General features: G+C 55.8%; 1 protein-coding gene across 1 annotated transcript; it reads left to right on the top strand.

Moving 5' to 3' along the window:
- The first annotated feature begins 34620 nt into the window (after nt 1–34620).
- PAX6 (paired box 6) lies at nt 34621–70153 on the top strand. Its single transcript, XM_078863820.1, is given in 14 exon segments — nt 34621–35119; nt 52505–52595; nt 53915–53983; nt 57338–57476; nt 62166–62381; nt 62729–62891; nt 64520–64541; nt 64613–64749; nt 66030–66112; nt 67471–67623; nt 67625–67661; nt 68472–68572; nt 69304–69478; nt 69871–70153. Coding segments are annotated over 12 exon segments (1323 nt in total). The 5' UTR covers nt 34621–35119; nt 52505–52595; nt 53915–53972; the 3' UTR covers nt 69957–70153.
- Nucleotides 70154–72089: the final 1936 nt, after the last annotated feature.

The raw sequence follows: 72089 nt of genomic DNA, 5'->3' as shown, positions 1-72089 counted from the left end.
TGTCTGTGTGTGTCTGTGTGAGTGTGTCTATGTACAGTGAGGGAAAAAAGTATTTGATCCCCTGCTGATTTTGTACGTTTGCCCACTGACAAAGAAATGATCAGTCTATAATTGTAATGGCAGGTTTATTTGAACAGTGAGAGACAGAATAACAACAACAAAATGCAGAAAAACGCATGTCAAAAATGTTATAAATTGATTTGCATTTTAATGAGGGAAATAAGTATTTGACCCCTCTGCAAAACATGACTTAGTACTTGGTGGCAAAACCCTTGTTGGCAATCACAGAGGTCAGACGTTTCTTGTAGTTGGCCACCAGGTTTGCACACATCTCAGGAGGGATTTTGTCCCACTCCTCTTTGCAGATCTTCTCCAAGTCATTAAGGTTTCGAGGCTGACGTTTGGCAACTCGAACCTTCAGCTCCCTCCACAGATGTTCTATGGGATTAAGGTCTGGAGACTGGCTAGGCCACTCCAGGACCTTAATGTGCTTCTTCTTGAGCAACTCCTTTGTTGCCTTGGCCCTGTGTTTTGGGTCATTGTCATGCTGGAATACCCATCCACGACCCATTTTCAATGCCCTGGCTGAGGGAAGGAGGTTCTCACCCAAGATTTGACGGTACATGGCCCCATCCATCGTCCCTTTGATGCGGTGAAGTTGTCCTGTCCCCTTAGCAGAAAAACAAACACCCCCAAAGCATAATGTCTGCATGTTTGTCGGTGTTCTTGGGGTCATAGGCAGCATTCCTCCTCCTCCAAACACGGCGAGTTGAGTTGATGCCAAAGAGCTCCATTTTGGTCTCATCTGACCACAACACTTTCACCCAGTTGTCCTCTGAATCATTCAGATGTTCATTGGCAAACTTCATACGGGCATGTATATGTGCTTTCTTGAGCAGGGGGGACCTTGCGGGCGCTGCAGGATTTCAGTCCTTCACGGCATAGTGTGCTACCAACCGTTTGCTTGGTGACTATGGTCCCAGCTGCCTTGAGATCATTGACAAGATCTATGTGTGTCTATGTAAGTGAGTGAGTCTATGTGTGTGTGTCTATGTCTGTGTGTGTCTATGTGTGTCTATGTCTATGTGTGTCTCTGTAAGTGAGTGAGTCTATGTGTGCGTGTCTATGTGAGTGTGTGTGTCTATGCGTGTCTATGTCTATGTATGTCTATGTAAGCGAGTGAGTCTATGTGTGTGTGTCTATGTCTGTGTGTGTCTATGTGTGTCTATGTCTATGTGTGTCTCTGTAAGTGAGTGAGTCTATGTGTGTGTGTCTGTGTGTGTCTATGTGAGTGTGTGTGTCTATGTGTGTCTATGTCTATGTGTATGTCTATGTAAGTGAGTGAGTCTATGTGTATGTGTGTGTCTATGTCTGTGTGTGTCTCTGTAAGTGAGTGAGTCTATGTGTGTGTGCCTGTGTGTGTCTATGTGAGTGTGTGTGTCTGTGTGTGTCTATGTGTATGTCTATGTAAGTGAGTGAGTCTATGTGTGTGTGTGTCTATGTCTGTGTGTGTCTATGTAAGTGAGTGAGTCTATGTGTGTGTGTCTATGTGTGTGTGTGTGTCTGTGTGTCTATGTGAGTGTGTGTGTGTGTCTGTGTGTCTATGTGAGTGTGAGTGTGTGTCTATGTCTATGTGTGTGTGTCTATGTAAGTGTGTCTATGTCTATGTGTGTCTATGTGTGTCTATGTAAGTGAGTGAGTGAGTGCTAAATGCATCGTTGTCCCCTGGCGGACTCCGAAACAGAAGTCGCTCTTCTCATTGCGGGGAGGCAGAGACCCCCCTCGGGCAGCTTTTACCCGAGCGGGCGCGAGTGTGTCAACGTGTGTGTGTGTGAGTGTGTGTGTGAATGTGTGTGTGTGTATGTGTGTGTGTGTGAATGTGTGTGAGTGTGTGTGTGATTGTGCGTGTGTCAATGTGTGTGAATGTGTGTGTGAACGTGTGTATGTGCGTGTGAACGTGTGTGTGTGTGAATGTGTGTGTGTGAACGTGTATGTGTGTGTGAATGTGTGTGTGTCTGAATGTGCGTGTGAACGTGTGTGTGTGTGTGTGTGCGCGCGCCGTACGTTAAAGCGCTCACGTGTTCTCTTTCCCAAGCCCATTTACCGCCCCCCCCCCACCACGACCCCCACCCCCATCCCCTATCCTAAACCGCTATCGCCCCCCCCCTACCCCTGGTTACGAACTCATGAGCGAGCCTGTGTGCGTGTGTGGGGAGCGGTGGTGGAGTGGTTAGCGCTACGCTGCGCTATGAACCCGGCCACCAGAGTTCGATTCCCGCTCATGGCCAACACCACCAGTGACGATTATCTGAACCGGCCCTGGGCCTCCCCTCGGTCGACTCAGCCTCAAATGAGTACCTGGTGCGGTGAGTAAAAACATCGCCACTAGGGAGACAAAGGCGGCCGGGCGTGGTGCTGGCCAACCACCCCCTCGTGTGACGTGAGGCCTTCATAGGCGCTCGCTAACAGCACTTGCCCCAACAGTCTGTTACGGGCTATACGGGGGATCTTTGTCTTTGTTTTGTGTGTTGGGGCCGGAAGTGCAGCGGTTCGTTCCCTGCGCTACGAACCCGTCGGCCCGAGTTCAATTCCCGCTCACGGTCAGCACCAGTGATGATATATCTCAATCTATCCTGGCCATCCCCTAGGTGGACTCAGCCTCAAGTGAGTGCCTGGTGCGGTGGGCGTGGTTCTGACCGCCCCAGCTCGTCGCGTGCCGTGGCGGCCTGGCCGGCTGCTCTCCGACATCGCGGTGCGTTTCATGGAAGCGACCACCGAGATGGCGGCGACTTGGAGAGGCCTTCATCCAGCAGTGGACAGGGCACGGCTGGTGGTGATGATGATGGAAGTGAGCGTGAGAACGTCAGAGGGGGCATGTTGAGACGCGTGGCGATGATTTTCCGAACATCCGCGTCACTCTGTGACTGACACTCGTGACGCGGCAGTCGACACCAACGATCATCATCCACTGTCATCATCAGCCGCCATCAAGCCACTGCTGGATGATGACGGCTCCAAAGCCGGCTGCCATCTCTCACGGTTCCACGATGCAACGCTCCAATTATTTCACGGCTCCATCTCCACTTTGCCCGACGAGTCCCAACCCCTGTGGCTGCCATTGCCGTCAATCACAAAGCGAGGAGGCGCCCGGCGGGGTGAGCGCCGGGGCCGACGGAGAGACGCAGAGAGGCACGCGCGGGTCAGAGGACATCGACGCAGGCATCAAGGATCGCTCGGGAATTCTACAAATTATTCGGCGGTGGTGCACAAGCCCAACTCGCACTGCTATGAAGAAGGGGCATTGGCCGAAACGTTGCCTATTAGTTACATTTCCTTTTGGGGCCACAGTGGTGCTGCATCTACAGAAACTGCTCCGTCTCTAAACTCCCACGAGGTCCCTGAGACCTTCAGATCGCTTCTTCTTCTAACTAGGACTCCGAGGTCAAGGCTCTGCTCCTGGGCTGGCCCGGCTGTTGCCAGTGCAGCCTCCAAGCTAGGGAACAACGCTTCGCCTTGGCTAACACGGCGATCAGAGTCGTTAACAAAGATGCAGTCTGTCTCGAAGACTCGCCGCTCTAAACTGGCCTCTCACCCCCTAGTCCTGGCCCTGTGCCCTGCAGGTTCCGTCTCGTTCCTGGTTTCCGTACACGGGGCGCATTGCGATGTACGGATGAAACTTGACACTTTACAAATGTGCATTATTCTTATTGATGGATATTTAAGTGGGGGGGGGGGGGGGGTTCTGACAGGACGCGTCACGGCTACAAGGGACGCTGGTGGAGACAGTAACGGAGTGGCAGTCCAGGAACGGAACGCGCCCGAGGAGGAGGAGGAGGACGTCCCCCGCGGAGATGGAGCCGCGAGATCGCCGCCGCCGCCGCGTGTTGCAGCTGCAGGTGCCGCGTGGAGTGGCGCATCGCAGGCGCGCGAGGGATGGCGACTGATTGGGGAGGCCTTCATCCAGCGGTGGGGTGGCCATGGCCGATGATGACGTCACTGCGTGTGTGCGTGCGCACGACTTCTACTGGGCATCGGTGGTGGCAGTGGTCGCGCGCTGGTTCGAGCGCTGCACTACGAACCCGGCGGACCCGAGTTCGATTCCCACTCACTCACAGCCAGTGGTTATAATATCTATTTTAACTATAATATCGATCCTAACTATAATATGTATTCTAACTATAATATATATTCTAACTATAATATATATTCTAATTATAATATATATTCTAACTATAATTTCGATCCTAACTATAATATGTATTCTAACTATAATATATATCCTAACTATAATATCTATTCTAACTATAATATATATTCTAACTATAATTTCGATCCTAACCTAGGGCCTGCGCTAGGTCGACTCATCGACTGGGGAGACAACGGAGGCCGGGCGTGGTGCTCGCTAACAGCGCTTGCCCCAGGAGCCTGTGGAGGCTACTCGGGGATCTTTGTCTTTGCGAGTTATGCTCCTCACGCTCTGATCTGCGTGACCCTGCCTTGCATTCCCAATCAAGGTCAACACCATCGCCACCACCACCACCATCGCCACCACCACCACCACCATCGCCACCACCACCACCACCATCGCCACCACCACCATCGCCACACCACCACCACCCACCATCGCCACCACACCACCACCATCGCCACCACCACCATCGCCACCACCACCACACATCGCCACCACCACCATCGCCACCACCACCATCGGCCACCACCACCACCATCGCCACCACCACCCACCACCGCCACCACCGCGGATGTCAAATCGCTCGCTCAGCATCTCCCGTACCGCGTTCGCGTCGACTGCAGCTCGTCCCACGCGCCGAATCGCATCGACTCATCGCATCGAGCTACGAGCCCCTCCCTCCCACCCCTCCCTCCCTCCCTCTCCCTCCCACTCCTCCTCCCTCCCTCCTCTTCCTCCCACTCCCCTCCCTCCCACTCCCCCCACCCCCTCCCACTCCTCCCTCCCTCCCACTCCCCCCACCCCCTCCCACTCCCCCCACCCCTCCCACTCCTCCCTCCCTCCTCTCCCTCCCCCCCCCCCTCCCTCCCACTCCCCCCCTCCCCCCAGCCCCCCCAGGGCGTCGTGCTAACGACGGGATACATTTTCCACCGAGTGAGCTTTTCCACCGATGATTGCGAGCGGGGACCGAGGGGTGGGGGCCGGTGGGGAAGGGGGGGGGGTATTGGTTGGGGGGGGGGGGGCACGAGGAGGTGGGGGGGTGAGAATGGCTGGAGCTGTCACTGCGCGCTAGACTGAGCAGCTAACACGCGCGCGTCTCCCTCCCCCCCCCTCATCCCCCTCTCTCTCTCTCCGCTCCCAAAACTGTCCCCCCCCTCGCTCGTTCCCGCTGCCCCCCCCCGCTAATGAAGAGGAGACTCACACCCCGCACATGGAGGCTGTGTCACAACAGCGCGGGGCGCGGAGATGGCTCCGCGGGAGGCAATGCGAGAGGGAGGGAGAGAGAGGGGGTAGAGAGGGGTAAAGAAAGGGGTAGAGAGAGGGGTAAGAGGGGGTAGAGAGGGGGGTAGAGAGGGGGGTAGAGAGGGGGTAGAGAGAGGGGGGTAGAGAGGGGTAAAGAAAGGGGTAGAGAGAGGGGTAGAGAGGGGGGTAGAGAGGGGGGTAGAGAGAGGGGTATAGAGGGGGTAGAGAGAGGGGTAGAGAGAGGGGTAGAGAGGGGGGTAGAGAGTGGGGTAGAGAGGGGGTAGAGAGAGGGGTAGAGAGAGGGGTAGAGAGGGGGTAGAGAGGGGGGTAGAGGGGGTAGAGAGAGAGGGGTAGAGAGGGGGGTAGAGAGGGGTAAAGAAAGGGGTAGAGATAGGGGTAGAGAGGGGGGTAGAGAGAGGGGTAGAGAGAGGGGTAGAGAGGGGGGTAGAGAGGGGGGTAGAGAGGGGGGTAGAAGAGAGGGGTAGAGAGAGGGGTAGAGAGGAGGTAGAGAGGGGGGTAGAGGGGGGTAGAGAGAGGGGTAGAGAGAGGGGTAGAGAGGGGGGTAGAGGGGGGTAGAGGTGGTAGAGGGGGGTAGAGAGGGGGGTATAGAGGGGGGTAGAGAGGGGGATATAGAGGGGGGTAGAGAGGGGGTAGAGAGGGGTAGAGGAGGGGTAGAGAGGGGGTAGAGGGGGATAGAGAGGGGGTAGAGAGGGGGGTAGAGAGGGGGGTAGAGGGGGTAGAGAGGGAGTGAAGTAGATGTAAAAGTGTCGTTAGCTGCAGTGTGGTGGGTGGGTGAGTAAGTCAGAGAGCGGGTAAGTGGATAGGTGAGTGGGTGAGTTGTTACCTGCAACGTGGTGCTGGGTGAGACCAGAGAGTCAGCGTGCGGTGGAGACCGAGTCCTCAACACGGGTGGAGGAGGTAATGAACGAGTGGAGTTCACGGGAACAGGGAGACATGGTGGCAGCAGTAGCGATATCAGAGTCGCGAGGAGGTGACTGGTTCCCAGGTGAAAGCGAGGTCGGAGCGGAATCAGTGAGTGCTGAGTCGCCACGAATGAGAGGGCCAGGGAGAGAGAGAGTGAAGGGTGATGGTAGGAAGGGAAGGATCGAGGCCGGACGAAGAGTGGGAAGGCATGGGGGGAGGGCGAGAAGGGTGTGGGGAGGTCGGGGCCGGGGTCTCCCCCAGCCCGTCCCACACGTGGCGAGGCCTCGTCCACTGACGCGGCTGGGCAGTCACGGAGAGGAGATGGACCTCCTATGGTCGCCGCTCGATTAATCGACTCGATGAATCGTTCCCTCGTCCTGCTCCCCCGTCCATCCCCCGTCTCGCTCGCACCGTTTCGTTTGCTGCCCAGCGGCTGATGTCAGTGGCGAGTGGCGTCCGACTCGGCCTTGAATGAGTGACCCGGCTCCTAGCCACGTGCGTGAACGCGAGCCCCCCCCCCCCCCGTATTCGCCTTTGACAGGCTGCTGGGGACGAGTGCTGTTTGCGAGCACCTATTAAGGGCCGGCACGGCACACGAGGGGGTGGTCGGGCCAACAGTATTGCGGCCACTGCTCAACGCTACATATACACAGCATACACGCGCACGACCGTAGCGCGTTCGCCGCTTGTTGTCGCAGAGATTCGCGGTTCGACCCAACCGGCCGCCCTGATTAATACTGCGGTGGTGTAATAGCCAGAGAAAGCGACCGCACGCCATTTGTGGACGTTAAAGACCCCGGGCATTTGCGCGAGATCCACGGCCAGGGTGGAGGGTGGGTGGAGGGGTGGGGGGCGTGGTGACGTCAGCGCGATGCACCAAACCGTGGAATGCGAGTGACGTCATCACGCAAGTGTGCGCGGTGACGTCACCACCACCCACATGTGGACTTGCCCACCCGCGCGCTAGCCAGCCAGCAAAACTTTGATGCTTTATAGTTTGTGGTCGGGTGCTGGGGTGTACACCTGGTGCTGGAGTTCCGCCGGAAGAGATCGGGTCGCTCACTATCTCCTGCTGCTGTTGCTGCATCAGATCACTCACTCGCTATCTCCTCCTGCTGCATCAGATCACTCACTCGCTATCTCCTCCTGCTGCATCAGATCACTCACTCGCTATCTCTTCCTGCTGCATCAGATCACTCACTCGCTATCTCCTCCTGCTGCATCAGATCACTCACTCGCTATCTCCTCCTGCTGCATCAGATCACTCACTCGCTATCTCCTCCTGCTGCATCAGATCACTCACTCACTCGCTATCTCCTCCTGCTGCATCAGATCACTCACTCGCTATCTCCTCCTGCTGCATCAGATCACTCACTCGCTATCTCCTCCTGCTGCATCAGATCACTCACTCACTCGCTATCTCCTCCTGCTGCATCAGATCACTCACTCGCTATCTCCTCCTGCTGCATCAGATCACTCACTCGCTATCTCCTCCTGCTGCATCAGATCACTCACTCACTCGCTATCTCTTCCTGCTGCATCAGATCACTCACTCACTCGCTATCTCTTCCTGCTGCATCAGATCACACTCACTCACTCGCTATCTCTTCCTGCTGCATCAGATCACTCACTCGCTATCTCCTCCTGCTGCATCAGATCACTCACTCGCTATCTCCTCCTGCTGCATCAGATCACTCACTCGCTATCTCCTCCTGCTGCTGCTCCTGCTGTGTTGGCAGTGGCGCACACGCAGAGTCAACAAACGCACTCAGCACGGTCCGTGTCAAGAACGACGCTGGGCGTGTGTGGCCTGTAGAGGAAGCAGGATCTACCAGGCGACGTTTTGGGCAACGGCCCTTCTGCGTAGCACAACAAAGGAGACGCGATGAGGAAGGAGGCCCATTGCCTGAAGCGTCGCCTCTTGTGCTGTTGACGAGTGTGTTGAGGTTCTCGTGACATCGCAGGAATATCGAGAGCGAGACATCACGGGGCCTGCTCCCTCCTGCCCAATCTCATCTACACCACGCGCCTGCCACGCTCCCTTCCCATCCTCCAACTTGCTTGCCCATCCTCCCCCATCCTGCACGCGTCCCACTCCGTTTTTATAAAAGCCTACGCGGTCAACTACATCTAAGATGATTATCTGTCGTTCTGGGAGTATGTGGTACACATAATATATGATTAATGTTCTGTACTATGGATAGGCGTACCTTGTACGCTAGTTGTAGTGCCTTACGCCGATAGTCCCTACTTCAAACCAGCCTGGTAGCGCTCCATAAAATATCGAGCGACAATTTAATAATAACAATAATAAAGACTTAAACGTGTAACGCGCTGCATGGTATCAGCTCGCTCGCTGTCGAGGAGAGGGAGGGCGACTGAGAGGCGCTCGGAGGAGGAACCAGGGACGAGGAGGCAGTAGCAGCAGCAGCAGCCACGTCGCGGTGAGGAGCCGGCGCTACTCCCCCGAGCTCTGCGGTCCTCTCTGTATATAATGGCGGTGTTATCGGCCAACAGCGTCGCGTCTTTCAGACTCTCCAATGACCGTGAATTGTGTTGAGACGTGGAGGCACCGAGTCATCAACTGCGTCGTTGTTGTTGTTGTTGTTGTTTTAGACAACGAAGGCTGCGACGGGTCACGTGGTCGACTGTGCCGCGCGCGACCCGCACGTGGCCGCCACGTGACTGAGGGTGTCTTTGTGAGTGTGCGTGGGGAGCGGTGGCGCAGTGGTTAGTGCAGTGCGCTGCGAACCCGGCGACCCGAGGAAGATTCCCTCTCCCGGCCAACATATCGGTGATGATTATCTGAAGCGGTCACGGGACCGCCAACCCGAGATCGACTCAACCTTAAATGAGTACCAGGTGCGGTGAGACAAAGACGGCTGGGCGTGGTTTTGGCCATACCACCCCCTCGTGTGCCGTTCCGACCTTTAATAGGTGCTCGCAAACAGCACTTGACCTCAACAGTCTGTGAAGGTTATCCGGGCGATCTTGACCTGTGCCTTGATGTGAGTGAACCTTGTCTTGTTTAATATACCTGGGTGCTCACTCTGTGTCACCGTGAGACTCCGTGTGATACCGTGAGACACCGTGAGATACCGTGAGACTCCGTGTGATACCGTGAGACACCGTGAGATACCGTGAGACACCGTGAGACACCGTGAGACACCGTGATACCGTGAGACACCGTGTGACACCGTGAGACACCGTGAGACACCGTGATACCGTGTGACACCGTGTGACACAGCTAAGACCCCACTTTGAGAATGACGCTGAAGTCAGGGGGGGGGGGCTCAGGGGTGAACTCGTGATGAGTGCGGGGTGAGGGGGTGAGGGGGTGAGGGGGGTAGCCCCTCTCCGTGTTTTGCTCTCATCTCTAGGCACAGCGGGGTCTGCTCGAGAGGGCGGGGAGCGGGAGACGGTGGCGGAGGTGGGGGTGAGAGGTGGGGGTGAGAGGTGGGGGTGAGAGGTGGGGGTGAGAGGTGGGGGTGAGAGGTGGGGGTGAGAGGTGGGGGTGAGAGGTGGGGGTGAGAGGTGGGGGTGAGAGGTGGGGGTGAGAGGTGAGGCTCGCGCTGCCCAGGTGTGCCGACTCAGCGTGGGGGATCGAAGGGGGAGCGGGGAGGTGGTGAGGACAGGGGGGAGGAGAGGTTGGGGTAGAGGAATAGGGGGGCCCCCCCCTCCCCCCTTACTCCACACACCGTGTGGTGGTGGTGCTGGTGGTGGTGGCACTGGGTGCGGTTGTTGCGGCAAGGCCGATGAGTCAGATGTCTTCTATGACCTCCTGTCACAGGTGTTGGCTAAAGAGGCCCCTTGGGATAGAGTCATCTTGTTGGGTGACTTCAATGCCCGAGTTGGTCATGATGCTAGCACCTGGTCTGGAGTGATTGGAGGACATGGGCCAGATCAGCTCAATAACAACGGTAGGAGGCTGCTAGATTTTTGTGCAGCCCATGGGCTTGTAATCACCAACACGCTGTTCCGGCGTCGACACATCCACACAACATCATGGATGCATGCCGGGTCCAAGCAAGAACATCTGCTGGACTACCTAGTGACGGAACAGCGGATGCGGGCCCATGTCCTTGACACCCGGACCTACCGTGGAGCTGATCTGCCCACTGACCATCGACTTGTCATCTGTAAGATGCGCCTGCCATTCTTCCACTCCAGTGGTGGGTGTACACCCAGGACCACATTCAAACCCATTTTGGCATGGTCTCAGCTAGCTGATGAACGTTGAAAGCGAGAATTTCATCATCGATTGCGGCTGGGGTTGGCATCGTCCCCCACTCCTCCTGATGTCGAGGGGAAATGGGCGAGGTTTAGGTCTGTGGCTCATGCAGCTGCAATGGCTGCTTTGGGTACGCGGTCCAGACCTCCCCAGAGACCCTGGCTGACAGAGGAGGTGTTCAGGCTGGCTGAGAAAAAGCGACAGGCCCACTCTCATCGTCTACAGCATCCCATGTCAGAGAATGAGGAGGCTTACTGCAGCCTTCGCTCAGAGGTTCGGAGAGCCGTGAGGCGCTGCAAGGATGGGTGGTGGTCGCGGGTTGCTGATGATATGGAGTCTGCCTCAATGGCCCGCGATCACAAATCGCTCTTTAAGTCCATCAACAAAGTAACCTGCAGCGCCATACCTATTACCATCATGAGGGGAAAAAACGGTGATCCAATCTCTGACCCCCAGGAACACCTGGATTTGCCCCGTGACCTCCTGCCAGGGGGTGTTCGACACTTCACGTGGCCTCAACGTGCACATAGCTTGGTACACGCGTTGTGGTGACGTCACCGCCACTTAGTGGCGAATGTCGGTTGTTGTTGTTCGATGGAGGTGATGGAAGTGGTGTTGTTGGTGATGGTGGTGATGGCGGTGGTGATGATGGTGATGGTGGTAATGGCGTTGGTGATGTTTGTGATGGTGGTGATGGCGTTGGTGATGATGGTGATGATGGCGGTGGTGATGTTGGTGATGGTGGTGATATCGGTGGTGATGTTGGTGATGATGGTGATGGCGGTGGTGATGATGATGGTGGTGATGGCGGTGGTGATGTTGGTGATGATGGTGATGTTGGTGGTGATGTCGGTGGTGATGTTGGTGATGGTGCTGATGGCGTTGGTGATGATGGTGATGGTAGTGATGTCGGTGGTGATGTTGGTGATGGTGGTGATGTTGAGGTGGATGGCATGGGAGTGGGCAGCATCACCCTTTCCCCGATATCACCACTTTCACCCCCTACAAAATAGCCGCAGTCGGGGGGGGGGGGGTGGAGAGGGGGGAGACGTTGGGATAAAGAGATGGGTGGAGGTGTGGGGGAGTGGGGGAGTGGGGGAGTGAGGGAGTGGGGGTGTGGGGGAGTGAGGTGAGGGAGTGAGGGAGTGGGGGAGTGAGGGAGTGGGGGAGTGGGGGTGTTGGAGGTTACAGGGAGCAGAGTGGTGGGGGGGGGCTGTAGGTTCCACACAATCGGCGGGCGGTGTTGGGGACGCGGGTCTGACGCGTGTCTCTCGCGTCTAAACGCGGGGGGCGGCAGCACTGCGCCCCCCCTCCCATCCCCTAACTCTACCCCCCCCCCTCCATCCTCACCCCCCGCCCCCTACCCCTAACACTCGCAGCACGTGACCCCTTCGGGGTGGGGGTAAGGAAGAATTGGATGTAGAGTGGGGGGGGGGGGGGTGCTCGTTGGGGGCACGAGGGGTGGAGGTGGAGCTGGGGAGGGGGATGAGGGGGGAGGGGGATGAGGGGGGATGTAGAGGTGGGTGCAAGGGGGGGGCGGTATTGGCGCATCGGAGAGTAACGAAGCTCGAATCGAGAAGTGGAGAAGGAGGAGGATGGGAGGGAGGGAGGGAGACGGAGGGGAGGGACGGGGAGGGAAAGGGGAGGCAATTTTGGTTTGAGCAGATATTGGGTGAGGAGGTGGGGTAGGGTGGTTGTGTGGTAAGCGCGTGGGGAGGAGGGGGAGTTGGGGGGCGAGAGTGGTGGTGGTGGTGGTGGTGGGGGTGGAGGGTGATAGAGGAGGAAAGGGGGGGGGGGGGTGAGAGAGCGAACGGACACGCGCGGGCAACTCGTGCCGGACCTCTCCGTGTCGCGCGCGCGACGAGGAACGAGAGGAGCAGCAGCAGCAGCAGGAGGAGGAAGCAGCAGCAGGAGGAGGAAGCAGCAACAGCAGGAGGAGGAAGCAGCAGGAGGAAGCAGCAGCAGGAGGAGGAAGCAGCAGGAGGAGGAAGCAGCAGCAGCAGCGCACCGCCAAGGTAAGCAGAGGTAGGTTCATCCTCAAGCTCCTTACGCATGGCCGAGTCACGCTTAGCATTGATGACAATTATCCTACAACAAAGAATCGTCGTCGTCCTCGTCGTGATCACACCGACAGCACGGTGACCACCATTTCCCGCGTGTGACCGCGACCCCGAATCGCGATGCTCGAGACGCCGCCGCCGCCGCCGCCGCCGCTCGTGAAGCTTCGCGCGGATTTCAGCGGCGCGCGAGAGACGCGGGTTGAGAGGGAGGAGGAGGAGAGACACGAGAGGAGGGATTAGATAGGGAGGGTTCGGGGAGATGTGGGGAGAGGCAGGGAGAGGAGGTGGAGGAGGAATGAGAGAAGATGGGAGAGAGAGAGAGGAAGAGGTGAGAGGAAGGAAGAGGGGAGAGAGATGAGATTGGGGGGCACGGGGATGTTGAGTCAGAGACACGGGGGGACAGAGACAGACCGATACACATAGACACAATGTGAGAGACGCACATAGGCATACGTACAGAGACACACGGACACAGGTATAAACACACGCACACGTACACACAAATATACACACACAGACACACGGAGACACAATGAGACACACACACAAGTTCACAAAGACAGAGACACAGAATGAGACAGATACAATCGGACACACACACAGACACACACAGACACACACAGACACACACACAGACACACACACAGAAACACGCACACAGACACATACAGACACACACACAGACACACAGACACACACAGACACACACACAGACACACACACACAGACACAGACACACACAGACACACACAGACACACACACAGAAACACGCACACAGACACACACAGACACACACACAGACACACACACACAGACACAGACACACACAGACACACACAGACACACACACAGAAACACGCACACAGACACACACAGACACACACACAGACACACACACACAGACACAGACACACACAGACACACACAGACACACACACAGAAACACGCACACAGACACACACAGACACACACACAGACACACACACACAGACACACACACAGACACACAGACACACACACACACACACAGAACCACACACAGACACACACAGACACACACACAGACAGATACTCTGCATACAGGCGCGGGGGCCCGGCCGCGAGCTGCCCCCGCCCCCCTGAGTGCCCCCCACGATGTTTCTCTCTTACCCCCCCCCACCACCACCCCCCAATATACCGCACCCTGAATACAACTCCGCTCTGGGGGTCACTCGCGCTGTGCTGTGGGGGTCCCGACCCCCCCCCCCCCCCAATCCATCTCGCTTCCGGCGCGCGCGTGGCCGGATGGATTAGGGACATCATCATCATTCTCATCATCATCATCATGATTTTCATCATCATCATTCTCAGCATCATTACAATCACTGTAGACCATCACCAGCCTCATCACCACCATCACCATCATCATTATAAATCACCACCGCCGCGTTCATCGTCATTGCCATGGTAATCATCATCACCAGGATCATCATAAACAACCGTCATTATCATGATCAACATTATCGCAATAAATCCTGATCGTCATCGTCATCACTGCCGTCGTTATCATCACTATCATCACAGCGCAGGGATCGATGTTTCTGCAATTGCGCCGCTGGGGTTGAGACGGAGCCGCAGGATCAGAGAGAATTAGCGGCAACACCACAACCACCCCCACCACCACCCCCACCACCTCCTCCACCTCCTCCTCGACCACCACCACCGCCACCACCTCCTCCATCACCACCTCCACCACATCCAACCCCTATCATCACCACCACCATCTCCTCTAACACCACCGCCACCACCTCTTCCATCACCACCTCCACCACATCCAACCCCTATCATCACCACCACCATCTCCTCTACCACCACCACCGCCACCACCTCCTCCATCACCACCTCCACCACATCCACAACCCCTATCATCACCACCACCATCTCCTCTACCACCACCGCCACCTCCTCCTCCTCCATCATCACTTTCACAAGCTCTTCTACCACCACCACCACCACCACCACCACCTCCTCCTCCTCCTCCTCCTCCACCACATCCACAACCCCTATTATCACCACCACCATCTCCTCTACCACCACCACCACCGCCACCACCTCCTCCATCACCACCTCCACCACATCCACAACCCCTATCATCACCACCACCATCTCCTCCACCACCACCGCCACCACCTGTGCCGCTACCACCGCCCTCACCACGCGGGCCACGTCTCGAGTGGCGAGGCGAAGGCGATCTCGGGTCTGCGCCCTCGCGGCCGAGGCGGCGGGGAGGGAGCGGCGGGGAGGGAGCGGAGATGGAGCGGGGAGGGAGCGGTGGAGATGGAGCGGGGAGGGAGCGGTGGGGAGGGAGCGGAGATGGAGCGGGGAGGGAGCGGCGGGGAGGGAGCGGAGATGGAGCGGGGAGGGAGCGGAGATGGAGCGGGGAGGGAGCGGCGGGGAGGGAGCGGAGATGGAGCGGGGAGGGAGCGGTGGGGAGGGAGCGGAGATGGAGCGGGGAGGGAGCGGAGATGGAGCGGGGAGGGAGCGGGGATCTCCACTCCCCGGCCCTGGAGCGGCCACCCACCCAGTGGTGTTCATGGCGTGAGATTCAATGATCGATGCGCTCTTTGAAGAATATAATTACGATTATACATTTGTATTTATTATTAAGACGCGCGTTCGAGCGCTCAACTTTCACGGCACACGCTATAATACACGGCACACGCTAGACCGCGCAGCCGCGGTATACCGGTTGCGCTATAACGCGCGTTATAGCAACACGCGCTAGAACTCGTGCTCATCATCATGAGTCATGCGCAATCCCCTGTTGGATGAAGACCTCCCCAATTCCAATGGTAAATTATGAATAACGCATCAACATCACACATGTGTCGTGTTATAACTCGTGTTATAGCAACACGTGCAGTGCGCAGGCGTGACCACGCGTTTTCTAGCAAAGCCGCTTGTTCCGCGCGTTGGAACACATTTGCCCTATGACGCTCGTTATAACTACCACGCGCTTCGATTGGTGTTATAACGCGTTGGTGTTATAACGCGTTGGTGTTATAACACGTTGGTGTTATAGCTGTCGCCCCAGACCGCCTCTTGTAAAGAGCCGTCAACGCCGCGCGCTACAGGTCGCGCTAGAACAACGCGCTAGAACAAGGCGCGCTAGAACAACGCGTTGCAGCGCTTCGTAATCGCGCGATCAGTCGCTCCGGTGGCACAGCGCGATCCGCTTCACACATCTCGGCGCCTTGCAGAACATCACGCGCGCTATGTCGCGCGCTACGTCACGTCCACGCAGCACGCGCACTGACACCGCTGCGGCTTCATCCGCAGCGGGGCCGTGCGACGCAGCAGCAGCAGCTGCCGCGTTCTCTCGCCTGTTGCAGCGCGCGTGCGCTGACAGCTGCGGGAGGTCGCTCTTTCTCCTCCGCTGCCCCCACGGTCTGAACTCCCCTTCGTCGGCAGCTCTCCGTGATATCGGCTCCCTGCCGCCTATTCCAGTCCAGGCTCCAGACCCCCCCCCCCCCCCAGTTCTCCCCCTCTGTCTGTGACTCTCTCACTCTCTCACACTCACAGCTCTCCCCCTCTGTGTGTGACTCTCTCTCTCACACTCACAGCTCTCCCCCTCTGTCTGTGACTCTCTCACACTCACAGCTCTCCCCCTCTGTCTGTGACTCTCTCTCTCTCTCACTCACAGCTCTCCCCCTCTGTCTGTGACTCTCTCTCTCTCACACTCACAGCTCTCCCCCTCTGTGTGTGACTCTCTCTCTCACACTCACAGCTCTCCCCCTCTGTGTGTGACTCTCTCTCTCTCACTCACAGCTCTCCCCCTCTGTCTGTGACTCTCTCACACTCACAGCTCTCCCCCTCTGTGTGTGACTCTCTCTCTCTCACTCACAGCTCTCCCCCTCTGTGTGTGACTCTCTCTCTCACACTCACAGCTCTCCCCCTCTGTCTGTGACTCTCTCTCTCTCACACTCACAGCTCTCCCCCTCTGTGTGTGACTCTCTCTCTCTCACTCACAGCTCTCCCCCTCTGTCTGTGACTCTCTCCCACTCGCAGCCGGTGTCGACTTCCCCACAAATTGTTATCTGTTTTATCGACCCCGGAGGGACGAGTTGAACTCGCAACGTTCTGATTGCGAGCTTCTCACTCTGTTGCTTAGCCACGTGGTCGGAATGACTTACACATAGACGCATAGACGTAGACGCATAGATGCATAGAGATCCATAGACTCATACAGAGACGCATATACATAGACGCATAGATGCATAGCGGCCCATAGAGTCATACATATACGCATAGAGACCCATAGACTCACACAGAGATCCATAGATGCATAGACTCACACATATAACGGCCGCCTTCATAGGTGCTTGCTAACAACACTCTATGCGGGAGATAATTGTCTTTGTTTTCGTGTGAACGATATATGTTTGTATCAGCGTGTGGGTGTGCCCACGACAACAGGCTACACGGCGCGTTAGAACGCGCTTCATCCCTCGCTCCGCGCCTTGCACGCGCACCGCGCGTTCTAACCCTCTCAGCAGCAGCAACAGAATAATCACCATCATCAGCAGCTGTAGTATCAGCAACAGTAAATAACAGTGTGGCTGTAAAAGGAAGAATATATAACGGGCGACGATTCGGACAATGACGCTTCTGCATAGCACACGCACATGATGAAGAAGGGTCCTTTCCGTGAAATGTCACACACGCGATGTTGTCATGGACACGGAATGCGTTGCGTGTGCTTGTTGTGGGCTGTGCACCACTGACAATGCAGCAGCAGCAGCAGCAGCACAGAATCATTTGTTATAAGCAGGAGAATCAGCAGCAGCAGCAGCAGCAGCACAGAATCATTTGTTATAAGCAGGAGAATCAGCAGCAGCAGCAGCAGCGGCACTGCACAGATCACTAGACCCGGAATGGAACCAGCAGTTCATGTCGTAGGTACCGGCCTCGCGGCATCGGACTGTGATCTCTGAGGACTCGCGCATTCGTTCACGTGAGTCGGGGAGTCATTCGCTGATTGAGTGGATGGTTAATTCAGGCAGTCGGTGATTAACTGCAACGGAATCGCGACGCGACCGCGGCTGTCACGAATGTAGCGCGACAGGGCGCGACAACGTAAGAGCGCGACAACCCCAACGACAAATAACGACTTCGGTAATAAACAATAAACACACACAACTACAACAACAATAATATTAATATTAAACGTCTACAATAATAATCAAAACCACAACCGCAACTATAAATGACCGCAAAAATAAACAACAGCTAAAACGATGAGCATCAACACAAATAGACAAACAACGACAACAATAAATAGCCACAATCAACAACAACAACATCAACAACAACAACAACGGGATCGCGTCGATTTGACCGCGTGTGCGCGACAGTCATTGTGTCACTCAGTCGTGGTGTCAATATAATTGTGTCAAACACGCAACACAACACTCCGCCTGTGTGTGGTGTGTGTCTGTGTGTGAGTGTGTGTGTATGTCTGTGTGATAGTGTGTGTATGTGTGAGTGTGTGTCTGTGTGTGTGAATGTGTGTGTGTTTCGGTGTGTGAGTGTATGTGTGAGTGTATGTGTGAGTGTGTGTATGAGTGTGTGTCTGTGTGTTCGCCATCAAAAACAACAGCGGTTATCTAAACCAAGTCCCGGGCCGCCCCTGGGTCGACTCAACCTTAAATTAGTATTTGGTGCGGTGTGTAAACATCATCAGTACTAGGGAGACAAAGGCGACCGGGCGTGGTGTTGACCACCTACCCTCTCGCGTGCCATGCCGACCTTCATAGGCACTCGCTAACACCACTTGCCCCACCAGTCTGCCAAGGCTATAGGGGAGACCTTTGTCTTTGTGTGGGAATCTGTGTTCGTGTGTAATCATGAAATCCTTGTGCAGTATGATACACACAATTATACACACACGCACAACACGATCGTATGCACAAGGCATATCATACATCATTTCAATATAACGATGCATAATATTGAGTACATACAACAATCATGATTACACAATGCGTGATATGCATAACGTGATTCATTGTATGAGCGGCGTCAAATCTAACATATATAATACATACATAAAAACATCAGATATATTACACCAGACGCACAAATATGAATAACTATTCTGTTCCTAACACTAAAACATAAATATTTACTCAAAATAATAATTTACACACCCACGGCCTCATACACGAGAACACACTCCCTCTCTTTGTCGACTGTACTGCGACACACACAGACAAAGATCCCCCGTGTAGCCTGAAGAGACTGTTGGGGCAAGTGCTGCTAGCGAGCAGTACCTGTGGTGTCCGGCACACACGCGCGGTGCTCGTGGTGATGATGTCGGTGGCCGTAGCGCAGTGCGGTTCGCGACTTTTCTCTCGAATATAATAACGTGACCGTATCACAACAACAGCATTGTAGCGTGCGCTCCGAGATCAAGTCAGAGTCGCTCAGCATGGATAACGGACGGCGAGAGGCGGCGCAGACAGACACCGCGGGCTTTCTCGTCGCACAGAGGCAAAGGCGCGGTCCTGCAACTGCCCCTCCGCGTGCCTGCTGGTGGAAGAATCCTCCGCACGAGAGGCAGGGAATTTGGCCTCCTCTTCCGTCCAGATGCCTCGGGGAGAGAGACACGAGTCGCCCACACCGTGCCGCACCGCGCGACTCGCATGGGTGGCACAGGGAGGCGGTGGAGGGGCCGTAGTTTCATTGATCTAAGAAACTTGCCACGTTGTTTCAAATGCCGCGCCCGGAGATCGAGTCGAGCCGACGAGACCCGGATTCTGGATGTCGAGTGCACTGTGACATCTGACTCAGCTGGTGGAACAGTGCGTTTAGAATAGTGGGTTTAGAGACTGTGGGAGGGAGGGAATGAGAATGATCCCACAGCCACGTGTGTGACATGAACACGAGTGTGGGTCGTGATCTGCGTGTGCGTGATGAGTGTTACGTGTGCGTGTGTGGGGAGCGGTGGCGCAGTGGTTAGCGCACCGCGCTACGACCCCCGCAGAGACCCGAGTTGGATTCCCGCTCACAGTCAACGTCGGTGGCGAATGGCTGAACGGGTCCTGCGTCTCCCCCTAGGTCGACTCAGCCTTAAATGAGTACGTACTTCCGTGCGGTGTGGAAACAACATCGGGAACTGGGGAGACAAAGGCGGCCGGGCGTAGTGTTGGCCACCCGCCCCCTCCTGTCGCGTGCCGTCATTCATAGGTGCTCGCAAACAGCACTTGCCCTAATAGTCTGTTGAAGGCTATACGGAGGATATTTGTCTTTTGTCTCGTGTGTATGGTGTGTGTGTGTGTACACACACACACCACACACACACACACTATACACACACACACACACTATACACACACACACTATACACACACACACTATACACACACATACACAATACCGTGTGTATGTATATACTTACACACTACGCTATTGTGCAGCGTGTGCATGCAGTGTGCGTATATAATTTGGATTGTGCAGAGTGTACATTGTGTAGCGTGTGTATTGTGTACATGCGCACGCTTTGACGCGGTGTGGTAGTAAACATCGCCACTCGGGAACAAAGGCGGTCGGCCGTGGTGCTGGCCGCCCTCGTGTGCCGTGGCAGCATTCACAGGTGGTGCGAGCTAACAGCTCTTGCCCCAACAGTCTGGTAAGGCTACACGGGGATCTTTGTCTCTATGGTGTAAATGTTGTTGTGTCAAGGTGGAGTGGTGGCGCAGCGGTTAGCAGCGCGCTGCGCTATCAACCCGCCGGGCCCCGAGTTCAATTCCCCGCAGTGTGAATGTTCCCGGGATCCCTTCACCAACCCGCACGGTGACCAGCGTGGTGAAGTATGGTCACGCGGACACGGCGTGGGGAGGCAGTCACTTGTTACATTCAGCAGCAGCAGCAGCAGCCGCGGTCATTCCACTGCTGGATGACGGTGCTCGCACAGCCCTGGTCATCTCTCACGCTCCCAATCCACCAGCGGTTTACAACGTCGCTCCGTCTCCCCGGAGGCGGTGCCCCTCGGATGCGTTCTCTCCGTGGCTGCCGCTCCGTGATCGGTCTCGACCATCGCCCTGCCCGGGCCTCGCTCCTCTCGGCAGTGAAGCAGCTGGAATGGCAATGCCGTCTGTGATTGGTGTGTTGGTCGTGTTCCTGTGTGCGTGTGTATTGTTGTTGTGTGTGTGTGTGACTTTCTTCGTGTCATGGTGTATCATTGTGTGGGTATTATTGCCTGGGCATCATTGTATTGTGTTATTATGTATCATTGTGTGTGTATCATTGTGTATTATTGTGTGTGTATCATTGTGTATTATTGTGTGTGTATTATTGTGTATGTATTTCTACAATGTCAAATTTGGATAATATCGCATTTGTATTCTTATGACTCGTGATGACGAGTATCCGTCCAGCAGTGGCTTGACCATGGCCGGCTACTGCTGCTGAAGATGGGTATCTGCAGCAGCAGCAGCAGCAACAACAATCACCATTATCCGCGCGCGTCCAAACGATAATATACGGTTACGGTTATAACCGGTTTCATCACTACGGTGCGCTGCTCATTGCGACTGGATTGGCGTTGTCTACTGCACGTGTCCGTGAGTTTATTTGCGAATAATGCTCAATTATTAATGTATTAATACTCTGGTTTGGTATGTATATGTTGTTGTCATTGTTGCTTCTTTGTATGCGGATGGGTCGGATATCAAAGCGATGCCGCGCGCAAAGCCACGGTCAGAGGTTGGGGTTGAATACCGCCATGAACATTGATAACGCAGGCAGAGACGGGCGGACAGAGAGACGGACACGGACAGACACTCACGCAGGCAGAGACTGGCGGACAGAGAGACGGACACGGACAGACACTCACGCAGGCAGAGACAGGCGGACACATTGACGACAGTCGGACGGACAGAGAGACGGACACGCACACAGCCAGACGGGAGGGCGACGGGACACGCGGGCGAGCAGGCAGGGCGACGTCGGGGCGGACAAAGGGAGAGACAGACGGGGGTGTGACATGAGTGGAACATGTGACATGCTTGTTACATGTGAATTATGTATGGAGCGAACAACAAACACGGCTCGGCGAGCGACGCCCTTGTCTCCCCCGTGTCTCCCCGTGTCCCCCCCCCGTGTCTCCCCGTGTCTCCCCCGTGTCCCCCCCCCCCGTGTCTCCCTGTGTCTCCCCGTGTCCCCCCGTGTCTCCCCGTGTCTCCCCCACGTGTCTTCCCGCGTCCCCCGTGTCTCCCCCGTGTCTCCCCCGTGCCCCCCCCCGTGTCTTCCCCGTGTCTCCCCCCGTGGCTCCCCGTGTCTCCCCCGTGTCTCCCCCGTGTCCCCCCCCCGTGTCCCCCCGTGTCCCCCCCCCCGTGTCTCCCCGTGTCTCTCTGTGTCCCCCCGTGTTTCCCCGCGCCCCCCCGCCCCGCGTCTCCCCGTGTCCCCCGTGTCTCCCCCGTGTCTCTCCGTGTCTCCCCGCGTCCCCCCGTGTCCCCCCCCCCCGTGTCTACCCCGCTGAGATTCGCGAGACACTGAGATGATGACCCCCAACGCGGCGCACAGCCTCGTGAACACAACACACACAACACACACAATACACACAACACACACACTATACACAATATACACAATATACACAATACACACAAAACACACAAAACACACAATATACAGAATACACACAACACACGCAATACACACATCATACATAATATACATACTATACACAATGCACACAACACACACAATATTCACCGTACTCATAACATACGTAATGTACACAATTATCACAATACGCACACGATACACATTGTACATAATGTACACAATATGTACATTATACGCGGGACACATCATTACACAACATGCCCTGCAAAACACACACACAATATACACAACATACATAATATACATGATACATACAATACACACAATACGCGTTACATACATTATACACACAACACTCAATGCACACACTACACAGAATACGCACAATACACTATATAATATACACAACGCGCACAATATACACACCACATACATCGTGTACACACAATATATTGCACACAGTATATACAATACATACATAGACACAATACCCAGTATATACAGTATACACAATAATACATAAATACAATATACACTATAGTTACACACTGTGCACATGATATAAAATACACAATACATCGAATGTACACAATACAATATCATACACAATATCAAACATACACAATTTACACAATACGCATTCTATATATAATACAGACAATATATAATGCACGGTATATCCTAAACATGCAATATACACAATGTGCAAACAATATAAAATGCACACCATATACAAAATACGCAATACACTATAATACCATACACGGTACATATATATATATAATATACACAATAGGTACAATACACACAATATGCAATATACACAGATAATTGACACAATGTAACCTCGATGCACAATACACACAATATACAATATACACATTTATATTATTCATATACAATAAACAATGCACACAATACACACACAATATATATTATATACACGATACATATAATTCACATTGTACACAAAACATGCACAATGCACACCCTAAACGAGATACACAATATAACCCACACTAAACACAATTATACACACTATACACAATATTTAAACAGTATACATAATATATACACTATACACAATATATACACTATACACGATATACTATACACAATGTACTACATACATCGTGCACTATATACAATGCACACTATATTATATGCATACACACAATACACCAAATACACGTAATACGCTACATCTACTTCACATTATTCACAGCATACATTATACATTCCGTACATAATACACGCTGCACATTATGCACAATACACAGGGTACACGTAGACAATATACATATTATACATGCTATACACATTACACAAACTATACACAACACTAAATATCTAGTAACATAATATACACAAGAAACACACACGGTGTACACTATAAAATAAATACGGGCAATATAAATACACTTTTAGTAAAATTACACAATATGCATCATCCACACACACACCGTACAGAGCACACACGTGACACACGTGTACATTATGTACACACGACACACAATATGCACAAGGTAACGTCACGGCATGCACACATGACACGTGACACACTCGAGACCAGAGTCATTAAGACACGCGGCTATTGTGTTTGACTGTACCGGTAACCGCATGACAGAACGGGGAAAACGGGTAACCGGTTCGCAGCGCACCTCGACATCTGCAGAGCAACAGACGCAAAGTCGCGCGCTGACTGCGGCTGCCGTGCCGCGTGTGTGATGGTTACACACACAGACCACTCACACACAGTGTGTTGTGTGTACACACACAGACCACTCACACACAGTGTGCTGTGTGTACACACACAGACCACTCACACACAGTATGTTGTGTGTACACACACAGACCACTCACACACAGTGTGTTGTGTGTACACACACAGACCACTCACACACAGTGTGTTGTGTGTACACACACAGACCACTCACACACAGTGTGTTGTGTGTACACACACAGACCACTCACACACAGTGTGTTGTGTGAACACACACAGACCACTCACACACAGTGTGTTGTGTGAACACACACAGACCACTCACACACAGTGTGTTGTGTGTACACACACAGACCACTCACACACAGTGTGTTGTGTGTACACACACAGACCACTCACACACAGTGTGTTGTGTGTACACACACAGACCACTCACACACAGTGTGTTGTGTGTACACACACAGACCACTCACACACAGTGTGTTGTGTGTACACACACAGACCACTCACACACAGTGTGTTGTGTGTACACACACAGACCACTCACACACAGTGTGTTGTGTGTACACACACAGACCACTCACACAACCATTTCAAGTGGCGTTTCGAATGAAATGAATTAGCGGTCGCGCGCGCGCACAAGCGTCACGACGGCCTCGGTGCCGACACAGGCGAAGGGGCAGCACTGCAACTGCTCGCTCACGCCGCACTGCTGGCGGAAGGCCTCCACTGGAGGCGGCCGCGAGGGCGCGCTTGGTCTCCTCTTCCACGCTGGGATGACGACGGCCGCGGCCTTCGCGTGGTGGTCACGGCTCACGACGCCTCTTCCACATGGGCGGCAAATCGTTATTCACCGGGTTTCTACTCGGTTAACGGGGGTGTGTGTAATATATAGATTGTAAATATTTAATATTCATACAATACGCATGCTATATATAAAATGCATGCATACAATATACGCACTACACACAACACTTTACACATAATACACAAAATATGCAATACGCACAGCATACGATATTCGTTATATATCATGCGTATATGTACATAATTAAAACTATTCACAATATATACACAATACAAAATATACAGCACATGCATTGCACTATATATACAACAATACCACGCACTTTACAATGCACACCACATACCATATATACACAATATACAAACACAACTATACCATACATACCATACACATATACGCACTATATACACAGTATACGTACAATACACACAATATAAATACACACGCACAATTAACAGTGTATACACAATGTACAATGCATACAATTTACATTACACACACAATACACACAATATATACATAAATTACACAATAAACACAACATTTAATATTTATTACTCGTGTAAACAATACACAATAAGTAGAGCACAACGAGTTTGCGATGTAAAATGACGACTGGAGGAGTGACAGGGAAGGAGACGTTCATCCAGCAGTGGATTGCCCATGGCTGCTGGATCACCGCACACAGTACTACAGATACGCCGTGCGTAGCCTGCACAGGCTGTAGGGGCAAGTGATGTTAGCGAGCCCCTATGAAGGCCGGCACGGCGCGTGATGGGATGGGTGGGCAGCACCAAGCACGGCTCCACAGTGGCGATGATTTTTACACATCGCACCAGGTACTCATTTGAGGCTGAGTCGACCTAGGGGAGGCCCAGGACATATTCAGATATTCGTCACTGGGGGTGGTCGTGGGCGGAAACCGAACTCGGGTCGTGCAGCGCACTCACCGCTACGCAACCATACACACAATTATATAACCAATTATATATACAACTATACACTACTATATACACAATTATATACACAATTAAAATACACAACCATACACTACTGTATACACAACTATATACAACTATATTCACACTACTATATAAACAAATATACATACAACTATATACACAAATATATACACAATGATATACACAGCTATATACACATCTATATACACAATCATACACAACGATATACACAAACACGCACACAGCTATACACTACAATATACACAACTATACATACAACTATATACACAACTATACACACAACTATATACACAACTATACACACAACTATATACACAACTATACACAACTATACACACAACTATACACACAACTATATACGTAACTTTACACACAACTATACACACACCTATACACAACTATACACACAACTATACACACAACTATACACACAACTATACACACAACTATATACACAACTATACACACAACTATACACACACCTATACACAACTATACACACAACTATACACACAACTATACACACAACTATACACAACTATACACACAAATATATATACACAACTATATACACAACTATACACACAACTATAATTGCGTGTGTAATTGTGTGTGTGTAATTGTGTGTGTGTGAATTTGTGTGTGTGTAATTGTGTGTAATTGTGTGTGTTATTGTGCGTGTGTAATTGTCTGTGTGTGTGTAATTGTGTGTGTGTAATTGTGTGTGTGTTCAATTGTGTGTGTGTAAGTGTGTGTGTGTGTAATTGTGTGTGTGTAATTGTGCGTGTGTAATTGTGTGTGTGTGTGTGTAATTGTGTGTGTGTAATTGTGTGTGTGTGATTTTGTGCGTGTGTAATTGTGTGTGTGTGATTGTGTGTGTGTGTAATTGTGTGTGTGTGTAAGTGTGTATGTGTAATTATGTGTGTGTGTGTGTAAGTGTGTGTGCGTGTAATTGTGTGTGTGTGTGTGATTTTGTGCGTGTGTAATTGTGTGTGTGTGTGATTTTGTGCGTGTGTAATTGTGTGTGTGTAATTGTGTGTGTGTAAGTGTGTGTTTGTGTAAGTGTGTGTGTATGTGTAATTGTGTGTGTGTGTAATTGTGTGTGTGATTTTGTGCGTGTGTAATTGTGTGTGTGTGTAATTGTGTGTGTGTGATTTTGTGCGTGTGTAATTGTGTGTGTGTGTAATTGTGTGTGTGTGTAAGTGTGTGTGTATGGGTAATTGTGTGTGTGTGTGTAATTGTGTGTGTGTGTGTGATTTTGTGCGTGTGTAATTGTGTGTGTGTGTGTGATTTTGTGCGTGTGTAATTGTGTGTGTGTAATTGTGTGTGTGTAAGTGTGTGTTTGTGTAAGTGTGTGTGTATGTGTAATTGTGTGTGTGTGTAATTGTGTGTGTGTGATTTTGTGCGTGTGTAATTGTGTGTGTGTAATTGTGTGTGTGTGTAAGTGTGTGTGTATGGGTAATTGTGTGTGTGTGTGTAATTGTGTGTGTGTGTGTGCTGCATCTTGTTAATTGGGGAGCGGTGGTGTAGTGGTTAACATCAGTGACGAATATTTGAATATGTCCTGGGCCTTTCCTAGGTCGACTCAGCCCTAAATGAGTACCTGGAGCGACGTGTCAACATCGCCACGAGGGAGACAAAGGCGGTCGAGCGCGGTGCTGTCCACCCACCCCATCGTGTGCCGTGCCGGCTTTCATAAGGTGCTACTCGCTAACGGCACTTGCCCCAACAGTCCGCTAAGGCTACACGGGGATCTTTATCTCTGCGTGCGTGTGTGTCTGTGTGTAATTGCGTGTGAATGTGTCACGTGACACATCGCCCGCTTTCTCTGGGCTGCATCGTCACACTCGGCTGAAGGCGAATTACTCAGTCCACCGCTGCCGGAGGAGCCCGTGCGATTGTGTCCAGCGCGACGCGGAGAGCGGCGCGGACCTCCGGGCTCAGCCCGCCCCGAGACACGAACCGAACCGCTCACGTGGAGACGGAGCGATTGAATGAATCATTTAGTTTGGCAGGCGCTGGATGTGTCGTTACATCGCAGCAGCGTGAGAGGGGCTTGCTGCTCGGGGTGGCCTTCATCCAGCGGTGGATTGACTGTGGCTGATGAATGGTGATGGTGAGGATATTAAACAAAAACTAGCGCTTGTAGGATCTACACAAACTCATCACGATCGCCTATCTATTGGGTGTGGGAGACCCGAGTTTGACTCCCGCTCACGGCCAACACAGGTGACGATTACATGAACCGCTCCAGAGCTTCGCCTAGATCAACTCAGCCTCAAATGAGTACTTGGTGCGGTGTGTAAACGTCAGCAATGGGGAGACAAAGGCGGCCGGGCGCGATGCGCCGTTACATTCTTAATAGGCGCTCGCCAATCGCACTTGCCCCAACAATCTGTGATGATGCACGGGGGATCTTTGTCTTTGTACGCGGAGCGGTGGTGCAGCGGTTAGCGCACTGCGGTACGAATCGAGTGACCTGCATTCTCATCCGGGCCACGGCTAACATCAGTGGCGAGTGGTGTCTGAACGTATACCGGTCGTCCACTTGGTCGACTCAGCCTTAAATGATCACCTGGTCCTCTGCATGAACATGAGCATCGCATCGTTTGGAGACGAAGGCGACTGGACGTGGATCGTCCAGCGCCACGCCCCACCGCGATCGTGCGCCGTGGCGGCCTTAATAGGGGCTCGCTAACAACCATCGCGCCCAGAGCCTGGGTAGGCTGCACGGGGGACTTTGTCTTCAACCTTTGAGGGCATTTACACACTCTCCATCTCTCTCTCTCTGATGTGCTGGGTGTAGGGGTGGTGATGGGGCTGTGGGTAGGGGTGGTGATGGGTGTAGGGGTGGTGCTGGGTGTAGGGGTGGTGCTGGGTGTAGGGGTGGTGCTGGGTGTAGGGGTGGTGATGGGGCTGGGGGTAGGGGTGGTGATGGGTGTAGGGGTGGTGATGGGTGTAGGGGTGGTGCTGGGTGTAGGGGTGGTGCTGGGTGTAGGGGTGGTGCTGTGTGTAGGGGTGGTGGTGGTGGTGGGTGTAGGAGTGGTGATGGGGCTGGGTGTAGGGGTGGTGATGGGTGTAGGGGTGGTGGTGGGTGTAGGGGTGGTGCTGGGTGTAGGGGTGGTGGTGGGTGTAGGGGTGGTGATGGGTGTAGGGGTGGTGGTGGGGCTGGGTGTAGGGGTGGTGGTGGGTGTAGGGGTGGTGGTGGGTGTAGGGGTGGTGATGGGTGTAGGGGTGGTGGTGGGTGTAGGGGTGGTGATGGGGCTGGGTGTAGGGGTGGTGCTGGGTGTAGGGGTGGTGGTGGGTGTAGGGGTGGTGGTGGGTGTAGGGGTGGTGCTGGGTGTAGGGGTGGTGGTGGGTGTAGGGGTGGTGCTGGGTGTAGGGGTGGTGGTGGGTGTAGGGGTGGTGGTGGGTGTAGGGGTGGGTGTAGGGGTGGTGATGGGTGTAGGGGTGGTGGTGGGTGTAGGGGTGGTGGTGGATGTAGGCGTGGTGGTGGGTGTAGGGGTGGTGGTGGGGCTGGGTGTAGGGGTGATGATGGGTGTAGGGGTGGTGCTGGGTGTAGGGGTGGTGGTGGGTGTAGGGGTGGTGGTGGGTGTAGGGGTGGTGGTGGGTGTAGGGGTGGTGGTGGTGGTGGGTGTAGGGGTGGTGATGGGGCTGGGTGTAGGGGTGGTGCTGGGTGTAGGGGTGGTGCTGGGTGTAGGGGTGGTGGTGGGTGTAGTGGTGGTGGTGGATGTAGGGGTGGTGCTGGGTGTAGGGGTGGTGGTGGGTGTAGGGGTGGTGGTGGGTGTAGGGGTGGTGCTGGGTGTAGGGGTGGTGCTGGGTGTAGGGGTGGTGGTGGGTGTAGGGGTGGTGATGGGGCTGGGTGTAGGGGTGGTGCTGGGTGTAGGGGTGGTGGTGGGTGTAGGGGTGGTGATGGGTGTAGGGGTGGTGCTGGGTGTAGGGGTGGTGGTGGGTGTAGGGGTGGTGCTGGGTGTAGGGGTGGTGGGTGATGGGGCTGGGTGTAGGGGTGTGAGTCTGTGTGACACACACACACAGGTGTGTCTACACCTGTGTGTGTGTGTGTCCGCGAGAGAGCACGAGACAGAGAGAGAGAGAGCGATGTCTGGTTGCGTGGGACGGAGCGGGTTGTGTGTGTGAGGGGGTTAGAGGGTGGGGGTCAGATTCTGGTATTATGCCGGGGGGGGGGAGGCGAGAGGGTTTGGGGGGGTCTGTGGGGGGGGGGGGGGTACCGAGGGGGGGGGTGCCGAGGCGCTCACTCCTCTCGCCGCCAGCACCTGCCGATGGTGCTGTTGCTCATGGCTCAGCCCGTGGTGGTGATGATGGTGATGATGTTGATGATATGGTGCTGCTCATGGCTCAGCTCGTGGTGGTGGTTGTGATGATGGTGATGATGTGGGTGATGGTGCTGCTGCCGATGGCTAAGCTCGTGGTGGTGGTGGTGGTTGTGATGATGGTGATGATGATGGTGCTGCCCATGGCTAAGCCCGTGGTGGTGGTTGTGATGATGGTGATGATGTTGATGATGGTGCTGCTGCTAATGGCTAAGCCCGTGGTGGTGGTTGTGATGATGGTGATGTTGTGGGTGATGGTGCTAATGGCTAAGCCCGTGGTGGTGGTTGTGATGATGGTGATGATGTGGGTGATGGTGATGATGCTGCTCATGATGCTGGTGGTGGTCAAACTTCGCACGGGCATCATCGTGAAGGTGGTGGGAATTGTCATCACATCGCCATCATCACCATCATTTATCAATATCATCACATCGCCATCATCACCATCATTTATCAATATCATCACATCGCCATCATCACCATCATTTATCAATATCATCACATCAAACCCAAAAATCAAGTCCCATACCCTGGCATCTCACACTCACCACCACACTCACCACCACACTCACCATCACCCTCACACTCGCCACCACACTCACCACCACACTCGCCACCACACTCACCACCACACTGACCACCACACTCACCATCACACTCACCATCACACTCACCATCACCATCACCTCGACCCGTGATCTCAGCAACTCCTGTGACGCCCATCCACAGTCCAGCGCCGTACTCACCCGGTCCGCGTTAGAACCCGCACAGAGTTAGAACACGGGGGGGGGGAGTTAGAACACGAGGGGGTGTTAGAACACGAGGAGGGAGTTAGAACACGACGGGGGGAGTTAGAACACGAGGAGGAGTTAGAACACGAGGGGGGAGTTAGAACACGAGGAGGGAGTTAGAACACGAGGAGGGAGTTAGAACACGAGGGGGGAGTTAGAACACGAGGAGGGAGTTAGAACACGAGGAGGGAGTTAGAACACGAGGGGGGAGTTAGAACACGAGGAGGGAGTTAGAACACGAGGGGGGAGTTAGAACACGAGGAGGGAGTTAGAACACGAGGGAGTTAGAATACGAGGGGGGAGTTAGAACACGATGGGGGAGTTAGAACACGAGGGGGAGTTAGAACACGAGGAGGGAGTTAGAACACGAGGGGGGAGTTAGAACACGAGGGGGGAGTTAGAACACGAGGGGGAGTTAGAACACGAGGGGGAGTTAGAACACGAGGGGGGAGTTAGAACACGAGGGGGGAGTTAGAACACGAGGGGGAGTTAGAACACGAGGAGGGAGTTAGAACACGAGGGGGGAGTTAGAACACGAGGGGGGAGTTAGAACACGAGGGGGGAGTTAGAACACGAGGGGGAGTTAGAACACGAGGGGGAGTTAGAACACGAGGGGGGAGTTAGAACACGAGGGGGGAGTTAGAACACGAGGGGGAGTTAGAACACGAGGAGGGAGTTAGAACACGAGGGGGGAGTTAGAACACGAGGGGGGAGTTAGAACACGAGGGGTGAGTTAGAACACGAGGGGGGAGTTAGAACACGAGGGGGGAGTTAGAACACGAGGGGGGAGTTAGAACACGAGGGGGGAGTTAGAACACGAGGGGGGAGTTAGAACACGAGGGGGAGTTAGAACACGAGGGGTGAGTTAGAACGTTCTAACGCCACGCGTCCATGTTCAAGCCCCTGCCCCCCACCCACGGTGGCTTCCTCTTCCACGACAGAGCAGCGAGGGGCGGGGGCAATGAGGGGGGGGGGCAATGGGGGGGGGGGGGCAATGGGGGGGGGGGGGGGGTCGCGTGTGTGTCAGGGTCCGTGACGAGGCTGATATCAGGCACCAACAAAGGTGCCCCGTGTAGCCTGTAAAGGCTGCTGGGGCAAGTGCTGTGAGCGAGTAGCACCTCCCATGAAGACCGGCACGGTGTAGGAGCGGTGTAGGAGCGGGTGATGTGACAAGCAGCACTGTCCCCCGGCCGCCTTTGTCTCCCCAGTGTTGATTTTTATTGTTTACACACCCCACCAGCAATTCACTTATGGCTGAATCAACGTAGTGGGGGCCCAGGACAGATCATATGATCACTGCTGATGTTGGCCGTGGTTGCGGAATTTTTGTCTTTATTTGTGCGTATCCGCACCTCTATGTATGTGTGTGCGTATGTCTTTGTTATATGTGCCTGTGTACGTGTGTGTAGGTGTACGTGTGTGTGTACGTGTGTGTAGGTGTGTAGGTGTACGTGTGTGTGTACGTGTGTGTAGGTGTACGTGTGTGTAGGTGTACGTGTGTGTGTACGTGTGTGTAGGTGTGTAGGTGTACGTGTGTGTGTACGTGTGTATAGGTGTGTGTAGGTATGTGCATGTGTGTGTAGGTGTGTGTGTGTACGTGTGTGTAGGTATATGTGTGTGTTTAATTCGTAGTTTAGTGGTGGTTAATTGACCTCCTGCCAGCGGGCGTTCGACACTTCACGTGGCCTCAGGGTGCACATGGCCTGGCACAAGCGTCGTGGTGACGTCACCGCCACTTAGTGGCGAATGGCGGTTGTTGTTGTTGATGTGTGTGTGTGTGTGTAGATGTGTGCGTGTGTGTGTGCGTGTGTGTAGGTGTGTGTGTACGTGTGTGTAGGTGTGTGTGTGTACGTGTGTGTAGGTATGTGCGTGTGTGTGTAGGTGTGCGTGTGTACGTGTGTGTAGGTGTGTGTGTGTACGTGTGTGTAGGTGTGTGTGTGTACGTGTGTGTAGGTGTGTGTGTGTACGTGTGTGTACGTGTGTGTGTGTAGGTGTACGTGTGTGTAGGTGTGTGTGTGTACGTGTGTGTAGGTGTACGTGTGTGTAGGTGTGTGTGTAGGTGTGCGTGTGTGTAGGTGTGTGTGTGTAGGTGTATGTGTGTGTGTGTGTAGGTATGTGTGTGTACGTGTGTGTCGGTGTGTGTGCGTGTGTGTAGGTGTGTGTGTACGTGTGTGTAGGTGTACGTGTGTGTAGGTGTGTGTGTAGGTGTGCGTGTGTGTAGGTGTGTATGTGTGTGTAGGTGTACGTGTGTGTGTGTAGGTGTGTGTGTGTACGTGTGTGTAGGTGTGTGTGTGTGTACGTGCGATAGGTGACCGATGTATATCTGAACCGGTCCTGGGCATCCCCCAGGTCGACTCAGCCATGTAGGAGTAGCACCATGATAGAGGTTCTTGGGTTAGATCACGGAAATATAAATGTTGTGTCGTTAAACCCTCCACCACCCGACACAGCCAATTAGTAAAGTTTATCACGAAAAAAAAACGCGACAGTTCTTCACTAGTTCAGCACACCAGTTGTGTGTTGGAGAGTAAACCCACAACATCTAGAATTCAATTGCGACGTTTCGCCGATAATTACAACCAGCATCATCAGGCGACAGCCAGAGTTAGCCTGTTACGCTGAGGAGAAGCATTCTGTGCTGTAACCGCACTTGTCCCAGCCAGTATGTTGATGCTATACGGGGGAACTTTGTCTGTGTGCGCGGGGGGCTGGTGCCGCTTGAGGGGCGTGGCCTGGCGCGGCTCAAGTCGCCGAGACTCAATTAGCGAAACCAATTAAAGCGCCGCTCATCATCACCATCATCACCATCATCACCATCATCATCACCATCATCATCACCATCATCATCACCATCACCATCATCACCATCATCATCACCATCATCATCACCATCATCATCACCATCATCACCATCATCATCACCATCATCATCACCATCATCATCACCATCATCATCACCATCATCATCACCATCATCACCATCATCATCACCATCATCATCACCATCATCACCATCATCATCACCATCATCATCATCATCACCATCATCACCATCATCATCACCATCATCATCATCACCATCATCATCACCATCAGTGCCATCATTGTCGTCGTCGTGATCAGCATCGCGATCATTGTCGTCAGCGGCACCGTTCATCATCTTGTTGCCAACGTGAGCCTGCTCGTGTTCACCCAGGAGAGATTCGCTGAGTCTCGTGACTATTTTCACGAGGGTCCTGCCGAGTTTTCGCAGTAGGGGGACGATGATTTTGCTAATGTGTGCAATCCAATTGAGTCATTGAGTCGTCACTATCATCATCACCATCATCCGCACCATCGTCACCGTCGGCATTACCATCATCATCAGCAGCATCATTACTATCACCACTATCACTTCCACTGTGTGCACGACTCCTAACAGCGCGGCTCCTCCTGGTTGCAGAGTGGCCAGTGTTTTGTCTCTGCAGTCGTGTTGTGCGTGGCTTGTTGTTGTTGTTTGTTGCTGTTTGTTTTCCAAGTCCGCGCTCCCAGCTGTACGCGTGGGGCGCTGCGAGACACGGGGCGGAGGACAGAGAGAGAGGAGAGAGGTGGAGAGGGGGGGGGACTGAGAGGTGGAGTGGGGGGGAGGACTGAGAGAGGGGAGTGGGGGGAGGGAGAGGGGGGAGTGGGGGGAGGGAGAGGGGGGAGTGGGGGGAGTGGGGGGAGGGAGAGGGGGGAGAGTACGGGGAGGGAGAGGAGGAGAGAGCGCGTGGTGGTGGTGGTGCAGTGGTAGTCGTGGAGAGAGTGAGAGGAGGGGAGAGTTCGGTGGAAGAGGAACAGAGTAGAGCGCCGAGAGTGCACCACCACCACCATCACCACCACCACCATCACCACCACCACCATCACCACCACCACCATCACCACCACCATCACCACCACCATCACCACCATGATCTGCTCACCAGTAGCACAACACCCCTCTCGAGGCGCACCCGACCGCTAGAGTTTGAAAAACTCCAGTTGTTTAATAACAAAAAAACCTCCACTTGTATAATTACATATAGTCAACATTGGCTTCATTTTCTAATCCGTGTAACGTATTGAGCCGAGTTTTGGCGTGCGTCAGGGAGCGCTCGTGAGCGGTGGTCGCGGGGCATTGATGCCTGTCGAGGACTCGCGTCTGCTGCGACTCACCGCGACTCGGGCACGGCGCGCGAGGCGCGGGGAGACGGAGGAGAGCCGCTCCGGGTGAGTGAGTGAGTGAGTTACCCAACTCTCACTTATCCCCCCCTCTCTCTCCCTTGACTCGCTTCACTCTCCCTTCACTCTCGATTGGCTCGTCGGTGCACGCTCTCCACTCGCCCCGTCTCGCGCTCTCCCCATCGTCTCTCTGCTCCCCGTCGCTCTCCCCTTTTGCTCTCTCCACGCGCGCGCTCCGGATGGGCGCGTGTTCTGCTGGAGGCACGAATCTCTCTCTCTCTCATCTCTCGCTCGCTCTCTCTCATCTCTCTCTCTCTCTCATCGCTCTCTCTCGTCTCTCTTGCTCGCTCATCTCACTCGCTCTCTCTCGCGTGTGTATCCGCGTTTACAGCCGCGAGTGCAAGCGCGTGTCAGTGTTGTGAGTGTGTCGGTGTGTGAATGTGTGAGTGTGTCGGTGTGTGTGTCAATGTGTGAGTGTGTAAGTGTGTGTCAATGTGTGAGTGTGTCAGAGTGTGTAAATGTGTGAGTGTGTATGTCAGTGTGTGTGTTAAGGCTATACGGGGATCTTTGTCTTTGTCGATATCGATGTGTGTATGGGTGTGTATGTATACGTGTGAGTGTGCGTGACATAGTGTGTGCACGTGTGAGTACAGGAGTGTAGTTTTGCGTGAGTGTGTGAGAGTGTGGCTGAGTGTTTCGTGTGTGTGAGTGTGAGTCAGTGTGAGTCAGTGTGTGAGTCATTGAGTATGTGTACCCATCATCGTGGGGAGCGGTGGTGTTGTAATTAGCGCACCACGGCTTACATCATTGCCGGTACGGGGCTTCCCTTGAGTCGACTCAGCCATAAATGAGCACTTGGTGTGGTATGTAAACATCGCTACTCGGGAGACAAAGGCGGCCGGGCGTGGTGCTGGCCACCCACCCCCTCGTGTGCCGTGCCGGCCTTCATAGGTGCTCGCTAACAGCACTCGCCACAGCAGTCTGTCAAGGCTACACGGGGAACCTTTGTCATTGTATATTAAGAAATTGCACTCACACGTGCGCGTGTGTGTGATGCATGCACGTGTATTGATGTGAGCGAGTGGGTTAAAGTGTGTAAGTTTTAGAGTGTGAGTGTGTGTTGGTGTGTGTACGAGAGCGTGTGGGTTAGAGTGTGCAAGTTTTAGAGTGTGTGTTGGTGTGTTGGTGTATGTACGGGAGCGTGTGGGTTAGAGTGTGTAAGTTTTAGAGTGTGTGTTGGTGTGTTGGTGTATGTACGAGAGCGTGTGGGTTAGAGTGTGCAAGTTTTAGAGTGTGTGTTGGTGTGTTGGTGTATGTACGGGAGCGTGTGGGTTAGAGTGTGCAAGTTTTAGAGTGTGTGTTGGTGTGTTGGTGTGTGTACGGGAGCGTGTGTGTTAGAGTGTGTAAGTTTTAGAGTGTGATTGTGTGTTGGTGTGTGTACGAGAGCGTGTGGGTTAGAGTGTGTAAGTTTTAGAGTGTGAGTGTGTGTTGGTGTATGTACGGGAGCGTGTGGGTTAGAGTGTGTAAGTTTTAGAGTGTGTGTTGGTGTGTTGGTGTGTGTACGGGAGCGTGTGTGTTAGAGTGTGTAAGTTTTAGAGTGTGTGTTGGTGTGTTGGTGTGTGTACGGGAGCGTGTGGGTTAGAGTGTGTAAGTTTGAGAGTGTGATTGTGTGTTGGTGTGTGTAGGAGAGCGTGTGTGTTAGAGTGTGTAAGTTTTAGAGTGTGTGTTGGTGTGTGTAGGAGAGCGTGTGTGTTAGAGTGTGTAAGTTTTAGAGTGTGAGTGTGTGTTGGTGTGTGTACGGGAGCGTGTGTGTTAGAGTGTGTTCGTACCTCCGAGTAGCACGATTGGCTACGTACGGTGCGAAAGAAGTTCAACACACGCTCTCTAAAGCACACACAATGTGTGTGTGTGTGCTTTGAGAGAGCGTGTGGACATGTATTGTTTATTGGGTAGTTTAGAATCGGCTTTTATTTTCCATTATCGTTAAATAAGAGTGAAACATGAAGCAGTTTTCCAGTTCGCCGCACGGATATTCACATACCAGTCGCAACACCCACCTCGGTGACTCGGCTCGCCGTGCCGCTTGTGCGGTTGCTGGCGATCGTAACTCGAAACGGTTACCGGTTTAGCGGTCACCGGTTTAACATCCCGAACGTACACGCGTGTGTTGTATATGCGTGGCGAGTGGTGGCGCAGTGGTTAGGCTGCGTTACGAACCGACGGCAAACCGAGTTTGACTCCCACTGACGGCCAACACCAGCGACGATTATACGAACCGGTCCTGGGCCTTCTCTATGTCGACTCAGCCTTAAACGAGCGGCGTGCGTAAACAGCGCCACGAGGGAGACAAAGGCGGTCGGGCGTGATGCCGACCACCCACCACCTCGTGTACCGTGCCAGCCTTTATCGGCGCTCCTCGCTTTTAGCGCCTTGCCCCAACAGTCTGCTGAAGGCTACCCGGGGGATCTTTGCCTCTGCGCGAGTGGGAGCCTGCGAGACAGAGTGCGGCGACCTCCGCTTGCGTGTCCACGCGTCGCGTCGCGTTAAGAAACTGAGGCCCACGTGGTTTTTTGTTGCATTTGTTTAACTGCCGCGCCGAGAGATGGAATCGAATCTGCGATTTCCGTCTGGTTGGCAAGTCCGGTTGTGTATGCGAAAACGCGCGGTGTGCATTGCTATAGACATCTCTACACGTGCGGCAAACCAAAAAAAACACTTTAACCGGTTCTAACCGTTTTTCATGCGGTTACCGGTTACGCAAAAACCGATTCGAACAACACTCGCATATGCATAATATATTGTATACATATACCGTATGTTTGTATACGTATGGGGCGCGCGTATATATATAGTTACTTGTGCTTATTCATGCTATATATATGTGTATTGAGATATGTTCAGAATATAACATACTCGTGTATATCGAAGAGAGTGTATTTATGTACGTGTGTGTGTACACGTGTGTGTGTACACGTGTGTGTGTGTAGATACAGTACATAATTGGGGGAGCGGTGGCGCAGTGGTTAGCGCGCTGTGCTTCGAACCCGCCGTCCCGAGTTCGATTCTCGCTCACGGCCACCACCACCTGTGACGGTTATCTGAAACGGTCTCTCCTAGGTCGACTCAGCCACAATTGAGTACCTGGTGCGATGTGTATACATCGCCACTGGGGAGACAAAGGCGGCCGGGCGTGGTTCTGGCCACCCACCTCTTCGTGTGCCGTGCCGCCTTCATGGTTGCTCGCTAAAAGCACTTGCCCCAACATTCTGTGCAAAGCTATATGGGTGATCTTTGTGTGTGTGTGTAAGTAGATATGCTCTATATGTGTGTACATGGGTATGTGTATGTACTGTTGCATTTGCAGTGTTTATTTGCTATGTACACGATGCTATTATTATTACGCCTAGGTGATGAAGTGAAGAAGGTCCGCGTGTGTATTTGGATACTGCTCGTCACCGAAGACAAAACAGCGGGACAGCCGCTTCCATCTCCCGGTGCGGCAGGTGAAATACTGCGGAAAGTCTCTTAACAACAACAATAACAACAACAACAAACCCTGGCAGCCTCTCTGTCCACCCAGCCTTTAGTCTATGACAGGCAGGTCACGTGTGGTGGTGGTGGTGGGGCATAGTGTGGGTAACTCATCGCATCCCTTCCCGCTCGTCTCGTCGCGGGCCCTTCCGCCAGCACCGACAGCGTCGCGCGCCGGGACCTTGCAGGGCTGCGCCGCTACCTCGCAGCTGAGACAGCGAGGGCGCAAGCGGTGACGTGAGCCGCCGTGCCGTTTGTACTTTCGTGGCAAACGCGCGTCTCGATGACAGGGCCACGACACTTGTGGCCGCGCGTTCAGACGTCTCGCGTGGTCCGAGATCACAATGCGACGCGCCTGGAAAGCAGCGAAATCGAAACGGGAGGAGAGCGAACGGCCGTAACTGGGGAGGTAAATGTCAAGTCGAAGAGGAGAGTTCCCACGAGAGATTTAAATAATAACCAAGCGACTCGTTTGCCCCGTCACCTAAGAGACCTAGACGCCAAAAGCACGCGGTGCGAAACGTCGGACAAGGTGCCGAGCAAGCAACACGCGGTACGGATCCGATATCACACAGAGACGGCTCGCTCAGTGGCCACTGAACTCACTCACTCAAACAAAGATCCCCCGGGTAGCCTGTACGGACTGTTGGGGCAAGTGCTGTTAGCGAGTAGTACCGATGAAAGCCGGCACAGCACGCGAGGGGGTGGGTGGCCAGCACCACGCCCGGCCGCCTTTGTCTCCCCAGGGGTGGTGTTTACACACCGCACCGGGTACTCCTTGAGGGCTGAATCAACCTAGGGGAGGCCCAGGACATGGATATTCAAATATTCGTCGCTGATGTTGACCGTGAACGGGAATCGCACTCGCTGACTCGCTCACTCACCGTGAACGCGTCGCCTGCTGTGCCACAGCTCGCAAGCTAAGCGGCTTTGATCCTGGACACTGCCTGGATGTGTGAGCACGATGCACGACGGGCTGGCGGGGCCACGCGGTGGGCAGGAGAGGATCAGGCGGCAACAACCCGAGCCAGACACGCGAGAGCGATGGGCATTCGGTGAGAGAGAGAGAGGTGGGAGAGGTGGGAGAGGGAGAGAGCCGGGAATTCGGTTCGCTTCACGGAGCGACGGTGACATCAGATCGAGCGCCCAGGTGCCGGCTGGGTGCGTTGCAGTCGTGGGAGGAGGCGGCGTGGAGGGCGAGGGAGGGCTTCATCTAGCAGTGGATAGATGGCGGCCCGTGATGTTTTATTTTTTTTATCTCGACCGTTCGCAGTAGTAGCGGCAGCAGAAGCAGCGGCTGTGATTGACACTCGAATCCGCGCTCCTTGTTAAAATGGCCGGGGTAATTGTGTGGTTGTGTGGGTGTGTGGTTGTGTGGGTGTGTGTTTGTGTGGTTGTGTGGGTGTGTGTTTGTGTGGTTGTGTGTTTGTGGTTGTGTGTTTGTGTGTTTGTGTGGTTGTGTGTTTGTGGTTGTGTGGTTGTGTGTTTGTGGTTGCGTGTTTGTGTGGTTGTGTGTTTGTGTGGGTGTTTGTGTGGTTGTGTGTTTGTGGTTGTGTGTTTGTGTGGTTGTGTGTTTGTGGTTGTGTGTTTGTGTGGTTGTGTGTTTGTGTGTTTGTGGTTGTGTGTTTGTGTGGTTGTGTGTTTGTGGTTGTGTGTTTGTGGTTGTGTGGTTGTGTGTTTGTGGTTGTGTGGGTATCTGTGTGTTTGTGTGGTTGTGTGTTTGTGGTTGTGTGTTTGTGTGTTTGTGTGGTAGTGTGTTTGTGAGTGGTTGTGTGGTTGTGCATGTGCTGTTGTCTTTTCGTATGGCTGTGTGTGGTTGTGTGCCTGGGAGCGGTGGCGCTGCGGTTAGCGCCCTGCACCACGACTAACCCGGCTGGCCGAGTTCGATTCCCGCACGCGGTCAACATCAGTGGCGAGTGACATCCATCGACCTGGAACTTTGCGTTGACATCAAACACTGGGGAGACAAAGGTGGCAGAGCGCGGTTCTCTTGGTTACCATTGCTATCAGCACTTGCCCCAACAGCCTATGTTAGGCTACCCGGGAGATCTTTATATATGTGTGTTTGCTCTGTATGACTGGAGACCACGCTCGTGGTGAGTGTGCGGGGGAGGAGGGCAGGGAGAGAGAGGGGGGGGAGAGAGGGGGGGGGCGGGGAGAGAGAGAGGGGGGAGGGCGGGGAGAGAGGGGGGGGGAGAGGGGGGGGCGGGGAGAGAGAGAGGGGGGAGGGCGGGGAGAGAGGGGGGGAGAGAGGGGGGGAGAGGGGGGGGAGAGAGCGGGGAGAGGGGGGCGGGGAGAGAGGGAAGGGAGAGGGGGGGGCGAGACGTTATCCCCGCCCGACTGACGTTTCCATGCGAACTGTTCATGCACGCACCCCCCGCACCCCGCCCCTCACCCCCCGCACCCCGCCCCCCATCTCGCTCACCCCCTCCCAGCCCCGCCCCTCGCCCCGTCCCAAGCTCCACGGCAGCTCCGGTGCGCCCCAGAGATGGCGACTGCCGCTCCGGCAGATCGGGTCCAGGGGAGTGAGCGATTATTTATTTATTTAACTCTGCGCGTCACCCTGGCAACGGTCGCCGGGGTCCGTCTCGTCTGAGCTGAACTCTGAGTTCCAGAGGGCCGGCTAATTCACTTTGCCCCACTGGGACAGGGGAGGCCCTCATCCAGCAGTGGATATACCACCGATCGTCATGATGATGGGCAGGCCTTCATGCAGACAGTGCGTAGAGAATGATGGTCGTGGTGGTGGTGGTGATGATTACAAAAGTGCATGCATCCATCATTACCATCACCACCATCTTCACTATCCTCACCATCACCACCATCACCACCAGCACCATCATCCTCACCATCACCACCATCACCACCATCACCACCATCCTCACCATCATCACTATCACCACCATCACCACCATCCTCACCATCACCACCATCGCGCGCCCTGTGGTTGCGTGCACACGACCCGCACATCGCGTGCGCATGAGAGCACGCACACAAAGACAAAGATTCCCCGTATAGCCTGGGCAGACTGTTGGAGCAAGTGCTGTTGTAGCGAGTAGCACATATGAAGGCCGGCACGGCACACGAGGGTGTGGGTGGCCAGCACCACGCCCGACCGCCTTTGTCTTCCCAGTGGCGATGATTACACACCGCACCAGGTACTCATTTGAGGCTGAATCGACATAGGGGAGGCCCCGGACCGGTTCAGATAATCGTCACTGGTGTTGGCCGTGAGCGGGAATCGAAACCGGGTCGCCGGGTTTATAGCGCAGCGCGCTAACATCTACACTAGCACTCCCCATACACTCTCACACACACTCACACACACTCACACACATACTCACTCACACACACTCACACATACACTGTCACACACACTCACACACACACACTCACATACTCACTCACACACACTCACACATACACTCTCACACACACTCACACACACACTCTCACACACACTCACACACACTCACACCCAAACTCTCACACACTCACACACATACTCACTCACACACACTCACACATACACTCTCACACACACTCACACACACACTCTCACACACACTCACACACACTCACACACACACTCACACACACTCTCACACACACACACTCTCACACACACTTTAACACACACTCACACTCACACACATACTCACACACACACTCTCACACACACACACTCTCACACACACTCTCACACACACACACTCTCACACACACTCTCACACACACTTTAACACACACACTCTCACACACACTCACACCCAAACTCTCACACACTCACACACATACTCACACACACGCTCTCACACACACTCTCACACCCACACACTCTCACACACACTCTCACACACACTCACACACACACTCTCACACACACTCACACACACTCACACACACACTCTCACACACACTTTAATACACACACTCTCACACACACTCACACACACTCTCACACACACACTCTCACACATACTCACACACACACTCTCACACATACTCTCACACACACACACTTTCACACACACACTCTCACACATACTCACACACACACACACACACATTTTCACACACACTCTCACACACACTCACACACACACTTGCACACACACTTACACACACACACTTTCACACACACTCTCACGCACACTTTCACACACACTCTCTCTCTACAATCAATGGCTATTGTGGAGCGCTAGACTTGGGGCAGGGTGCACGGGGGCTCCGGAGGGGCGGGGGCTGGGGGGGCCCAGTTGGGGGGCGTGGGGGGGGCGTGGGGGGGGGGCTCCTTCAGTGACGATCTCCCACTCGGCGTGGCGCGTGCACCGGCCCCGAGTTGCGTGCGCTCGGGTTTGTTCTCGTTGCAGTCTCAACTTTGCCGTGCTCATTGTTGCTGGCCGCTCGGCCGTTTTGCGCCCTTTTCTTTCGGGGCATGTGCTCAGCGACCGTGATTTAAATAAATAAATACAAATATAACCCACGCGTACGTACACACAAAGACGAAGATCCCCCATATAGCCTCTACGTACTTTTGGGGAAAGTGCTTTGAGCGAGCACCGATGAAGGCGGCACGGCACACGAGGCGGTGGGTAGCCAGCACCACGCCCGGCCACCTTTGTCTCCCCAGTGCTGATGTTTACACACTGCACTTGGTACTCATTTGAGGTTGAGTTGACCTAGAGGAGGCTCGGGCCCGGTTCAGATAATCGTCCACGTTTATTGGCCGTGAGCGGGAATCGAAGTTGGTGGCAGGGTTCATGCACGCATACACACGCACGCACGCACACGCACGCACGCACACACACACGCACACACCCACACTCACACGCACACACACGCACACACACACGCATACACACCCACACACGCACACGCACGCACACGCACCCACACACAGTCGCCCCACGCTGTCGTCAACGGCTGTGGCACCGGCTCCACTTCGTGATGAGAGTTGTTTCCCGTCCCATATTTTGGCGACAACTCGTCGCTTATGCAATCATCATCATCAGCATCATCATCAGTAGCAGCAGCATCATCATCAGTGGCAGCAGCAGCAAGCAGCATCATCATCAGCATCATCATCATCAGCAGCAGCACTGGTGGGAGAGTTGCCCAGAAGACGGGTCGAGAATCCAGGTCCACGTGGCTAGAAATGCCATTCCAGCTCTTCCTGTAAATCGCCGAGAAGCCCACTGGACAGAAACTCGTGTGAGCACTCGTCCCACGGCCGTCAGTCGCCTCCCTGTCACTCGTCCACCGCTACGATTACGACTCCCATGGTCACTCTTCCCGTGAACTTCACTCATTGGTCTACACTGTGTCGTCTCATCCACCACACGGTTTTCAACCATCACCACCACCACACTGCAGATCACACCAACACACTCACCCACTCACCCACCCACTGACTCACCACACCGCAGCTCACCTCACTTCTCAGTCCGCTTCTCCCCTCGCACCGCTCCACTCTGGAATGCCCTCCACTCACCACCACCACCACCACGAACATCACCACCACCATCATCACCACCATCATCACCACCATCATCACCACCACCACCATCATCACCACCATCACCAACATCCCCACCACCATCACCACCACCATCATCACCATAACCACCACCGCCTCTTCTCTCCCCAAGCCCTCGCCACCATACCAAGTTAGCTCCACTCAAGACAAGTTGTTACAACTCAAGACACAAGGTGTTACTACTCAAGACACAAGGTGTTACACCTCAAGACACAAGGTGTTACTACTCAAGACACAAGGTGTTACTACTCAAGACAAGGTGTTACTACTCAAGACACAAGGTGTTACGACTCAAGACACAAGGTGTTACTACTCAAGACACAAGGTGTTACTACTCAAGACACAAGGTGTTACTACTCAAGACACAAGGTGTTACTACTCAAGACACAAGGTGTTACACGCTTCGTCTTTCACCTCGATAGTGATGTTTGTTACTGGCCGCTGCGAATGTTGGGCCTGTGCTCAGCAGCAACTGTGTGAAAAACACAACAACAACAATCGGCCATGGTCAATCCACTGCTGAATGGAGGTCCTGGAGGGGGCGGGGAGGAGGGCTGGTTGTTATTTGACTATACTTCACCACACCGGTCAGTACGGGTTGGTGAGGGCGGGGAGGATCGGAGAGGGGAGCACAGACGTACAGTACAACGTGAGATGTTGCTGTACTGCCCCCGAGAATAAACACGTGACAACAATAATAATAATACGCCTTGAGAACGCGTCACGAGTCTCTCCTCCCCCTCCTCCTCCCCCCTCTTCCTCCCCCTCCTCCTCCCCCTCCTCCTCCTCCCCCCCCCTCGTTGTCGTCCGTGCAAGGGGGCTCAGAGGGAGCCGCCTCCCCCTCCTCCCGGTGGGGGGGGGGGGGTGAATGTGGGATCCTTCACAAGAAGAGTGTAGCGTGAATGATGTTCTAGAGTGTGTGGTGAGTGTGTTGTGTGTGTGTTGTGTGTGTGTGTTGTGTATGTTGTGAGTGTGTGGTGTGTGTATGTGTTGTGTGTGTTGCGTGTGTGTGTTGTGTGTGTATTGTGAGTGTATGGTGTGTGTGTGTTGTGTGTGTGTGTTGTGAGTGTGTGGTGTGTGTGTGTTGTGTGGGTGTGTGTTGTGTGGGAGTGTGTGGTGTGTGTGTTGTGTGTGTTGTGTGTGTGTTGTGTGTGTGTGTTATGAGTGTGTGGTGAGTGTGTTTTGTGAGTGACTATTGAGTGAGTGAGAGTGTGTGAGAGTGTGTGTGTGGTGTGTGTTGTGAGTGTGTGTTGTGAGAGTGTGGTGAGTGTGTGTGTGTTGTGAGTGTGTGTTGAGAGAGTGTGTGTGTGTTGGGAGTGTGTGGTGTGTGTGTGTGTTGTGAGTGTGTTGTGAGTGACTTGTGTGAGTGACTATTGTGTGAGTGAGTGACTATTGTGTGAGTGAGTGACTATTGTGTGAGTGAGTGACTATTGTGTGAGTGAGTGACTATTGTGTGAGTGAGTGACTATTGCACAGTTGTAGCTGTCGACTTACTAGGTGCAGGGACAACTTTGATTAATCATCGCCCCCTGCCCCCCGCCCCCACCCCCTGCCCCCCCACCCCTGCCCCCACCCCCTGCCCCCCAATCCCCCGCCCCCACCCCTGCCCCCACCCCCTGCCCCCCACCCCTGCCCCCACCCCCCTGCCCCCCAATCCCCCGCCCCCACCCCTGCCCCCACCCCCTGCCCCCCACCCCTGCTCCCCAATCCCCCGCCCCCACCCCCTGCTCCATTGGCAGCCATGGCCAGTCCACTGCTGGATGCAGCCTCCCCAAGGCGGCTCCGTCTCTCGCGACCCCGCCACGCACAGACCCACCGGCACCTCCACACACGGGCGGGTTACATTTCTCGTCGGCGGAGGTGTCCCACTCTGGGACGCGCTCCGTCACCGTTCTTGACTATAGGGGCCCTCTCTGTCGTCGTCGTCGTCGTCATCCCGTGTAGCCGTGGCGCGTCAGGCCCCCGCCCTCCCGACCCCACTCGCTTCTCACGGCCTGGACCACGAGCCCCTCCTCCTCCTCCTGCTGCTGCTGCTGCCTCTCGGTGTCATTCCACGAGCGCGTCTCTCCACGAATTCACCAAACCGCGACCTGACTCCATCGCTGTGTCCAACATTCACGATTCTGCCACAGTGGGATGGGTGGCCATCACCACTCCCGGCCGCCTTTGTCTCGGCAGGGCTAATGCTTAACACAGGACGTGAGGCGTTCTCACTTGAGGCTGAGTGGACCGAGTGGAGACTCAAAAAGCACTCGCCACTGATGGTAGCCGTGGGCAAATAGAGGCCTATCTCCCCGCGGTGGTGGTGGAGTGGCAGCAGCGCAGTGGACTCGCACCACAGAAGTCGTACGTTCGATTTCCTGGCGCGGCAGTTAAAAAAATGATGCCAGTTCCTTTACACCACCACCCCCCAACACCTCTGCCCCACAGTGGCTCTGTGGTTGGCAGGTCGCGTGTGGTGGGGTAAAGTGTGGGTACTCCTACCTCTTGGCAGAGCGTGGAAGAGTAGGCCGATGTAACTCTGTAAAGCGGTTCTCTAGGGCTCCTCTCGTACCAGCGTCAGCAGAACGGGGCTTAGCAAGAACTTGCAGGGCTGCTCCTTTACATTTACCTGGGCAATGTCACCCCCGATGTGGACACGTGTGCTCCATCTCTCGGCTCTCTCCTCGTCCGTGAGACGCGGAGCCATCGCGTCCAGGAAGCTCACGCCGCCGTGGGGAGGAAGCGAGCGAGCGAGGGCGCGAATCGCCGTCCCCTCCATCGCGTTGCTCATCGTGAAGTTTGTTGTGTCGCCAGGGTGGGAGGAAGTCGAGAGACCAGGGTACGAGTCTCCGTCGCCAGAGGGACCTCCTGGGGGGTGGGTCCGCTGCCAGTAACGTGGCTATGGTCGCTGCTGCTACTGTGTGGCTGTGTGTGTGTATGTGTCTGTGTGTGTGTCTGTGTGTGTGTCTGTGTGTGTGTGATCCCAAATGTGTGATGTCCGGCGTAGTTTTAGGATTTCGCAAATTCGGATCCTGATGCCAGCACGTAATGGCCTATAGTCTTGTGAATTACGTCACCGGATCTTTAACGTCCACTGTGACGTAGCCGGCATGGAGGAGTGTTGTGATTATTATTGTTACTGCTACTACTCTTATTAGAGTATTCACCAGGGCGGCCGCTCGGGTCGAGCCGCGAACCTCTGCAACAAGCGAGGAATGCGCTACGGCGAGGCCACGCCACTGCCCCATCCCATAGAGCGCTGGTTGGATAATTGATGACTCGGCACTCAGTCGCTCACTCACCGTAGGCGAGTCGCATCCTCATCACTCGTCCATCGCTCCTGCCGTGGTTACCGTTCCCGTGAATGGCACTCGTTGATTCCTACAACCAAATGTACAGTATGGGCAAAGCTGGTTCCCATGTTTCCATCCGCCAACCACGTTGATGACTGTGTCTGCGCTGACACTGTGTCGTCTCATCCACCACCCACCCACTGCAGCTCACAACAGCACACTCACCCACTCACCCACCCACCCAACCACTCACACGTACAAAGATCCCTCGTGTAGCCTTAATAGACTGTTGGGGCAAGTGCTGTTAGCGAGCGCCTATGAAGGCCGGCACGGCAGAAGAGGGGGTGGTTGGCCAGCACCACGCCTGGCCACTCACTCATCAGATTCTCCACACACTCACCACCTCGCTCGCTCGCTCGCCACGAAGTGCGAGGTGCATGTAGAGGCCACGTGGAGTATGAGAGGTTCTCTGCTGCCTGGAGGAGGTCACGGGACAGACCCAGCAGGTGCCATGGGTTCACTAACGGAGATGACTGGCAGACGCACCACCTGTGCTACACACAGTGCTAGCTCACACAAACACAATGGTTCACCGTATAGCCTTCACAGACTATTGGGGCAAGTGACGGAGTCGACAGCACAAATGAAAGCCAACACGGGTGGTGTGACGAGCGTCCCTAGATCGACTCAGTCTCAAACAAGTGCCTGGTGCGATGTGCAAAGGCGCTCGCTAACATCACTTGCCCAACAATTGTGTTAAGGCTGTGCTGGAGATCTTAGTTTTTATACACTCCTGTGTTTATAAGTTTGCGTGTTCAAATACCTGTGTATGTGTATAATAGTGAATGTGCCCATGCACCCGTGTGTATATGAGTGTGAGTGTGTTGATGTGGTTTTGTCGGCAGTGCGTTTATGACCGGTTCCTGTTTAGCAGAAGAGGCCTCATTTCGAATTAGTCATGCGGCATTATCTTTTTTTTATCAGATTGGTAACGTTGCTGCGTGGAAGCTACCTGGCCTGTCGCTCTGCACGAAGCACATGGACTTCTCGGCCACAGTTATGCACTCTCTTCTCTATGCTTGCGACTCGTGGACCCCTCTGAAGGAACATCTGCGACGGTTATAAACATTTAGGTTGGCTTGCCTACGATTCATCCCGGGTTTAACCAGGCTGGATTGTGTGAGGAGCTCACAAATCCTTGAAAGATCTGGATACATTCCCGTCATCAAGGAGCTCCTCCAGACAGGCAAGGTTGCGTTGGCTGGGTCATGTATTCCACATGCTCAGCCACCGCATGCCCAAGCAGCTTCTGTTTGGCCGCATAGAGGGGGCTAAACGGGCACGATACGGGCTAGAGAAGAGATGAAGTGATGTGGTACGGGAGGATGTGGAGCTGAGTGGACTTGCCGATTACTGGTACCAGCGGTGTCAAGATCGGCCTCTGTGGAGGAGGCTCGTGAAGGACGCTGCTGGGCAGTTGGAGGCAGTCGCCCTCCAACAACAACGGAGGGCGGAGGAGCGACGCTCACAACAACGAGCGGAGCGCTGGGCGCCTTAAGCGCTGCAAGTTAGCACAGTTGGGAGCGCTGTTGGTGTATTTGCCAGCCATCTCATTCAAACAACAAATTGCACTCGGGTCTGCCCCGTGAACTCCTGCCAGCGAGCCTCAAAGTGCACCTAGCATGGCACAGGCGCCGTGGTGACGTCACTGCAACTTAGTGGCGAACTGCGGCTGTTGTTGTTGTTGTGTGTTTGTGAGTGTTCATGTACCCGTGTAGGTACGTCAGCGTTCGTGCGCCTGTGCGTCTGAGCGAGTATTCACGCGAGTGCCCGCCCTGTATCACCGCGGCCGCCCCATTCACACCGCGCCCTCGAGTGTCGCGAACATCGCGATTAGCGGATGAGTGGACACCCCCCCCCAGCCCCTCTCCCCACGCAGCCCAATTCCTCCCACACTCCTATATCAACCCATTGCTCCCATTATCCCGCCCCCTACCCCCCATCTCCCCCACCCCCCTCTGCCCCCACTTGTCGCTTCACTGCGCATTGACGCGGGGACGGCGCGCGTATTGATGGAGAAGCGCATTCCCCACTCGGCTTTTCTTTCCCGAGCCCCTCCCTCCACCCACCCACCCACCTCCCCCCGCCCCGCCCCCTACCCCCGGTACCGCCCCCGTCCCCCAGCGCACGTCCCGCCGCTGTTTGGGAAGCGTTTAGAGGAGTCAAGAGAAGTCAAGTGGCAGAGAGTTGAGGACTGGAGGAGCGAGACACCGACACAGAGAGACGGGAGGACGCGTGCGCGGGAGAGGGGGGAGAAAGCGAGGGGAGATGGAGAGAGAGTGGGGGGGGGGGTATGGGAGAGATGGGCGACGGGGGGGGGGGGGTAGAGCGGGGGGAGACAGAGAGGTACAAAGAGAGAGCGGAGGGACATAAAGAGGAGACAGAGGGAGAAAGGGACGGGGGGGGGGGGTGCACGTGGAGAGAATAGAGGGGGGGGGGGGGAGACGGGGATAGGGGCTAGGGAATAAAGAGAGAGAAAGGAAGGAAGACACGGGGAGAGTGGAGGGTTCGTAGAGAGAGGAAATCGTTTTGGAGAGCGAAGGGAGAGTGGGAAGGGAGAGTTTGATATAGGAGAGTGTGAGAAAGAGGAGATGCAGAGAGTGATAGGAGTGCTGAGTAAAGCAGAGAGAGAAAGGCGTGGGAGAGGGGAAGATGAGACACAGAGGAAGGAGGAACCAGGAGAAGTGATGGGAGGGTGAGAGTAGAGATGATGGGAGAGAAAGGAGAGATGACGGACAGGGGAGAATATGAGTGGGTTATAGGAGTGAGTTAAAGAGAGAGACAAGTGAGAGTACAGGGGAGAGAGGTAATGGGAGAGTAGAGGAGAGAGAGAGTACAGGGGGGGGGGGTGAGGGGGTAATGGGAGAGTGGAGGAGAGAGAGAGAGGGTACATGGTAGAGAGTGGAGGAGGAGGAGGTAACGGAGTTTCTTTACTGCCACCGACTCGACCCGGTGTCGCTGCCCCGGGTCCCGTGCCCGAGGGGGTGGGGGGGGAAGAGGCGAGGGGAGGGGGTGGGGGGCAAGGAGGCGAGGGGAGGGGGTGGGGGGCAAGGAGGCGAGGGGAGGGGGTGGGGGGCAAGGGGGCGAGGGGAGGGGGTGGGGGGCAAGGAGGCGAGGGGAGGGGGGTGGGGGGCAAGGAGGCGAGGGGAGGGGGTGGGGGGGAAGGGGCGAGGGGAGGGGTGGCCCCGCGTCCCCGGGGGACTCTTTCTCTGCGCGCTGGGCTGTGCGCTAATGTCCTAATGAGGCAAATCACACGCGCAGCGCGCACAGCGGTGTGACGCGGGCACACACACAGACACACAGACACACACACACAGACACACACACACAGACACACACACACAGACACACACACAGACACACACACGCAGATATACACACACACACAGACACACACACAGGTATATACAGATACAAAGAGAGAAACACAGACACACACAGACACACACACAGACACACACACGCAGATGTATATACACACAGGTATATATAGATACAAAGAGAGAAACACACATATACAGACACACACATACAAAGACAAAGATCTCCCCGTATAGCCGTAACAGACTGTTGGGGCAATGCGCAACTATGAAGGCCGGCACGGCACAAGAGGGGGGGGGTGGGTGGCCAGCACCACGCCCGACTGTCTTTGTCTTCCCAGCGGCGATGTTTACACACCGCACCAGGTACTCATTTGAGGCTGAGTCGACCTCGGGGAGGTCCAGGACCGTTTCAGATAATCGTCACTGGTGTTGGCCGTGAGCGGGTTCGTAGCGCAGCGCGTTAACCGCTACACCACCACTCCCCCCCCCACAGATACACACGAGTGTGTATCTGTGTGTGTGTGCGACGGTGTGTCTGTCTGTATGTGTCTCTGTGTGTGTCTCTGTGTGTATGCCTGTGTGTGACCTCCTGCCAGCGGGCGTTCGACACTTCACGTGGCCTCAAGGTGCACATGGCCTGGCACAAGCGTCGTGGTGACGTCACCGCCACTTAGTGGCGAATGGCGGTTGTTGTTATTGTGTCTGTGTGTGTGTGTCTGTGTGTGTGTCTGTGTGTGTGTCTGTGTGTGATGAATAATTGACGCCGCGCCCTACATTCGCGTCCCAGTTAAGTGTATTCTCCTACTCCTCGTGCTACTGACACGACAGCAAGCACAGCGACAGCACAACGCGTGGTGACACAACACGGGCTACTGACACGACAGCAAGCACAGCGACAGCACAACGCGTGGTGACACAACACGGGCTACTGACACAACAACAAGCACAGCGACAGCACAACGCGTGGTGACACAACACGGGCTACTGACACAACAGCAAGCACAGCGACAGCACAACGCGTGGTGACACAACACGGGCTACTGACACAACAGCAAGCACAGCGACAGCACAACGCGTGGTGACACAACACGGGCTACTGACACAACAGCAACACACAGCGCCGGGTGACACAACGCGGACCGCTTCAGACAATCGCCACTTGTGTCGTTATCGACCGTGAGCGGGAATCGAACTCGCGTCGCCGGGTTCGTAGCGCGGTGCGCTCAGCGCTACGCTGCCCACACTCACTCAGCGTGGGATTTCGGGACGTCGCTGCGTGGTCATGTACACGTGTTCATGCACGCGTGTTCGTACACATGTGTTCTAGCACACGTGTTCGTACACCCGTGTTCGTGCACACGTGTACATGTACGTGCACACGTGTACATGCACACGTGTACGTGCACACGTGTTCTCAGCCTCCCCGACGTCGACTTGACACCTTTCAGCTGGTGTGTAAGCATCAGAATTGGGGAGACAAAGGCGGCCAGGCGTGGTGTTGGCCACCACCTATTGCGCTGTGTCGGCCTTCATAGGTGCGCGCTAACCGCACTTGCCCCAACAGTATTTCAAGGCTATTTATTTGTGAATGTGAAAGTGTGTAAAATGTGTGTGTTCATGTGTATGATTATCCCGCAGGCGAACACAGATATATGTGTAGGTGTATGTCAATGTTTGTGCACGTGTGTGTGTGTCCGGCAGGTAGGTAGGGCCCAGGTGGACACAGGTGGACACAGGTGGACACAGGTGGACATCGGCTCGCGGGAAAGGCATGCGCGGCGTCACGTCTCGTGCAGGTGAGCGGTCACGTGGTCCCGGCACCCAGTGTCGAACCCAAGTCTGGCATCTCACGGGACACACGTGCTGCTAGCGTGGAGGGGAATGCCCCAATGGGACGAGGGGGGCAGGGAGTGAGAGAGGCGAGGGGGGCATCAGAGGAGGTTTCTCCCTTTCTCATCATCGCCAACATCTTCGTAACCATCGCCACTCGCGTCAGCCGCGGCCGGGAGTCGTTGGGAGTTCGCGAAGATCGGCAGCGAAATTGAGCAAAACCACTGCTACCCCCCCTCCCCCTGCCACTCGGGGGGGGGGGGGGGGGTGTGCGTGAAGGAGGTGTTTACACGTTTACTCAAACGCCGCCCGTTCCCCCCAAGCATCCCCCATCACCCCCCCTCCACACGGGCCCCGCCCCTGCGCCCCCGACTCCTCTTCTTCACGCGTGAATAGATTCTTTTTTAAATCGGCGGAGAAGGCGCCGCAATTAGGGGGCGAGTTCGCTGCAGGCGACTTCCATCACCGGCCTCCTCCTCCTGCTCCTCCTGCCCCGCGTGCCCCGCGTGCCCCGCGTGCCCCGCGGTCTCCTCGCGCCGCGCACCCCCCGTGGCCGCGGCGCGCACATTCGGGGGTGGTGGTGGTGGGGGGTAGCGAAACGTCGATCTCGCCCAGGTGGCGCTGTCCGCAGTGGTTTAAGGTGACGTGAAGACGCCGAGCAGCTGGGGGCCACGGCGACGAGGAGGAGGGGGAGGAGAAGGAGGGGGAGGAGGGGGTTGAGGAGGAAGAGGGGGATGAGGAGGAGGGGGATGAGGAGGAGGGGGAGGAGGATGAGGAGGAGGAGGAGGGGGATGAGGCGGAGGAGTAGGAGGAGGGGGATGAGGAGGAGGGGGATGAGGAGGGGGAGGAGGAGGATGAGGGGGAGGAGGGGGAGGAGGAGGAGGTGGAGGATAATGAAGCTGCTGCTGATGCTGCTGATGATAATGAAGCTGCTGCTGATGCTGCTGATTATGCTGCTGCTGATGCTGTTGTTGATTCTGATGATGCTGCTGATGATGCTGCTGCTGATGCTGCTGCTGATCCTGCTGCTGCTGCCTCCGAACAGAGCGGAAAAGCGCGGACGTCCGGAATGATCGCCGCACTCGTGACCCAAACATCGCAGCTCCTGGCTTTGATATTGACCCTCCTCCTCCTCCACCTCCCCCTCCTCCCAGACACTGGTAGAACCATCAACCGCATCATTGGAACGTCGAGTAGGGAAGGCGTGAGGGGGGCAGGGTACGAGGTGGGTGGGGAGGGAGGGTGAGCCGTGGTGCTGAGTCTCCTGTCACGTGTCTGTGCCCAGGTGAGCCGTGAGGAGAGCACGTGACCCCGACCTCACCGCGCCGGCTCCTGCGCGCGCCATGAACAACAGTGAGAGCACGTGGACTACTCACACGTGTACTTACACTCACACGTGGACTACTCACACGTGGACTCACACGTGTACCTTTACTCACACGTGTACTCACACGAACACGTGTATTACTCACACGTGTATTCACACTCACACGTGTGCTACTCACACTCACACGTGTATTCACACTCACACGTGTGCTCACACTTACACTCACACGTGGACTCACACATGTACTTACACTCACTCGTTTACTTACACTCACACGTGTACTCACACGTGTACTCACACGAACACGTGTACTCACACTCACAGGTGTATTCACAGTGTGGCGGTGACCACCACGACATTTGTGCCAGGCTAGGCGCACTTTGAGGCCGTCACGTGAAGTGTGGAAACCTCCCTTGCATGAGGTCACCGGGCAGATCTGACTGCCAGGGGTTGACTGACATGACTGGCATAGGCGCCACTGTGATCCCTACTGTGCCAACTTGATGTATTTTATCCGCCCGGCGCCTCGCGCGTTGTTGTGAGCGTCGCTCCTCTACCCTCCGCTGTTGTTGCGATGCGAGAGGGCGACTGCCTCCAACTGTCCCAGCAGCGTCCTCCAATCCCCGTGTAGACTTCAACAGACTGTTGGGACAAGTGCTGTGAGCGAGCAGCACCGCAAGTCGGCACGACACACGCGAACCACGCGCACACACACACTGCATTGTGTTATACGAGAGCGCACGCGGGGTGCGGGGGGGACGGAGAGACGGGGAGAGCGAACGAGAGAGCGAGCGAGAGAGCGAGAGGGCGAGAGAGAGAGAGGGCGAGCGAGAGAGAGAGAGGGCGAGCGAGAGAGAGGCGCTAATGGGAGATGAGAATGGACCTGGCGGCTCTGCCTCTGCCGGCGCTCGCCACGGGGCTTCCGAGCCGCTGGATCTGACGCGCCCAGACGCGGGTCTCCATTTGCAAAAATTAGCCTCAAGTCGGCACTGGGCGCGTGACATCGCGTCACGAGCCCTGATCATTTGCGTCCTTTAGCCGTGACTACTCCTCCCTCCTCCTCCTCCTCCCTCCTCCTCCTCCTGCTGCTGCTGCTGCTACAAACCTCCTCCTCGTGCCGATATAAAAGGCGCGCGCGCGCACGAGCGCAGCAGAGGGAGCGAGCGAGCGAGAGGTGCAGAGATGATGATGGTGGTGATGATGATGCGGGCGAGGTAGAGGTGAGACGGGGGCTGAGGTGGGAGATGGAGTGAGGCCACTGCGGGAGAGGAACCCGGAGAGAGGTGATGTGGGCGAGGTGTGCGAAGGGAGAGAGAGTGAGGGGGAAGTAAGATAGATGAGGAAGAGGTGGGTGAGGGGGATGAGGAGAGAGAGAGAGAGAGGTGAGGAGAGGCGGTGTGGTGAGAGTGGTAATTATGGTAGAGAAATGTGAAAAAGGTGAGGGAGGGAGAGAGAGGGGTGAGCGTGAGGTGGAGGAGCGAGGCAGAAAGCGGGAGATGGCAGTGGTTAAGAGGAAGGGAGAGCGAGAGAGGGGGAGAGGGAGAGGGGAGAGAGAGGGGGAGAGAGAGGGGGGGACGCGTTCAGTGAGACTCGAGTTTGACCGCCTCGTGACCTCGACCCTGGACCCAGAGTCATCATCATCTCACCAGTGCTATTATCATCTCACCAACACCATCATCTCACCAACATCATCATCATCTCACCAACACCATCATCTCACCAACACCATCACCATCATCTCGCCAACATCGTCATCATTTAACCATCGCCATCATCATATGCTCACCACTGCCATCATCATCATCTTATTAACGTCATCAGTGTCGCCTTATCCATATCAGTATTATCTTGATACCGATCATCTCACCAACACCATCATCTCACCAGCACCATACGCTCACCAACACCATCATCTCGCCAACATCATCATACTCTCACCAGTACTATCATCATCATCTCACCAACACCATCATCTCACCAACATCATCATCTTCATCTCACCAACATCATCATCATCTCACCAACACCATCATCATACTCTCACCAACACCATCATCTCACCAACATCATCATCATCATCTCACCAACATCATCATCATACTCTCACCAACACCATCATCATCATCATCATCTCACCAACACCATCATACTCTCACTAATACCATCATCTCACCAACATCATCATCATCTGCTCACAACTACCATCATCATCATCTCATTAACGTTATCAGTCTCGCCTTATCCATATCAGTATTATCTTGATACCGATCATCTCATCATCAGCATCATCTCGATACCCATCATCAGTCTCAATCAGCCGTCATCAGCGTCATCGTTCAGCTGCCTCGCGCCGTGACGAGGCGGCGAGGGGGTGCAGACCCCTCCCCCGCTGCCCCCCCACCCCCCCCTTACTTCCCCCTCTCTTAAGCACCACATACCCCCCCCCCCCCCCGTGACGAGCGGAGTCCCTTCGTTAATTAGCAGAAGTAATTAACGCGCGTCACTACATCGTTATCATCGTCTGGACGCGCGGTGGGGGCGGGGAGAGGGGGGCGGGGCGGGGCGGGGGCGGCATTAACGCTAACACCCTAACCCCGACTCTCACCCCGACTCTCACCCTCACCCCGACCCTCACCCTCACCCCGACTCTCACCCCGACTCTCACCCTCACCCCGACCCTCACCCTCACCCCGACCCTCACCCTCACCCCGACCCTCACCCCGACTCTCACCTCGACTCTCACCCTAACCCCGACTCTCACCCCGACTCTCACCCTAACCCCGACCCTCACCCCGACTCTTACCCCGACTCTCACCCTCACCCCGACTCTTACCCCGACTCTCACCCTCACCCCGACTCTCACCCCGACTCTCACCCTCACCCCGACCCTCACCCTCACCCCGACTCTCACCCCGACTCTCACCCCGACTCTCACCCTAACCCCGACTCTCACCCTAACCCCGACCCTCACCCTCACCCCGACTCTTACCCCGACTCTCACCCTCACCCCGACTCTTACCCCGACTCTCACCCTAACCCCGACTCTCACCCCGACTCTCACCCTAACCCCGACTCTCACCCTCACCCCGACCCTCACCCTCACCCCGACTCTCACCGTAACCCCGACTCTCACCCAACACCAATCATAAACCCAACCCGAATATGAACCTGGAGCGGCCCTGAGCCCGAATGGTAACGATGATGATGATGATTTATATCTTACCTCCTTTCCTCCCTTACATCATCATCGCTTTCATTCGCTTTGAACATCTCACCATCCGCAACCTCCACCCCACCATCGCCACCGCGATCACCGATTCTGCGATCTCATCATCCCACACTTCTCTTCCCCCATCACCACCACCGCCCCCCCCCCCCGGGCCTGACAGGCCACAGCGGCGTGAACCAGCTGGGAGGAGTGTTCGTCAACGGGCGGCCGCTCCCCGACTCCATCCGCCAGAAGATCGTCGAGTTAGCGCACAGCGGCGCGCGGCCCTGCGACATCTCCCGCATCCTGCAGGTGCGCCGCGACATCGCCACAACCATCACTATCATCATCATCATCAGCAGCAGCAGCAGCACCATCAGCAGCACCATCATCAGCACCATCATCATCGGAACCATCATCATCGGCACCATGATTATAAACATCATCATGAGCATCAGCACCATCATCATCACCACCACCACCATGATCATAAGCATCATCATCACAACCAATATCTCCGATGCAACACCATCCCTATCACCATCACCATCATCACCATAACCATCATCATCGGCACCGTGATCATAAGCATCAGCATCAGCACCATCATCACCATGATCATAAGCACCATCATCACCACCACCAGCATCCTCGATGTGACACCATCCCGATCACCATCATCACCATCACCTCCACCACCATCATCATCATCGATGCGACATCATAATTGTCATAATCGCCATCATCGACGTGAGACCATGCGCTCGCAAGGTTGCAGTCTCGTTCCCCCACCAGTGGCTGTTGTTGGGAGAACCGAATGGAAGCGTCGCATCGTAAAACCTCGCGACTCCTCATCGTCACCGACCCGTTCAGTGGTCGCGGCGGTGCAGGGTGACCAGGGTGTGCCCCACGCGGCGGTGCAGGGTGTGCCCCACGCGGCTCGCGGCAGTCCAGGGCTGTGGAGGCAGCAGCGAGGGTTGGTGGTTCACCGCACACATGCGCAGCTGTCGCGAGACTCAAGCCAGGGAAAGGCAGCGCAGCAGCAAACGTGGCCTCAACTGTTCGCTCCGCGTGGTGTTGAGTGTCGCCTCTCCCCACGCGTGGGGTTGCTCCCGTTTCCTCCCACAAGTAAGCGCTCATTGCCTGCTGGGGCAAGTGCTGTGAGCGAGTAGCCCCCATGAAGGCCGGCACGGGACACGAGGGGAGTATGTGTGTTGAACTTCTTTCGCACCGTACATAGCCCAACCCTGCTACTCGGAGGTGCGGAAACCAGCACTACGCCCGGTCGCCTTTGTGCTCAGGCCAGGCCGAGTGGAGCGAGTGGAGGCTCAGGTTGACATGGAACTCGCCACTGATGGTAGCCATGGTGGAGCAGTGTGCTCGCCACGGCGGCGGTGGCAGCAGCAGCGCCACTGGACTCGTCATCACAGAGGGCGCGGGAGTTGAAACAATGGGGGCGCGTTTCTCAAATCGAGCGCGTTCGTTACTCCGGTTCCACTGGAAACGGTTAGCGGTACAGAAAGACGTGAACCGTTAATCAATTCTGCAGAACGGTTACGAGTGATGGTTTAGTGAACGCGACGCGCGTAAATTAAGGAGGAACGCCGCGGTCTTGGATTGACGGAATCAGTTTATATGTGTATATGTGTGTGTGTCTTTGTGTGTGTGTATATATCGTCGTGTGTAATGTACGTGAATATTATGTATATGTGTAGTATATAATATGCGTGTATGTTTGCGTGTGGATGTATATGTATGTAATTGTGTACTTACCGTATATATGTGTGTATTTATACTTGTACGTTTGTGTATTTACGTGTGTATGAATGTGTCTGTCGAGGCTGTAGGGGGATCTTTGTCTCTGTGTGCTGTGTATTCGTGTGGATTAGTGGTGTTAAACGATATCCAGTAAACCGGTAACCGTTTTCGAATCGATGAACCGCTCTTAAAGTGAGGAGAACCCGGTGACCCTCGTGGGGTATCTTTGTGTTGGTGACGAACGCGCGCGGATTGGCAACAAACGGCACGGCGGCTCGCGGCAGCGCACGTCCAGTGCGATACCCACTCACCTGTCAACTACCTTCACTCACCTGTCAACTACCTTCACTCACCTGTCAACTACCTTCACTCACTTGTCAACTACCTTCACTCACCTGTTGTGGCAACTACCTTCACTCACCTGTCAACTACCTTCACTCACCTGTTGTAGCAACTACCTTCAACTCCTCAGTTAGAAGCATGACAATGTCACGTCCAGTGCGATACCCACTCACCTGTTGTGGCAACTACCTTCACTCACCTGTTGTGGCAACTACCTTCACTCGCCTGTTGTGGCAACTACCTTCAACTCCTCAGTTAGAAACATAATGTCACGTTCATGTGCGGCAAAACTGTAACTGTGTGCTTTTATGTTCTGTTTTTCTATTGCAGTTACTGGTAGCGCGTATTCGTAGTGAGTTTGTGTGTTGTATGTGATGTGTGCGTGTGTGTATTGTATGTGTAGATACGTGTGTAATGTATGTGTATACGTCTTTGTATATTAGTGTGTATTCCGTATGTACCGACTCAGCCTTTAGGTCGACTCAGCCTTAAATGAGTACTGTACCTGCTGCGGTGTGTAAACATCAGCCACGTATTAGCCTTCATCGATGCCGCTCGCTCACAGCTCTTGCTCCAACAGTTTGTGCAGGCGACACGGGGGATCTTTGTCTTTGTCTAATACACCGCGGTGAGTGTGTGAGGAACGGTGACAAGAGTGGCCACTTCCCTGCGCTACGAACCCACTAGTGGGGAGACAAAGGCAGCCGGGCGTCGTTCTGGCCCTTCGTGTGCCACCACCAAACCCTGATCGGTTTTTGCTAATAACACTTCCCCCAACAGCATACGTAGGCTACCAGGGGGGTCTTTGCCTGTGTGTACGTGGAGAGGCACTGACAGTGACTGGGGCTCAGGCAGGACGCGTCACCGAAGGTCGAGACTGATTACGAAGTGGCAGCCACGCGCAGGGACACGCGTCCGCGAGGAGGAAGTCCGCCTGGGAGATGGAGCGGTGATGTCCGCTCGCGTGCAGATGCCGGGTGGATTGTAATTGTTACATCGCGGGATCGTAAGCGGTGGCAACGGGTTAGGGAGGCCTTCATCCAGCAGTGGATTAAACTTGACTCATGGTAATGATGTTAATGATGATGATGTTAATGATGATGATGTTAATGATGATGATGATGCTAATGATGATGATGATGTTAACGATGCGTCCTGGGATGACTCGGCATGGTTTTTGAGAAGCAAAGTGGTCGAGCGGAATAGTGGAGGTGGTGGAGGTGGTGTTGGTGGACGTGGTGGTGGTGTTGGTGGTGGAGGTGGTGTTGGTGGACGTGGTGGTGGTGGTGGTGTTGGTGGAGGTGGTAGTGGTGGTGTTGGTGGAGGTGGTGGTGGTGTTGGTGGAGGTGGTAGTGGTGGTGTTGGTGGACGTGGTGGTGGTAGTGGTGGTGTTGGTGGTGTTGGTGTTGGTGGAGGTGGTGGTGGTGTTGGTGAACGTGGTGGTGGTGGTGTTGGTGGAGGTGGTAGTGGTGGTGTTGGTGGAGGTGGTGTTGGTGGAGGTGGTGTTGGTGGTAGTGGTGTTGGTGGTGGAGGTGGTGTTGGTGGAGGTGGTGGTGTTGGTGGAGGTGGTAGTGGTGGTAGTGGTGGTGTTGGTGGAGGTGGTAGTGGTGGTGTTGGTGGAGGTGGTAGTGGTGGTGTTGGTGGACGTGGTGGTGGTGGTGGTGTTGGAGGTGGTAGTGGTGGTGTTGGTGGAGGTGGTGTTGGTGGAGGTGGTGGTGTTGGTGGAGGTGGTAGTGGTGGTAGTGGTGGTGTTGGTGGAGGTGGTAGTGGTGGTGTTGGTGGAGGTGGTAGTGGTGGTGTTGGTGGACGTGGTGGTGGTGGTGTTGGTGGAGGTGGTAGTGGTGGTGTTGGTGGAGGTGGTGTTGGTGGAGGTGGTGGTGTTGGTGGAGGTGGTAGTGGTGGTAGTGGTGGTGTTGGTGGAGGTGGTAGTGGTGGTGTTGGTGGAGGTGTTGCAAGAGGTTGATGATGACTTGACGACGATGATGATTGAGGAGGTGATGATGATGATGATGTAAGAGGTTGACGATGATTGAGGATGATGATTGATAATGCTGATTACAATGACGACAACATCACCACGCCGATGATGAGACGACTGTTGCTGATAAAGTTGCTGCTGCTAATGATGAGGTTGCTGCTGCGGATCATGATGATTGTGGAGTTGTGCTGCTGATGCTACTGATGATGACAAGTTTGCTGCTGCTTCTAATGATGATGAAGTAGCCGCTGCTGCTGCTGATGATGATGAGGTTGCTGCTGATGCTACTGATGATGATGTTACTGCTGCTGATGATGTTACTGCTGATGCTACTGATGATGATGTTACTGCTGCTGATGATGTCACTGCTGATGCTACTGATGATGATGTTACTGTTGCTGGTAATGAGGTTGCTGCTGATGATGACGCTGCCGCTGCTAATGAGGTTGCTGCTGATGATGTTGTCGCTGTCGCCGCCACTGCTGCTGCTGATGTCGTTATTGCTGCTGCTGATGTTGTTATTGCTGCTGCTGCTGCTGATGTTGAAATTATTGCTGCTGATGATGTTGTTATTGCTGCTGATGATGTTGTTATTGCTGCTGCTGATGATGTTGTTATTGCTGCTGCTGCTGATGTTGAAATTATTGCTGCTGATGATGTTGTTATTGCTGCTGCTGATGATGTTGCTGCTGCTGATGATGTTGTTATTGCTGCTGCTGCTGATGTTGTTATTGCTGCTGCTGCTGATGTTGTTATTGCTGCTGCTGATGTTGTTATTGCTGCTGCTGCGGATGTTGTTATTGCTGCTGCTGCTGATGTTGCTGCTGCTGCTGCTGACGAGGTGAGCGAGGGTGCGGGAGGAGGGAGTGAGCGCGCCCGTTGTCGCACGCTGTTTAACGCAGCAGCGCTCCTCTCGAGTGCAGGTGTCCAACGGCTGCGTGAGCAAGATCCTGGGCCGCTACTACGAGACGGGCTCCATCCGCCCGCGCGCCATCGGCGGCAGCAAGCCGCGCGTGGCCACGCCCGAGGTGGTGGGGAAGATCGCGCAGTACAAGCGGGAGTGCCCCTCCATCTTCGCGTGGGAGATCCGCGACCGCCTCCTCTCCGACGGGGTTTGCACCAGCGACAACATCCCCAGCGTGAGTGTTGTGGGGGGAGGTGGGGGGAGGGTGGGGGGAGGGTGGGGGGAGGGGTGGGGGATCAGCGACGACATCCCCAGCGTGAGTGGGAGTTAGGGGGTTAGGGGATGGAGTGAGTGCGTGCGTGGATCGGTGAGCGTCTGGGCAACTGAGTGGGCGAGTGAGCGTGAGTGAGTGAGTGATTGGGGTGAGTGAGCAGGTGAGTAGGTGCGGATGAGCGTGAGGACGAGCGGACGAGCGAGTGACTGTCCGAGTTGGCGAGCCGATGGCTCCACCAGCAACCGAGCGAAGCATCCCCAGTGGCCGAGCAGTCGCCGCCACAGCGCGCGCGTCTCTCGCCCGCACAGGTCTCCTCCATCAACCGGGTGCTGCGCAACCTGGCGAGCGAGAAGCAGGGGATGGGGGGCACCGACGGCGTCTACGACAAACTGCGGCTGCTCAACGGGGGGCAAGGGGGGGCCGAGTGGGCGGCGCGGTCCGCCTGGTACCCCGGCAGCCCCCTCTCAGCCGGTACGGTCCCCCCCCCCCTCCTACACCCCCCCCCCTCTTACTCCCCCCCTCCTACTCCCCCCCTCCTCCTACTCCCCCCCTCCTACTCCCCCCCTCCTACTTTCCCCCTCCTACCCCCCCCTCCTACTCCCCCCCTCCTCCTACTCCCCCCCTCCTACTCCCCCCCTCCTACTCCCCCCCTCCTACTCCCCCCCTCCTACCCCCCCCTCCTACTCCCCCCCTCCTCCTACTCCCCCCCTCCTACTCCCCCCCTCCTACCCCCCCTCCTACTCCCCCCCTCCTCCTACTCCCCCCCTCCTACTCCCCCCCCTCCTACTCCCCCCCTCCTACTCCCCCCCTCCTCCTACTCCCCCCTCCTACTCCCCCCTCCTACTCCCCCCCTCCTCCTACTCCCCCCTCCTACTCCCCCCCTCCTACTCCCCCCCTCCTCCTACTCCCCCCTCCTAATCCCCCCCCCCCTCTTACTCCCCCCCCTCCTACTCCCCCCCTCCTCCTACTCCCCCCCTCCTACTCCCCCCCTCCTACTCCCCCCCTCCTCCTACTCCCCCCTCCTACTCCCCCCCTCCTACTCCCCCCCCCTCTTACTCCCCCCCTCCTCCTACTCCCCCCTCCTACTCCCCCCCTCCTACTCCCCCCCTCCTACTCCCCCCCCCCCCTCTTACTCCCCCCCTCCTACTCCCCCCTCCTACTCCCCCCCCCTCTTACTCCCCCCCTCCTCCTACTCCCCCCCTCCTACCCCCCCCTCCTACTCCCCCCCTCCTACTCCCCCCCTCCTACTCCCCCCCTCCTACTCCCCCCTCCTACTCCCCCCCCCCCTCTTACTCCCCCCCTCCTCCTACTCCCCCCCTCCTACCCCCCCCTCCTACTCCCCCCCTCCTACTCCCCCCCTCCTACTCCCCCCCTCCTACTCCCCCCCTCCTCCTACTCCCCCCCTCCTACTCCCCCCCTCCTACTCCCCCCCTCCTCCTACTCCCCCCCTCCTACTCCCCCCCTCCTACTCCCCCCACCCCTCTTACTCCCCCCCTCCTACTCCCCCCTCCTCCTACTCCCCCCTCCTACTCCCTCCCTCCCCCTCCTACTCCCCCCCTCCTACTCCCCACCTCCTACCTCCTCCCCCCCTCCTCCTACTCCCCCCCTCCTACTCCCCCCTCCTACTCCCCCCCCCCTCTTACTCCCCCCCTCCTACTCCCCCCCTCCTCCTACTCCCCCCTCCTACTCCCCCCTCCTACTCCCCCCCTCCTACTCCCCCCCCCCTCTTACTCCCCCCCTCCTCCTACTCCCCCCTCCTACTCCCCCCCTCCTACTCCCCCCCTCCTACCTCCCCCTCCTACTCCCCCGTACTTGACTCCCCTTGACTCAACCTCGACTCTTAACTCCACTGCACCTCGACTCTGTCTCGACTCCACCTTGCCCCCAACCTCGACTCCATCTGGACTCCGCCTTGACACTGCACCCCCCCGCACCCCCCCGCACCCCCCCCCCTCACCCCCCCGCACCCCCCGCACCCCCCCTCACCCCCCCCCCCACTCCTCGTCACCGTTTGTTGGCCGCGAGCGGAAATCGAATTCGGGTCGCGGGGTTCGAGCGCGGTGCGCTAACCGCCGCGCCACCGCTCACCGCGCGTGCAGACGGATGCGTTCAGTCGCACAAGCTGGGGGGCGGGGGCCGGTGGGGGGGGGCTCCGCGGGGGGCGGGGTGGGCTCGGCGGGGGGCGGGGCTGGCGGGGGGGGCGAGAACGGAGCTGCGAGTTCCGCGAGCGACGACTCGGAGGAGGCCCAGATGCGGCTGCAGCTGAAGAGGAAGCTGCAGAGGAACCGCACCTCGTTCACCCCGGAGCAGATCGAGGCGCTCGAGAAAGGTGGGGAGTGCAGAGCGTGCGCGCGCGTGTGTGCGCGTGTGTGTGTGCGCGTGCCCGTGTGCACGTGTGCGTGCGTGTGTGCGCGTGTGCGTGTGCGAGACTGCGTGTGTGTGTGCGGTAGGGTAGCGGAGAGGGTGTAATTGAGTGGTTGTGCAAGTGTGTGAGTGGTGTACGTGTGTGTGATTGTGTGGGGAGCGATAATACAGCGGTTAGCGCGCTGCGCTACGAACCAAAGTTCGATTCTCGCTCCCGGTCAACACGAGTGACGATTGTCTGAACTGGTTCTGGGCCTGCCCTAGATCGACTTAGCCTTCAACTGAGTACCTGGTGAGGTGTGTAGACATCGCCACTAGGGAGACAAAGGCGACCGGTCTTGGTTTTGGCCACCTACCCACCCCCTCGTGAGCCGAGCCGGCGTTCATAGGGACTCGCGAACAGCACTTGCCCCAACAGTCGGACAAGGCTATACAGCGGATCTTTGTCTTTGTGTGCCTGGCCTAAAACGTCAAACGGCCAGCGACAAACATCGCTGTCAAATGATTCATAATTAGTCTCATCGTTTGTTTATTTTGGGTTATACCCTGTAGGTATATTGCCAATTGTTAAACCATAATCGTTCACCACGTGGACAACTCGATTGGAGCAGTGCGTGGGAAGAAGCAGAAGAGAAGTGAGGGGACCTGCGGTGTGGTGAGTGAGTGTTTGGGTGAGTGAGTGGGTGAGTGGTGGGCGAGTGAATGAGTGGGTGAATGAGCCGGTCGGTGAGTGAGTGGGTGGGTGAGTGGGTGGGTGAGTGGGAGGGTGAGTGAGTGGGTGATTGGGTGCGTGGGTGAGTGGTGGGTGATTGGGTGCGTGGGTGAGTAGTGGGTGAGTGATTGGGTGCGTGGGTGAGTGGTGGGTGAGTGGTGGGTGAGTGAATGAGTGGGTGAATGAGCGGGTCGGTGAGTGAGTGGGTGGGTGAATGGGTGGGTGATTGGGTGGGTGAGTGGGTGAGTGGGTGGGTGGGTGGATGACTCCTCAAAACGGGTGGAGGAATGGGTGAGTGATGCTCTCAAGGGAGCAGTCACCATGGCAGCAGTAGCGATAGAAGAGTGACAAGGGGGTAACTGGCGTCCGGTGATTGAGCGAGGCGCCGGAGTGAATCGGTGATTGCTGAGTCACCAATCAACCCCGAGTGCTTCGCGTTGAATTCACACTGTTGCGGTGGTTGCTGTTGTGGTTGCCGTAGTTGTTTCAGTGTCTCTGTGGTGGTGGTGGTTGTTGTTGTTGCGTGGGTGCAGAGTTCGAGAGGACTCACTACCCAGACGTGTTCGCGCGGGAGCGACTCGCCTCGAAAATAGACCTCCCTGAGGCGCGCATCCAGGTGAGGGGGGGGGGAGTAGGTGAGGAAGGGGTGGGGGAGGGTGGGGGGGACAGGTCTTCGTCTTCTGCTGTCGTACGGCCGATGTCGATGCAGAACAAGAGCGACAATTCCACAGTGGCGTGGCCAAGCCAGGTCACCGCGTCGCGAGTGTCTCGCTGCGATGTCTCCTCGGCCCGGGAGAGTCTCTCGGTGTCCAGTTGGAGGATCCTCGTCCCAGGGCCGAGCTGGCGCGTTGACGGCAGAGGGCAGCCAGGCAGAGCCGAGCGAGGGGCGATGGACAGGCGAGGGTGGGGGCTCGAGAGGGGGAGTGGGGGGTTGTTGTCGGGGTGGCACGTGACAGTCCTTGGGAATTGAGCTCAGGTGGATGCCGGGAATCTCGTGGCGAGACAGGAGAAGCCGTGCAGGGGTCCGGAAGGGAACGTGCCAGGCGAGTGGCGCGGGGGGGGCAGGGTGGGGGGGGGAAGGCAACGTGGCAAGCGCGTGGTGTCGATGAGATTGTCTGTCTCTCACACCACGTGTCTCACACCACACAGGAGTGGTTCTCACACCACGTGTCTCACACCACACAGGAGTGGTTCTCACACCACGTGTCTCACACCACACAGGAGTGGTTCTCACACCACGTGTGTCTCACACCACACAGGAGTGGTTCTCACACCACGTGTGTCTCACACCACACAGGAGTGGTTCTCACACCACGTGTGTCTCACACCACACAGGAGTGGTTCTCACACCACGTGTCTCACACCACACAGGAGTGGTTCTCACACCACGTGTGTCTCACACCACACAGGAGTGGTTCTCACACCACGTGTCTCACACCACACAGGAGTGGTTCTCACACCCCACGTCTCACACCACACAGGAGTGGTTCTCACACAACCACGTGTGTCTCACACACCACGTGTGTCTCACACACCACGTGTGTCTCACACACCACGTGTGTCTCTCACACCACGTGTGTCTCTCACACCACGTGTGTCTCACACACCACGTGTGTCTCACACACCACGTGTGTCTCTCACACCACGTGTGTCTCTCACACCACGTGTGTCTCTCACACCACGTGTGTCTCACACACCACGTGTGTCTCTCACACCACGTGTGTCTCTCACACCACGTGTGTCTCTCACACCACGTGTGTCTCACACACCACGTGTGTCTCACACACCACGTGTGTCTCACACACCACGTGTGTCTCACACACCACGTGTGTCTCACACACCACGTGTGTCTCACACACCACGTGTGTCTCACACACCACGTGTGTCTCACACACCACGTGTGTCTCACACACCACGTGTGTCTCACACACCACGTGTGTCTCTCACACCACGTGTGTCTCTCACACCACACAGGTGTGGTTCTCTAACCGCCGCGCCAAGTGGAGGCGCGAGGAGAAGTTGCGCAATCAGAGGCGGCAGGGGGGAGCGGGGGGAGGGGGTCCCGCGGGGGCCGGGGGAGGGGTCCCCTCGAGCAGCCACATCCCCATCAGCAGCAACTTCAGCGCGGGGGGTCTACCAGCCCCTGGCGCAGCCCGCGGCTCCCGGTACCCCCACCCGCTCTCCCCACTCCCCCACCTCGTCCACGACGCTCCACCTCCTTCACGACGCCCTCCACCACAGCCTCCATCATCAAGGTCGATCGTCACCTCCACCGTGACGCCCACGCCATCATCACCACACCTCATCACGAACTCCATCACGATCCCTTCACCGAGTCCGCGTGCCAGTGAGTGCGTGTCGTGCGTGTCACCCGTGTGCCAGCGAGTGTAGCAGTGCGTGTAGCAGTGCGTGTAGCAGTCTACCAGTGCGTGTGCCAGTGTGTCAGTGCGTGTGCCAGTGTGGCAGTGCGTGTACCAGTGGGTGTACCCGTGTGCCAGCGAGTGTGCCAGTGCGTGTGCCAGTGTGCCAGCGAGTGTGCCAGTGCGTGTAGCAGTGTACCAATGCGTGTGCCAGTGTGCCAGTGGGTATACCAGTGTACCAGTGCGGTTACCAGTGGGTGTACCCGTGTGCCAGCGAGTGTGCCAGTGGGTGTAGCAGTGCGTGTAGCAGTGCGTGTACCAGTGTGCCAGTGCGTGTACCCGTGTGCCAGTGGGTGTAGCAGTGTGCCAGTGAGTGTGCCAGTGGATGTAGCAGTGCGTGTAGCAGTGTGCCGGTGCGTGTACCTGCGTGATAGTGCCCCAGTCCTACGAGATGACGGGCATCGCCACCTCAGTTCGTTTTGATGTCCCCCTCCCGCCGCCCCCGCTTCGTCGGCCCACTCCGCGGCTGCGTGAGACACGGCCACGCGGCTTCGCCCCACGACGTGAATCTCTCTCCCCCCCCCCCCGTGCCCCCCCCCCCCCGTGCTCCCCAAGGCGCGATGCTGGGCCGCAGCGACTCGATGCTCGGGGGCTCGTACGGGGCTCTACCCTCCATGCCCAGCTTCAGCATGGCGGGGAACCTCCCCGTGCAGGTGAGACACAGACACACGGAGACACGGGGAGACACACCGAGAGATACAAGGCTAGGCAGGGAGACACGGAGACACAGAGACACTTGGAGACACGGGGAGAGACGGAGACACACAGAGAGATACAAGGCTAGGCAGGGAGACACAGAGACACGTAGACACGGGGAGAGACGGAGACAAAGAGAGATACAAGGCTAGGCAGGGAGACACAGAGACACGGAGACACGGGGAGAGACGGAGACACAGAGATATACGAGGCTAGGCAGGGAGACACAGAGACACGGAGACACGGGGAGAGACGGAGACACAGAGATATACGAGGCTAGGCATGGAGACACGCAGACACACGGGGAGACACGGGGAGCGACGGAGACACACAGAGATATACGAGGCCAGGCAGGGGGACACGGAGACGCTGGTATACTGGTAGACACGGGGACCCAAAGATAAAGGGGTGGGGGGAGACAGAGGAAGATGGAGCGAGAGGAACAAGGAGACACGGAGCAGGGAGAGACACGGATGCACAGGGGCGGAGCCAGAGACCCACAGACCCACGACTGACAATTTGTATAAGAATGTCCACTATGATGAGCGCGTTAAGGCTATGATTGTGTGTGCGTGTGTCCGTGCGTGTGCCTGTGCGTGTGTCCGTGCGCGTGTCCGTGTCCGTGCGCGTGTCCGTGCGTGTGCCCGTGCGCGTGCCCGTGTGCCCCGTCGCCACGGCCGCGCGGCTGGTGTGTGACTGGGACCGCGCGGCGCGCCTCCGCGCCCAGCCCGGCGTGGGCACGCAGACGGCCTCCTACTCGTGCATGCTGCCCTCCAACCCCGCCGTGTCGTCTTCGCGCGCCTACGACACGTACACGCCGCCACACATGCAGGCGGGCCACATGGGCACGGGGCCCTCCTCCACGGGTGAGCGGGCACGCGGGCACGCGCGCGTACACACTGACACAGTGACACACTGACACACACACACACACTGACACACAGACACACTGACACACTGGCACACTGACACACCGACACACACTGACACACACGGGCACACTGAGACACTGACACACAGACACACTGACACTCTGACACACTGACACACTGGCACCCAGACACACACTCGCACTGGCACATCGGCACCCAGCCACTGTCGCAGTGGGGTGTGTTGCGAGGGTGTGTGTGTGTGGGCGGTAGGGAATATTTGCCGGCAATGTTTTGCTGAAACTCGCCCGCCCCCTCCCCTTATCCCCCCCGACTCCCATCGCCCTCCCCCGGCACCCCCCCCCCCTGCTCCCTCCCCCCCCTTACAGGGCTCATCTCCCCGGGGGTCTCGGTTCCCGTGCAGGTGCCTGGTACTGACCCGGATCTCCCCCAATACTGGCCGCGTCTACAGTAGCGCGTCTCCTCTCTCCTGCGATGGGCGGTGGGGGGAGGAAGGGGTGGAGGCGGGGCGGGGTGGAGGAGGGGCGGGGGTGGGGTACCCCCCCCCCCCGATCACCCCTCCCACCCGCCCTGAACCCCCAAACTACTGAACCCCCCCGACCGCCTCCGGACCCAATTGTGGGGTCAGGGTTCGCAATCCCTGTCGGGGTCAAACTGACCTGACGTGACCCCACCCCCCACGCGATTAACCCCGCCCCCCGTCCCACCCACTTACCAATCAGCCCAAGTAAAAATCAATTCCCCAATCATCTGATCTGGGTATTTTAATCATCGGATCGCAAATAGAAAAGCGGAATACATTAATTGGGAAGAGACGAAGTATACACTGCTACTTGTACAGCAACAAAAACCGACGAGGCACAATGCCGAATTATAATCATTAAAACAATATGCGCGTTCGCTCGACTCGCCAGTGTGGCCACCACCCGTCACGGGGCTAGAACCCCGTGACGGTGCGTGGCTGTGGGAGCCAACCTCGGCAGGAGCCTTGCTCCGTCTCCACTCACACGGCTGAGGCCGCCGACAGCCCCAGCAGCAGCATCTGTTTGGCCAAACTGCGGACCGGTTTCACTTTCCGGGTCTCATCAGCAGTCTGGCATTGCCAGATGCCATTGGCACGAGCAATGCCACATGCAGTGGGCTGGTGGTGCGTGGGGGGGGGGTTTGGGGGGTGGGGGTTGGAAGTCTCTCGTGGCGTAATGACGTCATCATCGTTTCCACAGCAGTTACACGTGTGGGTTATCTGTAATTACTATAATTATTCATATTATTAATTAATATTCGTCCCGAGTGTGTGTGTCCCGTGTTACTCGCTTGGTCACGACAACTCAAACCCTGCCCTCGAGTCGAACCCATCCATCCATGAGCCCCCCTCCCTCCCGTGACCCTCTTACTCCCGCTCCTCGTTTCCATAAACGATCAAATAAAATTGTGAAACAAATCAAATTCTCTCCCCGCGTTCCCTCTCGCCCGCCCCACCCTCGTCCCGACTCCAACTCAAGTCGCTAATACCCGGGGGTCACTCTTCCCTACAAACTCCTCGATCACTTCTGTCATCACGATAGCGAGGATATCGCAGCGGAGTGGTGATGATGGTGGTGGTGATGATGATGATCGGGCTGCAATTCGTAAATTCCTCCCCAAAATTCGATCCCAACTGTGCTGTCGGTGTCTCGGCCACGCGACGGGAAATCCTCCAACTGGTCGTCTCGCGTGGCCGAGGCATCCCAGCCCGCGTGAGCAGCCCGCGTGAGCAGCCCGCGGGAGCCAAGGGACCGTGGGCTGAGTCGACCCGAGTTCGACTCCTCGTTGGGTCCCACCCACGAGGAGTCGAACTCGCGAGCCGCTCGCCGAGCCACGCGGCCGGAGATGAAAATCGCGCCATCTCAACGCGACCTCATCGTCGTCGTCGTCTGCGATAACGAGGTCGCGTTGGAGAGGCTCCCTGCAGCTCCCTCTGTTGGAGGCGTCATCTGCCTGCAGTGGCGTGAGCGAGCAATTGCAGGGCTGCGCCTTCACGTGTTTTTGATCGTAGATTGCAAGGAGCCAGATCGGGTTGGCACGACCGACGAGTCATGAGGCCGATTGAAAACAAAAATCATCATCAGCCGTAATCAATGCACTGCTGGATGAAGGCCGGGGTCACGTGATGTCAACCCGGCCGGTGCCTGAGCCGACCGCACCACGAGCTGATCTCTCACCATCGCTCCCTTACTCCGAAGGGCCCGAAACAAAACGAGTCAAAACCTTCAGTTGAATTTCAGGACAACCCCGGGGTAGGTACACAGCCTGTTGCGGGCAGCTACAAGGTCCACGCATCGGTGCGGCGTGCAGCAAACGCTCGCTCGGACGAAACAGCCCCCCCCCCGACCCCCGCGATGATGAGGTCGCAAGTCGGTTCTGTGGAGCCAGGGGAGAGGTCAGCTGCATCGGAGTCTCGAGAGGCGCCTGGGGCCTGACCCCACCCGCTGCCCCTGCTGCTGCCGGGAGGGGCGGCGGGAGGGGTGGCGACGATTGTGGCGGAATTTGTAATCCCAATCGAGTAAACAATTTGCGGGATAATTGTCGAATTTGTCAAATCTGGAAT

Source organism: Lampetra fluviatilis, chromosome 16, assembly GCF_964198595.1.
Source record: "Lampetra fluviatilis chromosome 16, kcLamFluv1.1, whole genome shotgun sequence".
NCBI lineage: Eukaryota > Metazoa > Chordata > Hyperoartia > Petromyzontiformes > Petromyzontidae > Lampetra > Lampetra fluviatilis.
Note: the sequence above shows the minus strand (reverse complement) of the source record. Positions and strands in the feature narration are given on the sequence as shown.